Source organism: Alnus glutinosa, chromosome 2 (genome assembly GCF_958979055.1).
Source record: "Alnus glutinosa chromosome 2, dhAlnGlut1.1, whole genome shotgun sequence".
NCBI lineage: Eukaryota > Viridiplantae > Streptophyta > Magnoliopsida > Fagales > Betulaceae > Alnus > Alnus glutinosa.
Genome location: NC_084887.1, coordinates 10,179,663 through 10,238,439, shown reverse-complemented (window position 1 = coordinate 10,238,439; position 58,777 = coordinate 10,179,663). Strand labels below are relative to the sequence as shown.

The 58,777-nt window shown below is 34.7% G+C and overlaps 5 protein-coding genes and 1 long non-coding RNA gene across 9 annotated transcripts in view; 3 read left to right on the top strand and 3 right to left on the bottom strand.

Moving 5' to 3' along the window:
• Nucleotides 1–282, bottom strand: part of LOC133861039 (F-box/kelch-repeat protein At3g06240-like) — a 7,448-nt gene extending 7,166 nt beyond the window's left edge. For 2 of the 3 annotated variants that reach the window (XR_009898950.1, XR_009898949.1), the window contains exon 1: nucleotides 1–282. This exon is cut by the window's left edge and continues 85 nt beyond it. The gene's annotated coding sequence lies outside the window, so the exon portion shown is untranslated. The other variant, XM_062296738.1, reaches the window with a different exon arrangement.
• A 12,493-nt stretch (nucleotides 283–12,775) lies between these two features.
• LOC133861701 (F-box/kelch-repeat protein At3g06240-like) lies at nucleotides 12,776–14,466 on the bottom strand. Its single transcript, XM_062297494.1, has one exon. The coding sequence runs from the start codon at nucleotides 14,320–14,322 to the stop codon at nucleotides 13,060–13,062; it is 1,263 nt and encodes a 420-aa protein (XP_062153478.1). The 5' UTR covers nucleotides 14,323–14,466; the 3' UTR covers nucleotides 12,776–13,059.
• Nucleotides 14,467–25,672: 11,206 nt separating this feature from the next.
• On the top strand, nucleotides 25,673–30,947 carry LOC133859745 (uncharacterized). 2 transcript variants are annotated; one of them, XR_009898797.1, is made up of 5 exons: nucleotides 25,673–25,786; nucleotides 26,536–26,809; nucleotides 29,993–30,026; nucleotides 30,142–30,497; nucleotides 30,614–30,947. It is a non-coding gene; the product is annotated as an uncharacterized LOC133859745 (long non-coding RNA). The 2 variants fall into 2 exon arrangements; XR_009898796.1 differs by having other exon boundaries at nucleotides 25,693–25,786; nucleotides 26,457–26,809.
• A 1,904-nt stretch (nucleotides 30,948–32,851) lies between these two features.
• On the bottom strand, nucleotides 32,852–36,829 carry LOC133860988 (receptor-like protein kinase HSL1). Its single transcript, XM_062296678.1, has 2 exons — nucleotides 34,203–36,829; nucleotides 32,852–33,658 (listed from the first exon to the last, which is right to left on the bottom strand). Exons 1-2 carry the CDS (start codon nucleotides 36,775–36,777, stop codon nucleotides 33,264–33,266), a joined length of 2,970 nt encoding a protein of 989 aa, XP_062152662.1. The 5' UTR covers nucleotides 36,778–36,829; the 3' UTR covers nucleotides 32,852–33,263.
• A 17,536-nt stretch (nucleotides 36,830–54,365) lies between these two features.
• LOC133860272 (uncharacterized) lies at nucleotides 54,366–55,080 on the top strand. The gene is made up of 2 exons (XM_062295908.1): nucleotides 54,366–54,728; nucleotides 54,778–55,080. The coding sequence occupies exons 1-2, from the start codon at nucleotides 54,366–54,368 to the stop codon at nucleotides 55,078–55,080; spliced, it is 666 nt and encodes a 221-aa protein (XP_062151892.1).
• A 3,102-nt stretch (nucleotides 55,081–58,182) lies between these two features.
• LOC133860088 (protein DMP7) overlaps nucleotides 58,183–58,777 on the top strand; it is a 630-nt gene continuing 35 nt past the window's right edge. Inside the window, exon 1 of the mRNA XM_062295739.1 lies at nucleotides 58,183–58,777. This exon is cut by the window's right edge and continues 35 nt beyond it. Coding sequence (XP_062151723.1) covers nucleotides 58,183–58,777 — 595 coding nt within the window.

Sequence of the window (58,777 nt, the reverse complement as noted above, 5' to 3'; positions counted from 1 at the left end):
GGAGACCCCAACACCACCTTAAACCGAGCGAGCAAGGGAGAGAATGATACAAACACACCCTTGAAAACGGGCTTGCAACGGAAGACGCCAAGAGAAGATTAAAACAAGAAGAGAGTTACACGAGAAATTCCAGTCTCCACCGGCCGGCCTTCCACCCACTCTCTCTCGGCGGGGAGGGGGTGCTTCGTGCTCTGAAGAAGGAAGCAGGGGAGGAGGGATTTTTGTAAGAAAGGAAGGAGGGTTCTGTCTTCGCGGGTGAAAGGGGACCAATCTTGGTCCCTAAGCTACGGCGGTTTTTTTTTTTTAATATTACTCTCAAACAATCAAAATTTAAAATATCAGAATTTTTCGTTAACCCACTTTTTTATATTTTTGTAAAATTTATAAAAATATAAATATGATATTAATTAAAAACAATCCTGATGACGCACGGCCAACAATATACTTTCTAATTTTTTTTTTAAGTTAAATATTCAATTGTTACTTGAGTTTTATACTCCGTTTGTTTCGACGTAAATTAGTTTTCGTCGTAAAATGGTTTCAGGGAAGTCATTTTTCTGTAAAATATTTTTTGCCGAAAGCATTTTTCGGTGTTTGGCGCGTACAAAAAGTCACAAATATTTTTTCATATTTTCATTCAATCATATTAACCTATAAAAAATAATTTTTATTCAAAACAAATAAATATTAATATAAAATAATATAAAAATCTTCGATGACGAGATTCAGTCACTGACCGACAAGATTCTGACCATTTTTACCTGATTCCGGCTAATATAGCCAGAATTCGAGATAAAGGCTGGAATCCGAACAGTTTTCGTCGGAATTTGGGATAGCCGGATTCCGGCGAAAGTGGCCGAATTCCTACAGTTTCGCCGGAATTCGGCACAAACGGCCGGATTCCGGCCAGATCCGTCCGGCCAGCCGGCCGTTCTGGCCAAATCCGGCCAGGAACTGACCTCTCTGGCCAAGGCCGGCCGGGATCCGGCCTCTCTGGCCTGATCCGGCGACATTAACCGGATATTGTCGGATTCCGATACCGGAAATATTTCGATGGTGGTCGACTGCTTGAACGTGAAGGTCGACTGTGCCGTTTAAAATAGATCGACCGCGTCTGGCGTCTTCGGAAAACGATTTATGCTTATTTTTCGAAATTTACTAAGCATTTTTGGTCAAACAGAAATCATTTTTCGATTGACTATTATTTTCGCCCCTACCAAACACCGAAAAATGCCGAAATCATTTTCTAGAAATCATTTTACCCCGAAACAAACGGAGCATTAAGCGTTTTTAAATTTAGTATCTGAGTTTTCATTTGTATCATAGGTGGTACCTGAGTTAGGGGTAAAAACCTATTTGATACCTCTGTTAGATTTTTCGTCCTAAAATTAACAGTCAACCACGTGTCAACCACTGAAGTTGACACATGGCACTATATAAAAAAAAATCTTTTAAAAAATTATATAAAAATAATATAATAATATAATTTTTTTAAAAATAAAATTAAAAATAAATAAATAAAAAGAAAAAAAAAATAAAAAGAAGAGGGCTGGATGAGGCCACCCCCATTTTGACCAAGGGAGTGGTTCAGCCACCCCTTGGCTTGTTTGGAGTGACCGAATCACTTCATGAGACTCCTCTCCAACATCTACTGGAATATTACTCTCCAAAGGCTACATTTATTTCATTCCTTTATTATCACCACCAACGGCCACTTCCATGCATATATTACATAACAAGCATCACACCTCCAACAGCTACACTAATTTCATTCATTTATTATCACCACCAACGGCTACTTCCATATATCATATACCACCTTTCCTTTCATATGTATATACGGCCATAACTAGTTCCCATAGATGGTTCCATGCCTTGTAAATTGTAAGACCAGACATTGTATTCATATATTATAAATAAGACATCTTGGATCTCTCAAAAGATCAAGGGAGCGCCAATTCTTTCAAAGGTGACGGTCATATATATATATAGCTATGGTTTATTAATAGGTGGCTGCTAGGGTTTTATTATTTATTTTAAAACGAATATTGTCTCTTTATAGATTTAGGAAAAAAAATATTAAATTGTGAGACCTTATTAAAACTCCATAAATGTAGCTTCTAGAATTTGTCCTTGTCATTTAATTATTTATTGGCCAATATTTTGATAAAAATTAATGTGAATTAAGATTTTGTTTTCTTAAAAAAAAAAATTAATTCTCCATGATTAGTAAAATTACATAAACCTCTCTAAAGGAATACCGGGATCGTTACAATCATTGCCCCTTAAAGGAATTCCGTCCTCAGAATTGCTAAGATTTTTCATAACACTAACCTATGATACAAACTGCAAAAATGTAGAGTTAAATAACTCATACTAACTTGACTAATACAATCATCCGCATAAGATGGAGACTCGGGTGAAGGTGTAGGAATCTCTGGTTGGCAATCTAGCTCAATCCTTTGTAAGAACCCAATGTCTCCCGACGACTCTAGTACTCGAAGACGGTGACTCTGCGGTGCCATCCTCCTAGACTCATTCACTCTCTCGGGAGTGGTTATCCTCTCTGGAGCCCTGCCTGGAATACGAACACGACATCCCCTCTCGCAATTAACACTGGGAGTCCTCACCTAAAAAGGCGCAACCACAGGATCTCATATCTCTCACGACTTGCCCAACGTACCAGTTTGAGTAATCGCCCATTAGGGTCCTGAGCATCGTCTAGGTTGTTCCTATCTACCATACTAACCTCGGGAATGTATATAGGGAAAAAGACACTAATAAATACGTCATATGTGCAAACAATGGTCTTCAAGGGGTAGCTCAATCGGCTGTGGACCACACCTCATAAAGCGGAGGTCACTAGTTCAAATCCCCCCTCCCCCCTCTTGTGTGGACATGTCAAAAAAAAAATGTATATATATTATATTTATTTATTAAACAACTACACTTTTTCTTTTTTTGTTTTACAAATATTAAAACCTCATCACTCAAAAGGGTGAGGGTACTTTGCTCGCATATCCTTCTTTAATTCCCATGAAGCTTCAGTTAATGATTGATGATTACTCCACATTACTTTAACCATTGGGATTCGTAGTCGGCATAATTCGTTCTCCTTCCTATCAATGATTCTCATGGGCGCCTCCTCATATGACAAGTTTTCACTCAATGGAATAGATTCAACTCGTGCCGATGATCGTATTGGATTGGAGCGGCTATGGCTGGTTGGTTGGCTGTTGGTAGTGGTGATTTGGGTGAGGAGATTGGAGTGGAGGTTAAGCAACTAACGGAGAGAGAGAGAGAGAGAGAGAGAGAGAGAGAGAGAGAGAGAGAGAGAGAGAGAGAGAGAGAGAGGATGTAAGAGAAATAATAATAATAAAAAATTAAAAAAAAAATTGGATATTGTGCTACGCACTGTAGCAAAAAATGTATTTTTGTTCATTTGGAACTAATTTGCTGGAAAAGAAAATTGGTCTATAATAGCTATATTTAGCTATTATGACCCTTTTAGCTACTCTGCTGGAGTTGCTCTAAGTCAGCTCTTCTTCTATTCCGAGGAGTTCGTATTCTACTACCAGATCTAGGTTAGGGATGTACTTCCTCAGCATTGAAACATGGAAGAAATCGTGTGTTCCTGCCAAATCTAGCATTAGGGTAACTCGATAGGCTAGTTTCTTCACTCTTTGTTTAATTTCGAATGGTCCAACAAGAGGGCTCAACTTCCCTTTCTTACCAAATCTCATTACTCGTTTTATTGGGAATATCTACAAAAATATTTGGTCTCCCACCTCAAATTCGAGCACCCGTCTTCGATTATCAGCTTAACTCTTATGTCAACTCTGGCCTACTGCCATTCTTTGTTTGATAAGGACTACCTTGTCTCGAGTGTCTTGAATCATTTCTCGTCCTTGCAGTTGTCGTTCTCTAACATTTCTCCAATATAGGGGCGATTAACACTTCCATTTGTAGAGCGCCTCATAAGGTGGCTGATATGGTCTTTTGAAAGTAAAAATATATCAATATTAAATTAACCAGTTGCAATAGAACGAATCCTTGTAAGATAAAGTTATAAAGAATGTGTTGAACCTCAAAGGCCGCAGGGGTATTGTTATCAAGTTTATGAAAATTAAAAATGACTAAAGAAAAGATTGTTGATTTTGATATTAACTAAAGTGCATAAAATAAACGTAAAAGATAATTGAAATGTAAGAGAGAGAGAGAGAGAGAGAGAGAGTAGAGTATTGACTTCACCGTTATCAACACATCAATGGCTAATCATATTTAATTAGAGAAATTCATTTTATGCATGTTATAAATAAACAAGAAATTACCTTTAAAGAATAAGTATAATCCATTTACGGTTGGCACGGATCATCCACCTAACCACTAAGATGCGGTACGATCTGTCTTTCCTAGGTATGGATTAGCTACGTTTTTAATAGGTTACATACAATCAACAGAATAATAGAACTCATCTTCGGTTGGCATGGATTGTTTACCTAAATTACACAAAACTAGGGTGTAGTACAATCTATTTTCCTTAGGCATGGCCTATTTAATTCTTTTGATCATATGTCAATTAAACCCGTTGTATAATCATCATTCTCATAATCACAGAAAATCGGAATGATTTGAGTTCAATAAAGGTAAATAGCTTTCTAAGAAGAGAAAAATTCTACCAATATTGATTATGAATTGAAAAACAATTGCATTAAAAGATTAAGAACAATATCAAATTGTAGTAATTTTCATAATTATACAACCAACATGCATGATGTGGTCTTTTGTTTACCAAAATATATCAATAATAAATAACCACTCGCAATAGGACGAATCCTTGTAAGATAAGGCTATAGAGAGGGTGTCGAACCTCAAGGACTGCAGGGGTATTGCTATCAAGTTTATGAATATTAAAAATAACTAATGAAAAGATTGTTGAATTTGTAATTAACTAAAGTGCATAAAATAAACGTAAAAGAGAATTGAAATATAAGAGAGAGAGAAAGTGTAGAGTATTGACTTCACCGCTATCCGCACATCAATGGTTAATCATATTTAATTAGAGAAATTCATTCTATGCATGCTATAAATAAACAAGAAATTACCATATTAAAGCATAAGTATAATCCATCTTCGGTTGGCACGGACCGTCCACCTAACCACTAAGATGCGGTACGACCCGTCTTCCCTAGGCATGGATTAGCTACGTCTTTAATAGGATACATACAATCAATGAAAAAGTATAACCCATCTTCGGTTGGCACGAATCGTCTACCTAAATTACACTACACTAGGGTGTAGTACGATTCGTCTTTCCTAGGCATGGCCTATCTAATTCTCTTGATCATATGTCAATTAAACCCGTTGTATAATTATCATTCTCATAATCACAGAAAATAAGAATGATTTGAGTTCAATAAAGGTAAAAAGCTTTCTAAGACAAGAGAAGAATTCTACCAATATTGATTATGAATTGAAGAACAATTGCATTAAAAGATGAAGAACAATATCAAATTGTAGCAATTCTCATAATTATACAACCAACATGCATAAACTAAAATTCTCTAAATTAAAATACAATCAAACTATTGTGCTTGGATAGGGCTACATCAATACCCTACAAAGGTTTTTAGCCGCTCATGAAGTTGCTGCAATGGCCTCTTGCCATGATTACTTCTCTTCAACTCTTCAAGCCTTCAATAAGTTTTTCTCTGAATTTGCTCTAGGTAGCAGTGTGTCTTTCTTCAATGTTTAGAGGCATATTTATAGATATTAGGAGAGGCCTAGAAGCTCTTGTAATTCCAGAAAAATCGTCTCTTGAGTCTTCTTGTCCAAGTAGGAGATTGAAACTTTAATCCAAGTAGGAAAAGAATTCCAAATTCGGCCAGAATTGCGATCCTTTATTGCGAGGCGATTTTGATATATTAAACGTCCGAATTTGGGAAAGCCTATTTCTGACATATTTGTTGAATTTTTAATTAGCTTTCTAACGCTACCAATTTTATTGCAATCCGATATCTGACGCAAAAGTTATGATTCAAACACTAAGACATATGCAAAATTCAAATTTGAATTCAATCCGATTTTTTACTCTTAGTAGAGAAATTCCGATTTAATCCTTCACTTGATTTGATTAAACTTAACCACATCATATAGGTATTCTATTATGATTGGTTAAGCTTAAACATATCTTCTAAGTCTTCTCAAAGTGTGCTTTAAGCCCAAAATTAATGGAATTAATTACATCTTTATTTAAAACCTGAAAACAATAAAACAACACAAAATCAAACAAATAACAATGCTAAGGAATTAACATATATAAGTTAAGGGGCTTGAATGTGTAACATTCAACGCTTATCAATGCATAAATTAAAATTCTCTAAATTAAAATATAATCAAACCATTATGCTTGTATTGGGCTACATCAATACCCTACAAAGGTTTTTAGCCGCTCATTACGCTACTGCAATGGTCTCCTGTTATGATTACTTCTCTTCCACTCTTCAAGCTTTCAAGAAGTATTTCTCTGAATTTGCTCTAGATAGCAGTGTGTCTTTCTTCAATGTTTAGAGGTTTATTTATAGAGATTAGGAGAGGCCTAAAAGCTCTAGAAATCCTAGAAAAATCGAAACTTAGTCTCTTAATCCAAGTAGGAGACTGAAAATTCAATCAAAGTAGGAAAAATGATTCCAAATTTGTCTACATTTGCGGTATTTTATTACAAGGTCATTTTGGCATAGTAAACGTTCGAATTAGGAAAAACTAATTTCTGACATATTTGTTGCATTTTTTATTAGCTTTCTAACGCCACCAATTTGATCACAATCCGATACTTAAGCAAAAATTTATGATTAAAATACAGAGATATACTCATTCTGCATTTTTTTTTTCCAATAATAACAGATTTTGCCAACTTCTCTTTTCTTAATTTCAAAATTGATTTGGAGTTGAATATTGTTGTAAGTTTAAAAGAGTACTCACAAGCGCACGAGTCGTTTGCAATATAGTGTGTGTAAGTACGAGGTCGAATGTATAGGGAAATTGTCAAAAATTAGTGTCTTGTCTAACTATCCTCATTTTAACATAGTTCCAAATATTGAGGTTTAAACATGCAAAATGACACTAAATTAAAGATGATGAAACAAAATATGTAAAAATGAACTAAGGCTAAAGAATCCACCAAACCAAATCCAACAACACACACTCTTGTTTTCTATTTAAACAACCAAAGAACATTTAAGCTTAAATTGTCATTCAAGTTCTTAATCACAAATGTTAGAACCATTTAATGAATTCAACTCAAAGATAAATCACAAAGAATACCCATTTGAAATCAAATCATCCATTGTATCCATTCAAAGACCAAATCACAATGGATATCTTCTTTCAAACCGATAAATCAATGTATCCATCGGTTGAAACACATTAAATGTCATACTTCTTCAATCAAACACGTTCATTCCAAAAGATAAAGCATTAAAGTGAATGGAACTTGAATAACATTTAGATAGAGCATTAAATGTACAAATAGTATAACAAAAGTGTGAGTCTTATCAATGGTGAGGTTTCATCCTCAACCTTAGTTGAGAGTTCTAGCCTCCCATGACTAAAAACACAACAAAAGCTTGAAGAAATAACATAAACTCAAAGAAGACTTTAAAGAAAAAAGTTACAAAATGTAAAGAGTTTCTGAAACTAAGCTATTACAGAAGAGAAAATGGCCTAAGTCTACTGCCCAATTTGTTGAGTTTCAAAGGAGAGAATGCTATGGCTTTATAGAGGAGCATTAGGGTTTGAAGGCCATGTAGAAAGACTCCTCTACCCCCCTTTAGGGTTCCACTATTGCAAGAGATAACCAAAGTCACGAAACCAGCGCGTTCTGTTGCGAAAATCAAAGGGAGAAATGCTTTTTGTCATGGAGAAGTCCATGATTGGCCGTTTTGGTGCGCGTCTGGGAATGTCAGTTCTGGGAAATTTCGATCGATCAACATAAAGATCGATTGATCAACCTCGGCAAAAATTCGCTCGATTGATTTGAGATGAGATCAATCGACTATTCAGAATTTTCGAATTCCATGTATTTTTTTTTCTTCTTGAAATTAGCCATTTCTCTCTTAATGTCCTACAAAACACAAAAACATAAAAACTAGCCAAAACATCAAAAAATAACAAAGCCAAATATCTAATTAGTGTAAATCAAGGGGTCTAAATATAAAATATTTAGCACTCATCAAATATTTCCAAGAGTGAGTTTGTCGACTCCATGAAGTCGCACCTCATTTTGTTCGTATAGTTTGCCAACTTCTCCATTGAATCTTTCATCTTTATGGGGATGAAATGGATACTTTTTGTCAAACGGTCCACAACTACCCAAATGGAATCCTCCCTGGTTGACATTCTTGGTAGACCTAAAATGAACTCCATTGCAATTTTGTTCCACTTTCACTTGGGCATGAGCTATGGCTTCAGCATTCAGGCCAAACTTTGATATTCCACCTTAACTTGCTGATGAGTGAGGCATTGCTCGACGTACTTGGCAATACCTCACTTCATGTTGTTCCACCAGTAAGTTACTTTTAAATCCTTATACATCTTTGCACTCCCAGGATGTACAGTGTATAAAGAATGGTGAGCCTTACTCATGATCTCCCTTCTCAGCACTCCGCTCCCTAGCACACACATCTGGTTGAAGTGGGTGAGCATCCCGTCATCCTTTAGACAAAACTTTTGTGCCTTTCCTTCCTCAAGTTGTTTCTTGATCTGCTGGCACTCCAGATCATCCCTCAGATCTTAATCCTTTCTAGCAGTTTCAGCCAAATAATCATACTAGATAAAAGTGCAGGTGAATCTAGCCTAAGCCTGTACAAACAGGACAATTATAACCGCCACGTAACCACGTAACTCTTTTTTTAGGCGGTTATAAATAATTGCTTACCACCCAGGGAGGGGCGTTTAGCGGTTTTATGTGTTGGCGGAGGCAGTTAATAATTAACTGCCTACTCTTATATATATATATATATATATATATATATATATATATATATATATATATATATATATATATATATATATATATATATATATATATATATATATATATATATATATATATATATATATATGAAATAATATATAATATATATTTTATACATTTAGGTGTATTTTAGATTTTTTTTTTTTTAAAAGGGCGGCTTGTAAAGAGCTATAGAAACTGATTTAAAAAGTTACGGATAAGCAAATAGAGTAGCTTTCTTGTAATTAGGGTGGTCTATTTGAGTTGAACTCACGAACCTAACACGAATACAACATGAAATTACAGGGTTAGGGTTTAGGCTAAACAAGTTGGCGGGTTGACCCGCCAACCCGTTTACAACACATTTAGCGGGTCACCCGCCAACTCGCGGGTTCAACCCGTTTACCTATTAATTTTTATTTTTATTTTTTTGTAAAAATAAAAATAAAAATCATAACAGTAAAAGTGTCATAGTCTTTAAAAAATTTGAGTCGTGTTGGGTTAACATCACCCGCTTGTTTAATCGTGTCGTGTCGGGTAATCCGACGGTGTGTCGTGTTGTGTTCAGGTTACGGGTTTCAATCCAATTAATAATCACGTTGGGTTCGAGTTTGCGGATCAAGCAAGTTGATCCGAACTCGACTCGCCAATCCGAATTGCCCACCCTACTTGTAATTCCTAATCAAGGAATCATTATGAAAAAAAAAAACAAAAAAAAAAATCCCTTATGATTCCCACCCCGCACACGCCAAAATCTCTTCCGTGACTAGCTCTCCTGCAGATTTTTTTGGATTTCTTTCCATCTTCTCTCCCCTTGACATCCAGTTGCCTAGATTTAACCAAGAAATTAGCTCTTTCCACCCTCTGCAAATCTTTCTCCACGACTTCCAACGTATGCAAACTCCCACTTCATGCATTGCTTTGGTTTCCACACATCCCACGTTAAAAATGAAGCAAAGCATCCTACTTTCAGTACTCCTTTATACAAAGCGCGTACCCTTCCCATTCAAAACTGCCAGGCAGGTGCGGGGGGTCGACTCCAAAAATATTTCTAACCCATTGTAGAAAATCTTTGTAGATGCCCTTTTTGCCCACCCTCAACTGCAAAATCAGGGACAATCGAAACCCAATCAACTTCAGGGGCAAACTTCAGCTACGGGGATGTCTTGAAATTTTTCTGAATTTTGCGTTTAGGTTAGAACCAGATGAAAATTGGGAAGAAGATGATGAGAATGACAATGCCCCTTAAACACACCGTTTAATAAATTCGCTGGATTGTTTTGTTTGTGGCCTGTGGGCCGTTGCCTTAGCTAACTTCTTTCTTTCTTTTGTTTATTTTTTCTTTTGTAAGTTGCGTTAGTGGGCTAAGGGAAAAAAAGAAAAAACATCTGTGGGGTGGCCCAAAGGGTCGTGCTGACTTAAAAACAAAAAGCACAAAACAATGGTGTGTCAAAAAAAAGAAAAAAGAAAAAAACCTCAAACTTGAGTAAAATTTAAAAGCGGTGATACAGTGTGGTTATGAGTTTTAATAACTGCTAACTGACAATTATTTTAAAACCACTAAGTACTAAAGGAGGAGTGGTTGCAGTTGCAGTTGCGGTTATGAAAGTTCAATAACTGCCTAAGGCGGTTACAATTAGTAGTTAGAGTCAATAACTGCTAACCGTAACCACTTGCACACACCATTGAATCCTTGGCCACAAACTTCCAGTTTCATTATCTCAAGCTCCATTATCAACTGAGGTTGAGAAATTCCAATGGTTGCAAGCTCAATCGTTGACTTCCTGCTTAACGCGTCGGCAACCACATTTGCTTTACTTGAATGGTAATTGATTTCACAATCATAATCTTTGAATAGTTACAACCACTTTCTCTGCCTCATATTTAACTTCTTCTGAGTAAAGAAACACTTCAGGCTCCTGTGGTCTGTGTAGATCTTGCACTTTTTGCTATACAATAATACAAATAGCGTCTCCAAATCTTAAGAGCAAAAACAAAGGCTGCTAACTCTAAATCGTGAGTCGAATAGTTTTGCTTGTAGTCTTTCAACTGGCGTGAAGCGTATGTGATCACCTTATCGTTATACATAAATACGCTCCCCAACCCTTTCTTCAAGGCATCACTGTAGACTAAAAAAATTACCCGATTTAATAGGCAATGTCAAAACGGGTGCTGACACTAACAGTTTCTTTAAATCTTGGAAACTTTCTTTGCGCTTTCATAAGCAGTGAGCGTTCTTCCTTGTGAGGGCGGTTAGAGTCCCTGACAATTTGAAAAAGCCTTCGATAAAACGACGGTAGTGACAGGCCAATCGTAGAAAATTCTAAATCTCGTGTACGTTGGTAAGCCTTTCCCATTCAACTACTGCCTCCACCTTCTCAAGGTCTACATATACTCACTTGGTAAATAACTTCAATTTATTTATTTTCTCTAAAAATAAAAAAGCCTAAAACGCAGTTACAGAGGAAGCTGAAGTGTGAAACTTTTTTAAAAAAGCTTTTTCAGACTTTTTTTTTTTATAGACAAAAGCTATATTTTCTAACACACTCTCAAACAGGCTCTAGAGCCTTCTTGCCTCGCACCAAAGTTTACAAACAATCGCATTGTTGAAACACAGATATGGAAGACGATCAAACCTTCACTGGGATTGTCACTGAAATATATTTTGTTAGTGATTTTGACTTAAAATGCTTGGACTCTCCAGTAGTGTGGGACTTTAAACCAGATCAGTAAAGCTTCTGGCAAATGCAAGGGAAATTTTTGGTCAAATGCATAATAACAAGGACATCAAAGCTTCAGTTATAAAATGGTTTTCCTGGGAAAACATCTAGTTTCACATGCCTAACTACCAAATTTCGGAGCCATTACTGATGGAAAGGTACATTTTTCGATCACCTAATAGAGGAGGAACAAGCAACAAGAGTAATAGATACTTTAATGGCCGCACTCTATAATACTTTCAATTATATTCATGTAATTATCTTTCAGCGCATGAGATGCTTTTTGTTGGAAAAAAACATAAACTACATCAACTAACAGTAACTTCATACTCTGTTTTACTAAGGTCCAAAGAGTTTCAACGAGCGTGGTTTTGAGAATTCAGCCTGAAAATGTACAGGCCCCTTGGAAAATAGACTATAAGCATGCACTCACACTAATAAGAATCTAAGGTAAACTAACTCCCAAGTATCAAAACAACCATAAAACATACTGAAAAATCAGAGTAAACCTCCCTGGTGCTGTAACAAACTTAGCCTCACCTTCATCCCATCCCCCAAATGACAAACAAAAAACCTAACTCTACCCCCATTAGCTATTTCATTTTGCCCCTCCAACTTTAGGTATACCCAATAAACAAACAATTAGGCTGAATTAGCAGCATCAACCATTAGAAGGAAGTAGAACAACATTATAATACAAGTTACTCCAGTGGAACTTCATTTTGGTAAGAGGATAGACACACATGACATAATTTTAGCATAATTTATCACAGGACAGGGATCCACTCCATTTCAAATGAAATATAGAGTATCATTTCATGGTCGGGATTTAAAGTTTGTGCATTAACGGTGTATGTGATAACAATTATCATCATGTACACCATTAAATGCACCAACTTAAAATTCCGACCATAAAATGGAGAGGACCCTATTCCATTTATGACATTCATTTTCCTCCAACAAAGTTCCAACTCAATTTAAGGTTTGGATTCCTGTAATTCTCCATTATTGCAGATTACCACACCCAAGAGAACAAAGAATATTTGAGCAACCAACAATCATTCAAACATTCTGAACATTTTTTTATGTACAATAATTACCTACTATCCAAAACATGGATTGATGCAAATTATGGTAAAAAAACCAAGCAGCATCAGTCAAAATTCACCCAACCCAAGACAACATTGCACAGAACCAAAAACAAACTGAAGTGAGTAACAAGTGGCATTACAAAGAAAAAAATGTACTTTCAGCATAATATACCACATCATTATACGAATTAAAACTATGATCAAGTGTCTCGCCTTTACTTGCTGTTCTTTGTGCTTAATTAGCACCAGACAGAGTCGCCTGCTGTCCCAGAACTCCATCTGCCACATTCAGAAGAACAATGCTCTCCACATAAGTATCCAAAAAAAACGACTCCGTTAGGCCACGAATGTGAAGATCCATTGTTTCTTGGGTGCTAGGTTCGTAAGAAACCAGCTTTCCATCCTTGGTAACTAGGAGAACTTCACCATTCTCTGTAAAGCCAATCACCCTCTTCAATCCTCCTCCATCAATTTCAATATCAAACAGCTTAGTCCAAGATTCTGCTACTCCATACTCCTTCATCACCCACACGGATTGACACTCGTCTCCCGACCGACGATTACACGGGACAAGCGCAAGAGACCCATTAAGCACCGTAACAGCCATGTTCAAGAGATACCCCTGTAAACTCTCAGGCACAGCCATTTCACCAAAAGCCTCATCCCCCACATTAAAAGACACGATCACATTGCGAAAAGCATCCTGGCACAGCGGAGTGTGCGCAAGCCAATGGACCGCCCCATTCACCAAAGCCGAAAAGGACCGCTCGCCAATCACATAGGGAGGGCCGGGGGAGGCAACCGAACGCCACGCGCCGGTGCGAAGCGTGTAAATCTCAACCAGAGGTGGAACCGTGTTGAAACGAATACGGGTCTTGCCCTCAAGATACGCAAGTCTCACCAGCTTGTAATCATCGGTTGCTGGATCATAACCAAAACCCAGGGAACGGATAGATTCAAATCGAATGTTAGGGATCGGAAGGCGTATGGCCTTTTGAATAGAAGGATTCCAGAGAACATACTCACAGCTGTTGCAACCGGAAACGTCATCGGCGAGGCAAAGAAGGCCGTTAGACGAACCCACTATGCTGAAGAATCGGCTGCTGCTCTTCGGTGGGCAACGGAATTCTATGAAATCCGATGCGCATTCGAAGAAACCCACCTTCCGCTCTACTTCATCTCTGAGATAATACAGAAGCTGATTCAGGGCTGCGAAGCTGTAGTTCACCTGTTTGTAAATATGCTTACGAGGGAATGGGTCATCGGAAGAATGAAGAGTGAAGCGCGCTTTCTCTAGTTCGTCGTCGTAGTGGCCCAAGAGAAGGTAGGGTGGGTATTGGGGATTGGAGATAGCGCGATTGAGGTGGGTGGCGATGAAGTGGGGGCTGGAGATCAGAGAGTACCATGTCTTGGAAACGCAAATGAATTTGACCAGCGACTTCACGGGCAGCCGCGAGAGGATTTCGACGATCACCTCGTTTGGTAGATGGTCTAGCATTTTCACGTGTCTGGCTGAAGCAGTGGTTCTGATGCCGAAGGTTCAGCAAAGCCAACCAAAATCTAGGAGGAAGGAAATCACCGAGGAGAAAGTGGTTTCTCACTGATACAGGTTAACTTAGCCAAACATAGCCAAACAGCGAAAGAGAGAGAGAGAAGAAAGAGAGGAAAATTAGTTTTTTTTTTTTTTTTAATAATGAGTAAAAAGAATTACAATAATAGAACCAAAAAAAAAAAATTACAAAAATCAAATGGAAAATCAGTAAAAAATCATTAAGAAATACACTTTCTTAAGTTTTGAAGAGACAATTCGAGTTTTATTTAAAACTTTTATACGACATAAAGTGTAAGAGCTTAATAAAAATGTATTCAATTCTCATTATTAACTTGTCACATTTTTAATATGTAACATTTTTCATGTCGTTCGATATATGAACATAATTTAAGAATTTTATTTTTTTAAAAAAATTGTAAAATTCCAACCAAATTAGTTCTAATGGCTCATGGTGAATTTTTTTTATTATTATTATTGTTATAAACTGCACTGGAATGATTATTAAATGCAAAAGGAGCTATAAAAACTAATAAATATATTGTCTACTTGTAGACAATGAATGTCCACCTTAAATTGTGCAACAAACGGCAATAACATCAGTCAGTCTATCCTAAGGGTCAAATCTGAACGTGGATTAGGTCCAGCTTTACGAATTTGAGATATTAAATTTATTATTTTATATCAAATCAACCGCTTTTTATTATTTCTAAAACAATTTACCGATAACAATCTTTCCCTTTACATTTCCGGTCTAATCCGTCAAGTTTTTTTTGTAAGGTTGTAATTAAGTCTTGAAATAATTAATCAGGAAGAAAGAAAAAGTCTTCAAATAATTAAAAAAAAAAAAAATCATAATTAACGACTCTTCAATCGGATGTGACATAAAGTATGACACTTGCACATACCATAAGGATCGTTATCCACTGAACATAAACGGTGAAAGAAGCACCTAGAAAAGGCAACCATTAAACAAAACGACAACATTCTTTCTCAAACTTTTGCTGATCATCGTAGACAAAATTCCAAGAATAAAAACTGTCAATACTTATGTTGCTTCCAAAATTGTTGAGAGATCAAATAAGAAAGGTTGTCTTGTTAGAGTATATTTGAATTATTAGAGATTTTATGATAATTATATTGTCTTTAATAAAGATTAGATTATTTTAAATTTATAAATTTGTGTTCAAGAACTCTTTTAAGTTTGCGTGATAAACAATATTCAAATACTTCGCATGCATCTAATTTTTTTTTTATCAATTTTTATTAATGCAGTTGATCACACAATCAACCTCAAACCGAGAATGTCCACAAGAGAGAAATGTGAGACTTGGCAGGAGTTTCGGTTGGAATATCTCCGATGCTCAAGTTAGAAATAAACTTTTTCAAAAGGAAACGAAAATATAATAACAATAGGGTACGTAGGGTGTGTAACTAGAGTAGTTGTCTTCCCTTATTTATGGGGAGTATTTATTTCCCGTGCATTGTTCTAGCCAATGTCGTCTGCTGATATGGCACGACTCTGGTCAAGCGTAGCAATCGATCTATGTCATCTAGCAAGGTACGTCATTTGCTGGTGAGGTATGATCCTGGCAGGGTAGTGACGTCGAATTCGTTACATTTTAAAAATGTTATCAAACGTCGTATGGTACTACGTACGTGCCTATTAACAGATTAAAAGTAATCCCTAATTATTTACTAAAAATATCATGACAATTGGGATGACGTGGCAGTACAATAATCTACAACAACGCTTCCCCTTTGCTCTTTGAACAAATGGTTGGCTGATCCTCTTGGCCCACTAGGATCTAGGGTTTGAGTCTAATTGCTAGGGGCCGTAAGGAAATGAGTTTACTTGTACGAGATTATTATCATTGGAGTAAACATCATAAGATCAATGAAAAATCTCCATCTATCCAACAAACTAATTCAACGTTTTCATCATTCTCAATGTCACCTCAAAATCATATATCTATGCAACAATTTGTTGGGTTAACATTAATTTTGACTTCTTGTGATAATTCTAAGATGTTGTCATGTTTATACACCTTTTTCTACAATGGCCACCCAAACAGCAATGAAGTGGTATAAAGAACCAACATGGACTTTGACACCAATTGATATAGTTAGTGTGTAAGACATGATCCTTAATCAAATCGAAAATAATCTTCATCAAACATTTACGGTTATATTTGTTAAAATTTTGTGTTTTTTTGTTTATGTTTTTGTCTTTTTCTTTTATTTTACATTTTCAAAATAAAAATATTAACAAACAACACAAAAAAATTAAACCTTCAAATTATTTTCATCTTTTATATCACATCAGAATACTTTTTGAAACAAAAACCAAAAAATGCCCTCTAAAACATGTTATAAAACATATTCGATCTTCTAAAAAGAACACAAAATTATGAGGGCATCAAAAGTTTTGGGGATTCAATAGAATATCAAAACGATTGAAAGAAAAGAAACATCCTTGAAACTATTATTCTTAGTAAGTTGACTTTGAGACTTACAATTTGGAAATATCTACAAAAATAATAAATAAATCTATTTCCTTCAAATTCATGAATAGAATGTGTCTAAAACCAATTCACCTATGATCTTTTAAAGTTCCACCAATTATCTTACCATATCAATAAAGCCTCTTTTCAGAAAGGCAAGGGATATTGTTGTACGAATGAACAATAACAAGGACATCAACTTCAATTATAAACTGTTTTACCTAGGAAAACATATTTTCAAAAAGCTTTTATTTCACATTCCTAACTAACATCCATTCATAGTCGATGTGGATGAAAAAATATTTGAGTTAAATATTAAAAAGTTTCCTGAACTAACGGCTGATTTTAGAATAACTTCTTGAATTTTAAAGTGTGCTAAAGTAACTCATCAAACTACCAAGATGCGCCAATAAAGCTACTTTTTTTTCGATAAAACCTTTATCCTCTAAAAAACTAAAACTAATAAAAAACTATTTTTTAAACCAAAAGAATAAATACAAAATCAGTCCATTTAATTGGCCCAGCCACCCCTTACTGCTATTTTTTTTAAAAAAATAAGTTTATTTATTTATTTTCTTAATAAATTTATATTTTTTATTAAGATAGACACGTGTCGCCATCTTATTGGCGACACGTGGCGCTGACGTGGCATTTAACGGAATCTGTTAAAAAATTTAACAGAATTTGACGCTAGAGATCGATTTATAATTATTGCATAGCACAGGAACCTCCCATGAACTTTTTAAACCATAGGGAGTGAAAAATAATTATGGCATACCACAGGGACCAACGGTGCAATTATCCCAAATAAAAACTAGTTCCAATAGGCTTATTATACATGTCATCTCATGACTTGTCATAAGTTACTATTAATTACAATTGATTCCACTAAACAATTGTAATTGCACTCTAGTTATTATTTTTTATTTATTCAATTAATCTCATTGTCTATTCTTATATTTTACATTTGAACCCTCCATGAAATATTTTGTAGTTGGATTAAAATCATAAAATGGCTGTTAAATTAATTCATTTAACTCTTATCCTTGAGTATTCAATTTAATCATCAATTATTCTCTTACTTGTGAAATCTCATTTCACCTTGTACATAATGTTTTAGTAACTCTTACTAAAACACTCAGGTATGAGATTAAGAATAACTAATTCTATTAAATTTATCTCAATTGGATATTTCTTATATCTTTGATTTATCAAAGAATTCGAATTCTTTTTTTAGGAGTTGTGTTCCCACAATGTTATATGTGATCACCCGACTCACAAAGAATTTTGACTGCAAAAGGTCTCATACTAAATATATCAAAGTGACATTTACTTCACAATTCTCTCAGGATTAAGAGTCAATGTAATAAGTAGTCATGAGTTTCATATCATTCTTTTAACAATATTATAAAAGTCCAACTTCACGTGGCCCGTTCAAAGCATTGCATCCGCAATAACTGTAATATCCAAGAAATTAATTTGGTGTTAAAAACATGAATTAGGTTAATTAAGTGAATAATTAGGTAAAATGTGCAAGAAAAACACTTAGAAAACTTTTAGAATTGATTTTTTAAATTGTGTTTGGACGGACCCATTCTGGTGTCTGGACAGACTTGATAGAAACCCTGTGTTCGTTGCTGTTTTTGGATGGGCTTGCAAACAGGACTTCCAGTAAGTCCCGATTTCTACGCATGTTCTGACGGACCATTTTTGTGTCTGGACGGGCCTTCCAGAAATTTCATATTTGCGATTTCACACATGCGTGTCCAGACGGACCATTTTCGTGTCCAGACAGGTCGCGTTTGAAGACACCAACGAGCTCATTTTCTTCGATTCTTCTCTCTCTCACACTATTTCTCTCTTCTCTCTCCTAGTATATTGAAGCTTCCAAAATCAAATCCGAATTCGGAAATACGATCCTCGGGATAGAATTTACGTTTTCACCAATTGGTTTGAGGTAAATCCGAAAATCTAAGTTCCTTTAGATTTTGTGTAGATTTTCAAGGGGTTGAGTTTAATCTTTCAATTTTCTTTAGGTATTATGTGTTTTGCAGTGTTTGATCATCTCCAAGCATTGGGTTTTATTTTTTGTGAGAAATCAAAGTAAAATCCTTAAACCCTAGTTTTCGTTTAAGTGTTATAAATTAGTAAATTTTGTATCTAACCCTAAGATCACCTTATGGGTTAGTATTGTTAGTTAATGGGTTGTCAAATGGAACCCTAAAAATTTGTGAGTTTTTCATGGGTCTTAGTCCTTGAGCAATTTAAGAGCTAAGTGAGAATTTAGAGTTAGAAAATATTATGTGCTAGTATTAATTGTCATCACAATTTATTGCATAGTGATACATTGTGCGACTTACAAGGACGATTCATTCATAGCCTAATTGTTAAGCAGCCAAAGCGAGTATTCTACTCACTTAGAAAAGATATTGAACTTTCAATGATTTTGTTGGCACAAAATGATATTGTGTTCTAAATTCGAGTCAATGTCATTTTAGAAGGATATATGCTTGTAAATGTTTTCAATACTTTCAATTATGTTGAAAAATATTTTGAGGATGATTTATGTGTTTTGAGATTTGATTATAAAGTGATATAGTGAGATATGTTTTTATGGAATTTATGAGTTAAGTTTTCAAGGGATGTTTGAAAAGAGTATATAAAGAACATGATGTTATTTGAGAATAAGAATATGAAAGCATGGCGCATGAGCATAGTTATGTATAAAGAGATTAAGGAGCTTAATTTTCCTTCATAGTAAAATAAAGGGAGCCGGAGTTGTCTCCATAATAAAAATATAAGAGTCGAAGTTGCCTCTATAGTAAATAATATGAGCCGAAGTTGCCTCATATTATGATGACATGCATAACATGAGTTTATAAAATGTTTTGATAATGTTTTACGATATATTTCATGCTAGACGTATTAATATACTTATAAGTCTTAATAGGAAATAACATATCTATATTTCTATTCGACTAGATCATATGATGATTTAAGTGATACGCGTCATGGTTGGATGTACCTGTATATATATATATATATATATATATATATATATATATATATATATATATATATATATATATATATATATATATATTCTCTCAAGTAGCGGAATATTTTATGCTTGTATGTCCAGGTTATGATGTCAATAGTTTTCGTATTTGATTGAGCGATATCAAATTTGGATGTGCCTGTATACCTATATTCTCTAAAATAGTGAAATATTTGTATGCTTGTATAACTAGATTTTGGATGTCATTGATTTTTATGTTTGGATGTGCCTGTATACTTGTATTCTCTGAAGTAGTGGGATATCTGTATGCTTGTATAACTAGGCTATGAGGTCATAGATTTTTATACTTAAAGATGCATGTATGCTTGTGTTTCCCGAAGTTATGGAGTGCTTATATATGAATATAACTGAGTCACTTGATATATATGTATAAGTGTATAATGTAGTAAGATTTATCCTGTTATAAGCGCTCGTGTTTATTCTTATCAGCTACGAAACGTTTTAAAAACATAAACATCATGTTGGTAGTAGCTGTTATTGTAAACGTATAGTAGGAATAAAAGGACTGGCTCATTGTGAAAACCCAGTATGTTTTATACTACTGAGTTGGTGAACTCATACTTTCACCTATGCTAATGTGGTTACCACCACGATCGTGTAGATATTAATGCTTTGGTTGCAGGTACTGCAGACGTCAATGAGGACCCTGTGGCGTTGTATTTGAGATACTACGATTGAGGCTCTTCGCATTAAGTCGTATGTATGTCGGACTCTGATAGTTCGCTTTTTGTAGATATTTTGTATATGACTTGTGTCGTATGTGACACTTATTTTATATAACCATTCTTTAATGTAATTAATATTTTAATTAAATCCTAAACAGATAGATAGATGTATGACTTTGAAGTTGTAATTAATATTTCTTAGTTTATGATAATAGTTTTCACTGCATCGTTTATTATTTTGGATGTGTTAGGTACATATTATGAGATGTGTACATTAAATTGGCTTAATAACTAATCGTTATTTTTTTTTAAAAAAAAAAAAAAATGACTAATCGTCATGTCATTGTAGTGATTTCATTTTGTGTGTGTGTATATATATATATATATAATAAAAAATAAAAAAATAAGTCATCATAGCTTATGGTATAGTACTCACCAAGAATAGTGATGCATTGTTTACTCACCAAAATAATTAAAAAATATTAATTTTTTTTTTTAAAAATCAAATTATATTTTATTCAATTTTTTTTTTTAAATCAAATCTTAAAATCCATAAATAAAATAAAATTTTAATTTTAATTTTAAAAATTCAACACCAAAACAGCCATGATGACAATCTTTACCTCAACATTTTCAGTCTAATCCGTCAAGTTTTTTTGTAAGGGTGTAATTAAGTCTTGAAATAATTAATCAGGAAGAAAGAAAAAGTCTTCAAATAATTAAAAAAAAAAAAATCATAATTAACGACTCTTCAATCGGATGTGACATAAAGTATGACACTTGCACATACCATAAGGATCATTATCCACTGAACATAAACGGTGAAAGAAGCACCTAGAAAAGGCAACCATCAAACAAAACGACAACATTCTTTCTCAAACTTTTGCTGATCATCGTAGACAAAATACCAAGAATAAAAACTGTCAATACTTATGTTGCTTCCAAAATTGTTGAGAGATCAAATAAGAAAGGTCGTTTTGTTAGAGTATATTTGAATTATTAGAGATTTTATGATAATTATATTATCTTTAATAAAAATTAGATTATTTTAAATTTAAGAATTTGAAGATATTAAATAACCTGAAATTAAAGAATTTAATTAAGAACGTAAATAAGAGTATATATAATGTAATTCTTTAAACTTTATCTTGTAAACGTAAGTTATAGATCAAACCACATAAAATTTTTTGTCTCTATTTTTTATTATTCCACTATTAACGTAAGTCATAAATCGAATCACGTAAAACCTCTTGTTTCTATTTTGTATTATTTCGCTATTACTTTTATATTCCTATATCATTATGATTTTCTTTCATGTTCATGGTAGACACAAAATCAATTCTATTTTTAAAACATAATTATTACAAACGAAAAAATCAGCTAAATATATATACATAATCCGCCCATTAGTCTTAATCGCACATAAAGAAATAGCTCCCAAGTCTTCATCAACCCATAAAAACTTGTACCTTATAAATTTGTGCTCAATAACTCTTTTAAGTTTGCGTGATAAACAATATTCAAATTCTTTATATGCATCTAATTTTTTTAACAATTTTTGCTGATGCACTTGATCACACAACCAACTCCCGACCGAGAATGTCTGTAAGAGAGAAATGTGAGACTTGACGGGAATTTCGGTTGGAATAACTCCGATACTCAAGTTAGAAATGAATTTTTTCGAAAGGAAATGAATATATATGCTCCGTTTGTTTCGGTGTAAAATGGTTTCCGACGTAAAATAGTTTCAGGGAAGTCATTTTTCAGAAAAATATTTTCCGTCGAAATTATTTTTTGGTGTTTGACGCGTACGGAACAAATATTTTTTATATTTTTATTTAATCATATTAATTTAAAAAAATTAAATTTTATTCACAAAATAAAAAATATTAATATAAAAATATTTTTTTATATTTGCAATATACAAATTCCGGCAAAAGTCGCCGGAATCTGGCGAAAACGGCCGGATTCCGGCCAGTTGACCGGATGCCGGCCGTCCTGGCCAGTTTCCGGCCATCTGGCCGGAGATTCAGCCAAAACGACTGGATCCGGCCAGATAGCCGGAGATCCGGCTGCTCCGGCCGGAATCTGGCACGTATCCCCGAAATCCGGCGATATCTGCCGGACGTCGCCGGATTCCGACCTAATTTGTCGGATCCCGGCATCGACCGGAGTCGGAATCTGACTGGCCGAAATTCGGCAATAGTCAACTGTTTGAACGTAAAAGTTGACTGCGTTGTTTAAAAGAGAGTCGACTACATCTATCATCTACAGAAAATGATTTACGCTTTTAAAAAGTATAAATCATTTTTCGAAATTTATTAAACATTTTTGGTCAAACAAAAATCATTTTTCGGTTGACCATTATTTTTGCTTTCAAACACCGAAAAATACGAAAATCATTTTTCAGAAATCATTTTACGCCGAAACAAACGAAACAGTAATAACAATAGGATATGATGAGTGTGCACCTAGAGTGATTGTCTTCCCTTGTTTACGTGGAGTATTTAATCCCCGTGCATGGTTTGTAGCCAGTGTCGTCTGCTGATATGGCACGACTCTGGTCAGGCGTAGCCATTGCCTAATTCTTTACTAAAAAAATCATGACAGTTGAGATGAGGTGGCAGAATAGTTATCCACAACGACGCTTGCCCCTTTGCTCTTTGAACAAATGGCTGGCTGATCCTCTTGGCCAACTAGGATCTATGGTTTGAGTCTAATTGCTTAGGGCTAGTAAGGAAAGAGTTTACTTGTACGAGATTACTATCATCGGAGTAAACATCATAATTAAGATCAATGAAAAATCTCCATCTATCCAACGAACTTAATCAACGTTTTCATCATTCTCAATGTTACCTCAAAACTATCTGTGCAACAATTTGTTGGGTTAACACTTTGATTTGTTGGGATAATTCTAAGATGTTGTCATGTTTATACACTTTTTTCTATGATGGCCTCCCAAACACCGATGAAGTGGTATAAGGGTTCGTTTGGGTTTGTGATTTTAAAGAGTGTGATTTAAAATCACGATTTTAAAATGTACGATTTGAAAAGAAAAAATGATTTTTAAAGGCACAGTTAAGACTTTGGCAAAATTACAGTTTAGCTTTTAAAATTACAAATTAGCCTTTAAAATTTTGCATTTTCAAAAAAAATCATCTTACCTAGGATTTGAAAAAACAGATTTTCTGCGTTTTCAAATCGCAATTTTTAAATACATACGCAATTCCCAAATGATTTATGTTTTGCTATTTGGTTTAAAATCGCACTTATTGTCTACAAAATCGCAATCCCAAACGCACCCTAAAGAACGAACATGGACTTTGACACCAATTGATAAAGTTGTATGTTTGGATGCAAATGGAAATTTTTTTTTACTTGTTATAGTGTTCGGGTGTTTCGATACTTGCAATTTTTCAAAAATAAATTAGATTTTATTCAATTTTTTCTAATTTTATATCAGAAAGCTAAACCATCCAAACATCTTTTTCAACATTATTTTATCTCGAAATTTGCGCACAAAATAATAATTGAATTCAGATTTCAAAAATTAAACACCCAAACTAATGAGTGGGTAAGACAGGATCCTTAATCAAACGGATATAATCTTCATCAAACATTTACAGTTATATTTGTTAAAAAATTTGGTTTTTTTTCTTGTCTTTTATTTTACGTTTTCAAAATAAATACATTAACAAACAAAAAAAAAAAAAAAAAACTAAACATTTAAATTATTTTTATCTTTTATATCAGGGCATAAAAACTTTTTGAAACTAAAAACAAAAAACGCCCTCAAAAACACGTTATAAAACATATTCTTCTAAAAAGAACGTAAAATTATGAGGGCATCAAAAGTTTTGGGGATTCAATAGAATATCAAAACGATTGAAAGAAAATAAACATCCTTGAAACTATTATTCTTCGTAAGTTGACTTAGAGACTTACAATTTGGAAATATCTACGAAAAAAAAAGAAAAAGAATATCTAATAAATAAACAAATGTTTCAAAAAAAATATATCTTACATAATAAAATTTACTGTGTATTAAAGGGAAATTAATCTATATTTCAAATAAAATGGAGAGTATTTATCTATTTAGTGTATTTAAGAGGGGTAAAATGGTCCCAAAAAAAATTGACCATTTTACCCCTCTTAAATACACTAAATGGATGATTTGAAATGAGAAGGATCTGTTTTATTTACTTATGGCCTGCTTGGCCAAGTTATGCACTTCCAATAAAATGTTTCTAAAACCAATTCACCTATATCTTTTAAAGTTCCACCATCTCTTTTTCTTTTTTTTTTTTTAAATATTTTTTTAATTAATTTAGATAAGGGCTATAAAGGAGGATCATTTCCACTCCTGATTCGAAAGGAAGAAGGAATGGATGATCTTAAAAGTAAAAATGGAGTGGACTCCCCAACAACAAACTCAAAATAAACTAAACAATGTAGAAATAATTACAAATAGTAGGAAATTGGTTAAACAAGTGATTCGGTCCTCTCAAAGATCCGCAAAAGGCGGTTACAAAAGCTGAATGGGCACAGACTGGGTCCGTTTGGATTTGCGATTTCAAAAAATACGATTTTAAAATATGCGATTTGAAAAAGTGATTTTTTAGAAACCCAGTTAAGGGTCCGTTTGGGTTTGCGATTTAAAAATAGCGATTTTAAAAAGTGATTTTTAAAAATGCAGTTAAGCGTTTGACAAAATCGCAGTTTGACCTTTAAAATTGCAAGTTAGCCTTATAAAATACTGCATTTTTAAAAAAGCACTACATTGCTTGCGATTTGAATAAGCATTTTTTTACGTTTTTAAATCGTAATTTTTTAAAAACCCAGTTTTCAAACAGTTCATTTTCTGCAATTTGATTTAAAATCGCACTTTTTCTCTACGAAATCGCAATCTCAAACGCACCCTAAGCCTTTAAAAACACAAATTAACATTTAAAATTGTGCATTTTAAAAAAAAAAAAAAAAAAAAATCACTCTGTTACCTGCAACTTACAAAAAGCAATTTTCTACATTTTGATATAAAATTGCACTTTGTACAAAATCTCAATCCCAAAAACGCACCTTAACTCTCTCTCGCTCACACTCTCGCTCTCGCCTGCTCTCGGAACTCTCATTTTTGTCCCCCGGAGGAGCGTAGAAGATCAATTCAGGTAGGATTCATGCGTAAGCTTATATATGTGAATTTATGTCGTATGTGTTTTTCTTGTTTGTTATGTTTCTCTGAATTTGGATCTTCGGTGTTTGATGGTTAATTTCATCATATATCGACTAGGGTCTAATATGTTTGTTGCCGTTTTGCCCGATTCTTGAAGTTCTAGGGCGTGGACCCTCTGTTTGGTTGGTAAGAAAATGTGGGAAAATAAAAGTATTCAAAAAATTTGAATCTTGGATTTTTTTTATTTTTTTTCAGAAATATGGACCCGAAAAGTTTCCCCTGTAGTAGACCTGGTGCAACAATTTAGAAGTCAATGACTTGGATTTTTATTTTCCTTGGGATCATACTTTTTTTTCTCTGTTATAGTTTTTGGTGTATGCGTTTTCTTCTTTGTAATTTCATTTTGCATTTTTCGAGTTTTTGACTGATATGAAAAGTGCTTGATGTGACTGCAAGGAAGCATCAATTAGGAACTTGACAACTCTTTGATGTATTTGCTTATCATGAGTTTGGACTAGAGATAGTTCTTCGTTAAATTGCATTCCCGACAGACTCCATGATATTTTCTTCTCAGGAATGTTTCTATTGCTAATGGGGTGCTCTAAATACTAATATTGGTATTGACAAGATTAATACAAGTTGTTTCTCAATCTGTTTTTCTGCAGGTTTTTTTTGCCTCTCTGGTTTGCTCTCTAACTTACTTTTTTTTTTTTTTTTTTTTTTTTTAAATTGTTTCAATTTAAGGCTTTGTGCTGTTCTTATCTGAGGGTTCTATACATGGGGAAAGAAAATCTGTTTACAGCTAAGGGCAAAGAGCTTACTGTTCTTGCATCTGGGGGATTGCCCCCTTTAAAATCTCCAATACAAAATAGTCCTAAACAAACCTTAGGGTCATACTTGGACAATAACAACCACAATTCTCCAAGCATTCAGCAAGAGGAGGGCTGTGCTTCAGGATGTCGTCAATGTTCGCAGCAAATGCTCATATCTAAGGCCCTGGAATGCTTCAAAAATTGAGGTTAATATTTTGTTCATGATCTCTGTTCTCATCTTCTCTTCATTTTTCCAAAGAAATAATGACGAACTTTGACAATTCATTTATATTTCCAAGTTTGGGAGCTTGAATGTTAGTGAATTTCTGATAGCTTGAGCCACAAAAGATGATATCAATTTTGAATTCTTTCAGTAGTAGATTATGCATTAAATACGATGAATGAGAATCAATTCAAACATAATATACCTTTTTTCAGCCAATAATAGCAACCAATCATAGAGTGCACTTAAAAAATAAACACCATATATATAAATTTTCTTAGAATTTTTGGAACTGTGTTCTTCTTCCTCCTCATTCTAGTCTATTCCTCTTGTATACCTCCTATACAATTTGGTTGCGCCCCTCTGCACATTTTTCATAAGATTGAATCACTTATAAAAATAATTAAACACCCTATATATAGTAAGATCATTTTAAATCACAACTTTAAGAGCTTAAATAAGTAAAAAAATTTAAATAGAAATTAATCAAAGTTATATGTTTACATATGATCATTTGAAGTTCCAAGGTCTTGAAGAAAGCGTAGACCATTTGGGGAGAACTTTGGTCTTAACTGAAAATAATACTTAAATCAACTTAATCTACGAGTAAAATTGGGTTTTGAACCTAATTTGAGAAAGAATTATATGAACCTTTTCTCCTAATATTTTGCATTTTTTCTTTACAATTTCTTACCATCATTTATTGTTCATACGCCCACTTAGTAGGAACTTTGTTGAGTGTGATAATTTGAATTTTGCTATCACCATATATTGATGTTGCTTGCATGCTTGTTCTTTTGCCACCAGTATCTATGTTTCAAGCTACAGAATTAGCCATTTAATGTTTTAGTAGGTTTGGTTTCTTTTAGAATATTGATGATATCATAAACTTGATGCATATGGGTTCTTGGTTAAAAATAATATTCGTCTTTTATTCTGTCATATATAGCTGTTTTTAGCACGCAATAACATTTTTGTTTAAATGGTTACATCAGTTAAAGGTGACTTTTCAAGCAACCCAGATATTATTGACATTGATGCAGATTACAAGGAATCTCTATTGTGCAGTGTCTATGCTCCTGATATATATATATATATATATATATATAGTAATTTTCGTGTTGCTGAGGTATGTATTGTAGATGCATGTTGACCAATTATAATATAATTTGTCTACCATCTAGAGTTACGTCTTCCATATATTCAAATTCATCTAGACCTCAGTTTATTTCATCAACAGTATTAGACATAATTTCTCCACGAGGATTATTATTACCTCCAGATATAAGAAATCTTATTTTCCAATACATCTGTTTGGAGATAATTCCTCTTATAATGCTGATATACTGCAATAATTGGACTTATCAAAAAAAAAAAAAAAGCTGCAATAATTGGATAGAGTTGGAAAAAAGAAGAGAGAATGAAGGGAAGAAAACGGGTAGAAGACATTAAGGATTTCATGTCGGCTTGAATTTGGAATCAACCTCAAATACTTTTATATATATAGAGCTTCTTTTTGGTGATTACATAATACTTTTAACACCTTGGGGCTAGATTTTTTAAAATGGTAGTTAAGAGTACACTTGGTTATTGAAACCATCAACTTAGCTATGTGGCATAGAAGAGTGATCTGTTACTGGGAAGTGACTTTGGAAAGCCTAATTTAAGAACTTTTTTATTCACTTTAATTTGTGAAGATATCTAGTTGCTTCACTTTTATGGCCAGGTTATATTCTTGAATTCGTATAGATTTAGATATTTCAGTCCAATGTGACTTATGAAGAGATGCTCTTTTTTTTAAGTATCAGAATTTTTAGCATGCCGAAAAGCTGTGCAAGGTGTTTAGTAACATTCCTATGGTTTTCTGTTCTTTGTTTGCCAAAATCTTTTTTGTTGTGATCCTGAATAGAGTATTTGTTAAGAGTCCCACATTACCAAGCCATGCCTGGGTTGTAGGCTTTGTAAGTCTTGAGCAAACATCTTCCGTTAAGGTGCCTTGTGGAAAAGTAAGGCTCAATGGACTTTATCATGGTATCAGAACTTCAGGGCCTTGGACAATGTTGAGCCTTTCATCCTATTGTACACGTGTTTGGACTAGGGTTGGCAATTTTTGACACGACCCGCGAACCCGGCACGAACACGACACGAAAAAATCGGGTTTGGGTTTGTTATAATCGGGTTCGCGTTTGGTTGACCCGCCAACACGATTATAACCCGATTACGCGGGTTGACCCGCTAACACGATTATAACCCGATTACGCGGGTTGACCCGCCAACACGATTACCCGCCAACACGATTATAACCCGATTACGCGGGTTGACCCGCCAACACGATTATTACCCGATTAAAAAAAAAATTGAAGGTAAAAACTAAAATTGAAGATTGAAACATGTGAAAACAGTGAAATTGATGCCGTGTCGGGTCGGGTTGTGTCGGGCAAACGGGTGACACGTTTATTAATCGTGTTTGTAGGGTCGTGTTCGGGTTACCCAATTATTAATCGGGTCGTGTTCGGGTCACGTGTCACAACCCGATTAATAATCGGGTCGGGTTCGTGTCAGACCCGTTTATGTAATCGGGTCAGTCGGGTTGACACGAGCCCGACCCGTGAACCCGAATTGCCAACCCTAGTTTGGACACTAGTGCTACACGTGAAGGGGCGTGTTAAGAGTCTCACATTGTCAAGCTATGTCTGGATTGTGGACTTTATAAGTCTTGAGCAAACATCTTCCGTTAAGGTGCCTTTTGTGGAAAAGTAAGGCTCAATGGACTTTATCATGGTATCAGAACTTCAGGGCCTTGGACAATGTTGAACCTTTCATCCTATTGTACACGTGTTTGGACAATAGTGCTACACGTGAGGGGGTGTGTTAAGAGTCTCACATTGTCAAGCTATGTCTGGATTGTGGGCTTTATAAGTCTTGAACAAACCTCTTCTTTTAAGGTGCCTTTTGTAGAAAAGTAAGACTCAATAGACTTTATCAGTATTGACAGGTATTGGAACTGGAAATTCAAATATTGAGGTGTCATGGCTTTAAACTATTTGCACCTACCACAAATTTTTTTTGAGTTACTTTATCTTATCCGGTGGTGCGATCTACAATACTTATAGCTTTGGTCTGTATTTCAAATTCCTAATGCACTTCTGTAAATTCTTGTTTTCAGGAGATTTCTTCGAGCAGCACAAGCTTCTTACAAGGTAACGTCGTTGGTTGAAGTCATTCCTGGCCTTCGTTTGGGAAGTGCTATGCTTTTTAAATTTGAATTTGAAACAGTGAAAACTAACTTTTACATATCTAATTGAAAATTTGCAGGACCCTAGTCTTGAACTGGAGTACTTGGCCAACTATCTAGCTGAACTAACGTTAATTGACTATGGCTTCTTGAATTTCCTTCCTTCTGCCATAGCTGCATCTGTTGTGTTTCTTGCCAGATGGACCTTAGATCAGTCGAATCATCCATGGGTTCACATTTTTTCTGTTCTTCATTTGTTTACTTTTTGTGTACTAAAATATACACCAGAAATATGACTTCATTTCCAACTCTAGAACACTATTCCTCCTGCAAGACATCAGAGTTGAAAACCATAGTTCTTGCCATACAAGATTTACAGCTGAAAACCAATGGGTTTCATCCGAGTGCTATGCGCATGAAGTCCAGGCAAGAGAAGGTAATAAATTGAACAAATACACAGAAGAACTCATGCATGGTTTATTTTGCAGCTTAGTATCTTTGACTGCTTTTAGAGTTTTTTCTAGAGTCCTCTAATGAAACTAGTTGTTGCAGTTTAAATCTGTGGCGGATTCGTCTTCCCCAAAACTGCTTGAAACACTGTTCTGAAGATAAAATGGCTGTTGGATGTTCACTGCTAACAAATAGGTATACTTTCCAGATATAGAAAGTGTCATCTGGAGGTTCTAACTGATGTCTATTCTTAATCCTCTCTCATCTACATATCATTTCTGCCAATTTTTTGTGAGTTGGGTTCTTTCAAATCTGCCTGTAAATTTAAAGTAGCACGTCATCAGAATTAATTTGCTTCATTGTAATTTGTAAATTTTTGATACACAGGAACCAGGTGACTGCCAACTATGGCAGCCAAAGCCTCAGTTTTGATCAACTCTTTCTTTGTAAATTGTCTTCTAGTTATGCCTTTAGTTTTTTTTTTTTAACGGGATCTAGAACTTCCATTGATAACAAGCCCAAAGGCAAATACAACAGCCCAAAGGCAAACAACCAACCCGAAAGCTGCAACTAGTCAACCACATGCCTGTGGGCCCAAGGTAGTGAGTAGAGATAAAGAATCCTTAATTACTAAGCTAGGAATAAATTTAGGTTAAAGTAGCTATCTAAGCAACAAACTAAAATTACATGAACAAACAATTGGGTCATCTCTTTAGACTGAAGCACAACCCAACTAAAAATGAGGGGCCTGGTCTAGCTTACAAACCACCTAAAATGCCTAAGTAATTTGCAGCTCATTACAAATGTAAACTGTGAACAAAAACAAGGGTGTACAAATACACAAATACATCTAACAGAAAAATCAACCGAATTTGGCAATAAGGACACTGTCATCGCCGAAATCTAGCGCGCGTACGGCATGCGCCACCCCCAGAGCTACCAAAATAGCAAATTGGCCTCCTTGTCTCCGGGCACCACCTTGCACGGCGAAAAAAGGCGAAGCGTGACCATCACGCGCTGCTCAAGAAGAAGACCTTCCAGGCACATGATGGCCACGCGCCGGTCATCGGTAACCTACACGGTCGATGCAAACGACGATAGGATTAGGAAACGACGGTGGACCCATCTGAGTGGCGCGTGTCTCTCAAAAGTCGATAGAAAAGCATAGATATGGCGTCAAAATAGAGGAAAAAATGAAGTCCAGCCAAAACGCTCGACCAGTGACAAGAACGATAACAACTCTCCATTGGACGTCTCAAGATGAACCTCCTATCATCAAAAAAAAAACTCCAAAGCCCTGTAAAGAATCGGAGAAGGATAGCCACCATCGAGTTTACTGGGGGGAACAAAAGCTCCACAGCCCTAATGGCTAAGAAAAATCTACCTCTACTATTACACACCATGGAGGAACAAAAAAACACTTTAAAAAGGCTAGGAGGCACCACCACGTGGGGGGGGAAGTGTGGAACCTCATTCCCCGGCAAACATTAACCCTAAAAAAGACTCTAGAAAATGAGAGCTATAACAGGATTCAATGGGAAAAGTTTTGTTGATTTGTTGAAATGGTAAAATAATTTATTGGATATATTTTTTTGAGGTTTTTTATTTTTTATTTTTTTAATAGTAATAAAAAATGATTGGTGTGGTATAAAGTGAAAATAAAATTTTGATTTTTTTAAGAAAAAATGAAAATGGTTGTTAAAAAGTAATTGATGTGATTAAAAAAAATGTTAAAAAGAGATTGATGTGAGATGTAATTTCGTTTTGATGGACTGTCAAACTTTATTTACCCTAGATGGACAAAGTTGAACCCAGTGCTGGCCCTCTGCCACGTGGCACAGACCATTTGAAACAAAGTAATAAAGTATCGATAGTCTCTAGACTCTCTACTCCATTTATTGCCAACCAAAATGTCCAAACAAAAAGCTTCTGGGTCTACAATTTATTGCCTGTTTAGTCAAAATTTGGACCATTCTTGTCATTTTCAAAAGGAAAAAATTGTACCACTCCCCTATGGACTATACAGTGCTGCCGATGGAGAAAGACAAAGGCACTATGCTAAATCAGTGGCCCTCCAACGAAGGGCGGCCACCAAAGACAATCAGCTTTCATTTATAATTAGCCGTTAGAATGTCAAAAAAAAAAAAAAAAAAAAAAAAAAAATTAATTTTCATTGTTACATTATTTCAATTTTCGGGCTACCAAATAGTATTACTTTTTTTAAAAGAAGAATCTCACAGCTGTTGATACGGGAAGCAGGTATTCATTTTTGACATTTCTTACATTTGCAAGGTCCAATCGCCTAATTAAGGATGGAAAGCGACCACAGCACAAGGACAGTTCTTAAATAGAGGATCACTGCCTTAGCTAACAGGGAAAATATGTCCCCTATTCTGATATTTTTCACAGTTGCATGTTACAATCACACCTAATAAAGGAGGAACCAGCAACTACGCTGCTAGATAAATTTAATGGCTACACCCATTAACGTCCTAATCTTGGGCCCTATGCTATCATTTTCAAGTGAAACTCTCTCTCTCTCTCTCTCTCATCAGTGCAATCAATACCTTACCCCCCATGAAAGCAAGCAGGCATCATAAGGATACCAGAACTCCGATAAATGAAATTTTATACACACGCTTTCTTACGTAATAGTGAAAATTACAATATTACATGATAATTTTCTTTTCACTGCCACGTTAGGGAGAGAGTGCACTTAAAGTGCGGGAGGGGAGCGAAAGTGTCTCATTCTTTAAACCCTAGCTCCTTGATCAGAGGCCTCTTCATAGTAATAAGGGGAGAGCTTCCCATCCTTCTTAGCCACCATCTTGGACCTGCTCTCTGCCCCTGCCTCCTGGAGCAACTTAACCACCTTCCGCATCGACGGGCGGTTGATTGGAAGCGGGCTGGTGCAAAGAAGGCCGATGTCGACAACTTTGCTGATCTCTTCCTTGTACTCAGAACCCAGTTTGGTGTCGATTACATGGTCGACTCCCTTCTGGTCCACGGTGGTGTACACCCATTTCACCAAGTCTTTTTCTCCGAATTCTGGATCAACTGGGAACCTTCCTGTCACCAACTCCAAAATCACCACTCCGAAACTGTATATGTCGCTCTTCTCATTCACATGAAGCGTGTAAGCATATTCTGCATCAGTTTCAAATCAAAGCAGGTTAATTAGAAATAAGCTAATCACATAAATTTAGACTGTTAATTCTTTTATACAATACGAAATTAGTGAGTTAGGGTGATGAGTTTAACCCGTTTAATTAAATAGATCGGATTTGAGTTTATCTATATAGTCTTATACTTACGACCTGGACTCAACCCAAATTTAACACGAACTCAACACAAAAGTAGCAAATTATGGTTAAATAATCTGACCCGTTTAATTAAATTGATCAGATTAGGGATTACCTATATAATTTTATACTTATGACCTGAACTTGATATGAACTCAATACTAAATTGACATATTAGGTATAAGGAGTCTGACCCGTTTAATTACATGAGCCAAATTATAATTGACCTATACAGTTTTATATTCATGCATCGACATGACTCAAACTATACACGCAACACTATAGTTACCGTTACTAGAATTGACACCAACAACACATAATAGGTGAAAATAAAAAAAAAAAAAATTAAAAGAAAAAAAAAAAAAAGGTTACAGAATATGCTAACAAACCTGGAGCAATGTAACCACAGGAGCCTGCGATGCCAGACATGGCTTCCACCCCTTTGCTGGCTGCTGCAACAGCCTTAGCAACTCCGAAATCTGCAACTCTGGCTCTCAACTCTCCATCCAACAATATGTTGTTTGATTTCACGTCCCTATGAACAATGGGAGGAACACAATCATGATGCAAATACGACAGCCCTTCAGCCGCGTCGAGAGCAATCTTATACCTTGTCGGCCAATTCAACGACCCTCCCTTGCCGCTATGCAGCAAATCCCCCAAGCTTCCATTGGGCATGAATTCATAGACCAGAAGCTTGCAATCGCCGGTGTCATAGCAACACCATAGCCTCACAATATTCTTGTGCCTGATCTTCCCCAACGTTTCAACTTCAGCTTCGAACCCATCTCTCTCCGAATCAGTAGCACTGCCATCCTCCTTCTTCGCTCCTCCCCATAGCTTCTTCACCGCCACCACCTCCCCATTGCTAAGCACAACCTTGTAAACCTTCCCGGAAGCTCCGGTCCCGATCACATTCTCTTCATTGAGGGTATCGATAATTTCAAATTCGCTGAAACCAAGCTTGTGGAACGACCTCCACTTGGACATAGCAATTCCTTTCTTGTTCTTCTTGAATGTCCGATACTTGCAATACAACCATACGACACCAACAACAAAAACAACGCCGGCGAGCATAAAGATGGATCGAAGAATCCACAAACTGCCCTGGTTCTTGCTTCTTCCACCTACGCTAGGACAAAGATCAGGAAGGTCGCCACACAAGCCCGGATTGCCGACGAAGCTACTCCTGTAATTTTTATTAGCATAAAGAGGAGGGAGGTCACCGGACAGCCTGTTATCCGATAAGTTGAGCAAATTGAGCTTCAGATTTTGCAATTCCAGTGGGATTTTCCCGGAAAAGAGGTTCCCAGAAAGATCAAGATAATTAAGCACCGGCAAGCTCCCAATTTCACCTGGGATTTCGCCGGATAACGTATTGTTCGCCAAACTAAGCTCATTGAGCTTCCTCCAAGCTCGAATTCCCACCGGAATCTCCCCAGAAAGCTCATTATCACGAAGATCAAGCTTGCCCAATTCACTCAACTTCACAATACTCCCCGGAATTCGACCTGTAAGCCTATTTTCGCTACCCGAAAACTCAACAAGATTGCTCAGCGCCCCTATCTCCTCAGGTATCAACCCTGAAAACAGGTTTTTGGAAATCGACAACAAAGACAGATTATGTGCACCGGAAATCGTTGTAGCAATGTTTCCAGACAGCGAATTGTCTTCAAGCTCAAGCAAATAGACATGGGGTAATCCCCAGAATGTTTCAGGAACTGTGCCCGAAAGCTTATTGTGCTTCAACCGAACCCGGCCTAAGCTCTGGCATTTTCCCAGACTCTCAGGAATTTTCCCGGAAAACGAATTGTATATCAAAAGGAGGTCTTCCAACACACCCTTTTCACACAAATGGGTTGGAATTTGACCGGTAAATCCATTGTACGAAAGGTCAACGTACTGCAACGGCGAGTTCCTGCCGAGTTGACTCGGTAATGGGCCACTGAGTTTGTTGTTGAAGAGCTTGAGTTCGTTCAACTTTGCTGACCGAGTTATGTTCTCGTGTAGAGACCCTTCGAAGCGATTCTCGTACAGGTTCAGTGACTCGAGGGACAAGCCACACAACTCCCCCGGAATCGTCCCAGTCAACTCGTTCATCGACGCGTCGAGCCTCAACAACGATGTCATGTTCGACGTCCCCGACGGCAACTCGCCAGAAAGCGAGTTGTTATATAGCTCAAGCTGGACTAGACTTTTCAACTTTGTGATCGAGCTCGGGATTGACCCAGTGAGTCGGTTCAAAGATAAATCGAGGTTTGTCAGGCGAGTCAGGCCGCCAAGACTCGGCGGAATCTGACCCACGAGGTTACACCTAGCGAGCCATAGCACCTCGAGACTCGTCAGGTTGCCGAGTTCACTCGGTATCGGACTCGGCGAGAGCGGGTTGTAAGCAAGCATAAGCTCCTTCAGACTCGAAATGTTGCCGAGAGAAATGGGTATCGAACCGTTCAGAAGGTTCTCAATCAGGTTGAGCGTTTCGAGATGCCGAAACTCTCCGAAACTCGGAGGAATCTCGCCGGAAAAGTTGTTCCCGGAGAGGTCCAAAGACCGGAGATTCTGGATTTGAGAGAGGGTCTCCGGGATGCGGCCCACGAGGAGGTTCTGCGACAGATTGAGGTACTGGAGGTCTTTACACGCGGAGAGATCGGGGGGGAGGGTGGAGTTGATGAGGTTGTCGTAGAGAGAGAGGTAGGAGAGAGAGGGGAGGCGGCAGAGGATGGTCGGGAACGTCCCGGCGAGCAGAAAGTTGGAGAGGTTGACGGAGGTGACGCTGACGTTTTTGCAGGTGATGCCGCTCCAGCTGCATGGTGTGTCGTCGCGGTCGTTCCAGGAGGCGAGAGAGTCGGTCGGGTCGGAGAGACTGCGCTTGACTTGCTGCAGAAAAAGGCCGTCTTGGTTCAGAGACTGAGTCGCCGGAGGAGAGACTGAGAGGAGGAGGAGGAAGAGTAGTAGTGGAAACATTGCGAGAGAGAGAGAGAGAGAGAGATTCAGTTGAGTTGAGTTGAGTTTGGTTTGGTTTAGTTGTGTGGAGTGTGGGATTTTTGTAGAAGGGAAGGGAGAAGAAAAGGTGGGGCCTACTCGGATGACACGAAGCGAAACTTCCACTTTACTTGTTTTTTTTCACCGAAATATTGACTAGTCTCAGTGGTTTGAGAGAAAAAAAATCCACATAATTAATAATTTGATAGGAAAATTGACAATTAAGTTGTAATTTAAAAAAAGATAAAGATATGTATACTTTTTCTTTTATTCTATTAAAATATTTAGGGTTAAATACCTCAGAGGTACTTGAGTTTTACGTGTTTTTAAATTTAGTACCTCAGTTTCATTTCGTATCACAGGTAGTACCTAAATTTGGAAGAAAAAATCATTGTCAAATTTCTCGTCCAAATTTCAACTTCTCGCCACGTGTCAACCGCTGAGGTTGACACGTGACACCAAAAAAAAAATTTAAAATTTAAAATTTAAAAAAATGATTAAAATTAAAAAAATAACTAAAAAAAAAAAAAAAAAAAGGGTGGCTCCTTGGCCACCATGGGGGTGGCCGGCCACCCCCTTGGCCGGTCTGGGGGGTGGTTCGGCCACCTCACAGTTGAAAAAAAAAAATAAAAAATAAAAAATTAAAGGGTTTTGGCCCTAGGGGGTGGTTCGGCCACCCCACAGTTGAAAAAAAAAAAAAAAAAAATTTGAAGGGTTTTGGCCCTAGGGGGTGGTTCGGCCACCCCAGACCGGCCAAGGGGGTGGCTCGGCCACCCCAGACCAGCCAAAGGGGTGGCTGGGCCACCTCCTTGGCCAAAATGGGGGTGGCCGGCCACCCCCATGGTTCTTTTTTTTATTTTTTTTTTTTTATTTTTTTAATTTTAAACATTTTTTTAATTTTTTAATTTTTAATTTTTAATTTTTTTTTATGTGGTGCCACATGTCAATCTCAGCGGTTGACACGTGGCGAGAAGTTGAAATTCCCACGAGAAATCTGACAGGTACTACCTAGGGCTTTTTTCTTCCAAATTCAGGTACTACCTGTGATACGAAATGAAACTGAGGTACTAAATTTAAAAACACGTAAAACTCAGGTATCTCTGGGGTATTTAACCCAAATATTTATTCTCATTCTTTATAAAGAATAGAATGGTAAAGAAGAGAATGAGAGAAAGAGGGATGGTAAAGAAGAGAATGAGAGAAAGAGGGATATATATATATATATATATATATATATATATATATATATATATATATATATATATATATATATATATATATATATATATATATATATATTAAAGTTATCTCGCACCGACGTATAATCGTATATATTGTGTTTTAAATGGGTCACATTTTTATTTGGGTAATCTTAAATATTAAACTCTCATCCCATTAGGCTGATGTAACTTGTACATCGGACCTTGAATTTTTTTTCTTTTTTAATAAAGGTTGATCCAATGGCTGATGGATACTACTACATCAACTCAGTGAAATGAGAATTGAGTAAGTAGCATTACTCTTTTTGTTTTTATTAAGTGGTTGACATTAAAGTCACTTAAAACATATCATCAAAGCCGTGTAACTTAAGTGTAACAAATAAGTGTGAAGAGTAATATTATTTTTTTCTATTTGCTCAAATTAAAAGATTTGAATTAAAAAATAAAATAAAATAGAAGAAGAAGCTCCAATGATTCCTTGTATATGAATAATCACTTTAGCATTTTGTTCCAAATGAAGTACAATGTTTCAAAATATTTTGGGGTGTAGTTTTTCAAAATTTGATGAAAATTGAGATTGAAAAACCAAATGTGAATGCTCAAATGAATTAGGGCATATGATTAGGAAAGTCAAAATGGGTAGGAAATTCTCAAGAGCTGAAGAAGGGAGGGATTAGCAAAAAATGGATTTTTGAATGGTTATGTAATGCCCGTGAGCCAAATATAATGACCTCGTATAATAACGCTTTTTAGAGAAGTTTTTTTGTTTGTTACTATATATATATATATATATTAACAAACAAGTTTAAATAAAAACATTTATAAAAAAATAGTTAAAACTATTTTTACTTGAGTAATTATACAAAGAGGACTGTATTGTATCCTCTCAAATGTCATGTGACTTTTTAAATTACCATTAAATTTTTTAAAATTATTATTGAATTTTGATCCAATGGTAATTTTAAAGTCACGTGACGTTTGAGATGACACAAATAAGACTCTAAGTCTCCTTATAGCATTACGCATTTTTACCTTTTCGTCATATTACAACATTTTTCAACTAAAAATAAAAAAGCACCCTTTAAAAAGTGTTATCAAACGAACATATATATATATATATATATATATATATATATCATTTTTGTGAGAGAAATATGATTTTTTTTTTTTTTTTAAATATAACTTCATTTCACAGAGTAAGGTTACAAGATTAAAATAGTGGGGTGAGCTCCCCAACAATAAACTCAAAACTGATATAGCTAAGCCAAAAACAATAACCTAACCGGGAATAAGAGAATTTTCAATCCCAAATAAATCAAAAATTTCCTGACCCTATCTACCTTGAACAAAGCCAATGATTTGTCCGCACAAAATTTGAACCAAATTAGTGTTGATAAGGAGCATGGCCTTTTGCAGAATCTTCAACCCTGCTTCAACCCTGCCAAGATTAACAAACCCTTTTCGATAGGAAGATTTTTTCTTCGGATAGAGAAATATGATTTGAGTGGTCGAAGTAAATTGAAAGGTGAAAACTTTATATCTTTTTTTAGTCAAAGAAAAATAAATATTTTGTTTTTATTTGAGGAATGTAGATCTTAATGTGTTTGTTTCTTATGGAATAATTTGCCGTTCAATTTAGAAGGAGGTAACGTTTCACTCCCGGAGTCCACACTCGGGTCAAAAAAGTGAAATAAAAAGAATAAAAAAGTTGGGATTTATTATTTAAGATTCGATTGGTGGGACCGGTGGCCGGACTTGAAGGCCGGAGAGTTTGAACAGAGAAAAGAGAGGTTTCTTGTTTATTATTTTTGTTCGTTTTTGGGCCCGCGCCGCTAAGGAAAAGGAAACGGGGTTGTTTAGAGACAGAATGGGAACCGCATATCTGCCGTATCACTACGGAATTACCACCAACGGACCAGATTCAAAGAAAATGGTATGAGTTGGTCTAACAATTCACCCATAAAAACCAAACTCATTTGACTCAAAAAAAAAAAAAAAAAAAAAAAAAAAAATCTCTGTGGATGATTTTGGCTTCAATTTGATTCCTCAATTTTATTAGCATTTTTTTTTTTTGAAAAATTTTATGGCTTTTTTTTTTTTTTGGCAAAAGAAGTACATTGCAATTTTATGATAGTTTAAGAGAAGATAAATTATTAAAACACTCACACTACACAACAATAACACAACACCAAGGCAAAATGGAGTGGGGCCTACACATGGACCCCACTCAATTGTGCCTTGATGTTGTTTTATTGTTGTGCAGTGTGAGTATAAGGATCACTCCGCAACTTTTTTTTTTTTGAGGGGAGGATGATTCTGATGTACGATAGACGAGGCATGCAAAGCAATCTCTTAGAAGTTGGCACAAATTTCGTTAGAAATTTATTAGAAGTTGGCTTTAGCCAAATTAAGACAGAATATTTTGTTAGAAGTCCGTTCGAGTAGATCCATTTAACGCATAATAATTTGAGCAATTTTATAATTTTAGCAACAAATCAATTCCATCCCCTTTTTAAGTTCTTCTAAAATTGGTATAAGAGGAATCATTTTTTGAATTCAATTTTGATGATCAAAATATGTGTGGGATTTGGAAATTAAAAAAACACAGCTCTTAAATCACTTTTGTTTAGGTCATGATTGGAAGGATAAAATAACTCCAAAGTTAAAACACGTGTGTTTGACAAGTCTCCCCCCAAAGCAAGGCGGGCAGCTGTAGTTGCTTCAAAAGGATGCTGGTTGCTGAATTCCACGCCCACTCTACTCTATAATATTCAAACAATTATTAGTGATTGAAAACCTCCCAAGGTGGTGGTTGCTGCTTTTTTGACTTTACATTCCTAATTTAGATCAACCATTTTTATTTTTATTATTATTTTTATTTTTTAGTATTCGTACATGAAAAATGTTCTCTAATAGGTCGGATGGGTGAGAATACCCTGCGACCTGCCCTAGGAAGTGGTCATTGGGGTAGGAGAGTCCCAAGTGACTGGTCCTCTCTTGAATTGGGTGGAGGTTTCCTGTGAATCACCTTCACAAGGATGGGGATAAGTTGTCGGAGAACCGCTCCACCCAGGGGCGGAGCTACAGCATTTAAGATTTAGGAAGGTAAAATTGAAAAAAAAAAATTGGGGGGCAAAACAAAAAAAAAAAATTTAAGGATAAAATTTTAATTTTCTTTTTAGGAGAACCTTGGGACTAGCTCCGCCCCTAACCCCACCACTACCAGCGAAAATTCCTCTACCATGCACGGGTAACCTTTACCCCATTTTTTTTTTTTTTTTTGCAATTATTTTCAAAAATATGTTGATGTGTTAAGAATGTGAATTCTTGTATTTGAATATGTGATAAAAAATTCTTTAGCCTTTTAAGTGGCAGATTTACAGAAGGAACAATTTTGATAAATGTTTAAAATACACATGAACTAGAAGTGGTTTTGGTTGGGTGGAAGGCTCTCTTGTAAAGTAGTGATATATAGGAGACGGTTTTCCGTATCATTTTCTTTATTGATAGATTCTCCAAATAAGCACATATCTCGAATTTTCCGAACGAAACCCAACAACCCACAGATTCGAATCCACAACCCACAGGCACAGTACGACAAGTTTCACACAAAAAATTACTAATACAGTAGTAATATATAAGGGACGGTTTCCCGTAGACGGTTATTTGTCCCCTACCTATCATTTTCCTCTCTTGTAAGTGCCATGTCCCTTTCTTTTCCTGTTTTGACACCTATACCAGTATATGGACCCTTTTCTTAGCTTTTACTCGAGGTGTAGAAATGGAATATATTATCATTCTAAGGACTATCACTATCAAATAAAGAAAATACCCTAAGCAACATGTACGGCCCACGTAAGAACCACCTTATATAATTCTCTACCATGTTTTCCCATGTTAATCTTCAATTCCAACTGGCTAGCGTGTGCGTGGATGTGTGTCTAAACCAGTACTTGATCGATCTCCATGCCCCCACCTAAAGACAAGCATCCCACTTAACCCGGACGTCAGTGGACTGTAGACGTCATAGTGCTTATGAGTTATGAACATGCATGGGGCAATGACAAATTTGACTTTGCTTTTTTTTTTTTTTTTTTTTTTTTTTTTTTTTTTTTGGGGGGGGGGGGAATCCTAGATATTCAAAAAAAAAAAAAAAAAAAAAATTTAGAATTCGGTTCTAACTTAATGTGTCACAATCTCATGAGATCTATCATTTTGAGAAGTGTGCCACTATTTCACAGGATTGTGATACATCAAGTTGGAACCAAATTCTAGAAAAAAATGTTGAAATGACTAGCATTTTTCTTTGTTTTTTAGATGGTGTTTTTTGCTTTTTAAAATTATTTGTTAATGCTTTTAATTTTAATTTTAATTTTTGCTAAAAAAACTAAAAGTTCCACCAAAAAGTGTTATAGAGCATCTCTTAATTAGGCAAAATATATATCTAATCAAAAAGTGAAACTCTTTACTTTAACTCCTCATTTTTCAAGAGAAAATTCAAAAGATTTTCTATTCTCTTCTTTATTTTATTTAAATATTATTTTTCTTTATTTTTTATTTTATTCTTGTAATTCTTCTGGTTAACCCTACTGTTACAATGCACCTTCAATGCATTCTCCTCCTCCAAGATTTTGGTAACCATTTCAAGATTTTTTAGTATCTTCTTAAGATTCGAAAAATATAATGATTTCCTTCTTAAGACATTGCTTTCATTATTTTCTTGTCCTTTAGGAATTCTACCTTAACCTTCACACCATAATTGATCCCATAATCATCAATCCTTTCCCTTTAGTTATTATGCATGTATTTTATTAAATTTATTAACATTACACTTGCTTTCACATTTTAATCTATGACTTTGAACTAAAGAATGTATGACAGTTGGTAGGGGCGGAGCCATCTTTTGTAATTGAAAAAAAAAAATGGAGAGAGCCAAAAAACATAAAATTAAGGGTAAAGTATTTATTTATTCCCCCACCCACCCCCCAAACAAAAGCCCCTTGCTATAGGGTGGGCCTTAAGGAAGCCGAGGAGGGTGGAGGTTGAGGGAGAGAGGTAGAGTGGGGAGAGGGGTAGAAGGGGTTGGCGGTGGTGCAGGGAGAGAGGGAGAGGGTTAATTGGTGAGAAAAGATTAATATTTAAATAAAATATTGATTCTTTCTTTCTCTTTGACTTTAAGAAAAATATATAAAAAGAAAAAAACCTGAAAGTTGATATTTAAATAAAAATAAATATTATAATAGAAAATCTCGTGAAGTGTGTATAAAAAAAAAAAAAAAAAAAGGGGTAATAACTACAATAAAAATTTAAAATTTTCACTAGATATTTTAACTATTATTACTGGAAATGCTCTAAAATGTAATATGTTGTGACGGTTTCTGGTATAGTGTGATTGACGCATTCTTCAGTGTTCTTCACGCTCAATGATCACTGCAAAACAACTAAAACTACGACTTTTCAGAAGGTCTCGCTCTGATATCTAAATTAGCTTATGAGAGAAAAGTATGCTCAATACATAAAACAATCAGTTTGTCGTTTATACCTGGGTATGAGCCTATTCATAAGCAAAAATATATGTGGAGTCAAACTTGAATTAGGTTTACTACTCCTACTTCAACTTGGAGTGTCAAAAGTTTTATTTAGTCTGAGAGTCTTACCTTCATTCAACTGGAAGTTATACTGTTAACCAAATTCTTCGATGAATCTATATATATTGGACCCGAATTAAGATTACTATCAATTCGATTTGGAGTAAAATTATTTCCAACATAATTTGTGATCAATGATATTCGATGGAAATAATAATTATTAGTATAATCATGGACGTTATTATGGAAAATGAGCAACTTTTTTTTTTATTATTATTTATATTGATATTTTTAAATTCAAACAATCAATCATATAGGACATCCTAGAATGGAAATGTGAATTATTTTTTTAGGGTGGCAGAAATGACGTGGATTCTCCTTTGCTCGTCTTCGTTGCTTTTCTCGCCGTGGTTTTGCGTTCAAAAACTGGTCTAACACAGTAGGTAAAAAGCAGATGGAGGGCTTTTTCACATCACATGCATGCCGACGACCGGCTTCAGATTTAGAACGGAAAAATGAGAAGTTGAAAAGCAAAAGTAAAAACACATGCAATCGTGCATCATGTGTGCGCACAGTGTACACGCCCTACTGTACAAATCTTTCTGTCAGCCACAAACGAAACAAGTTCGGTAAAAACACTGTACAAAAAAGCTGTTTTCCCCTAACAAGATGTTGAAAACTTTGAGTTGATCGATTTTGTGAAGTGAAATGATCCCTACATTCAACTTGTTGTGGGGTTATTATGAAAAATGAGTGTAGAGATCATTTCTTTTTTGTAAATATCATCTTTAGTTTGTAAGAGAAGATTACGCGGGCATCTCAACGGAATAAATAAATAATTCATGATAGTTAAATTTGATTATTATGAGTTATTTTTTGTCTCTAATAAAATAGGTAAAGTAATATTTTTCTTTCTAATATGAATAGTAAATAACCAGAATAGCATGTTCATTATTCACACTCAAACAATTTTTTTATTGTTTTTTTTTTTCTTTCCTTCTTTCATATTTTTTTCTACACAAAATAATATTTAAAGAAAATAAAGAGTAGAATAGAAAATCTGTTTGAGAGAGTACATAGAAAAAAAAAATAGTTAAAGTAAACTTTTTCACTGATTACTTTGACTATTATTGCTGGAGATGCTCTAATATATATAACTTTTTGGGAGGTAAATAATAAATTTTGCAGCAAGGATATTAGGAAAATAAATAAATAAATAATTTTTTAGAGCCCTTTTAAAATTTTTGGGGGCTAAGGCCCTCACCCATAAACTTGGTTTCGCCCTTGGACTAATAGCAACAGTTACTCAACCATTTTCTCTAAATTTAGGGAACAAAATTACTTTTTGCTTCCCTATAAAAAAAATACTTTACAACAGATTCTCATATCTTTCCCTATATCAATTAAATATTCATTTTTACTTTTATTTTATTCTTTTTTCTTTTTTCTACTTTTTGTCATTTTACTCTACTAACCAACTCATTTTTTCTTTTTCATATTTTTTGTCAATTGTTTATCACTATATAGTATATTGGGAATGTACAGTAACTCCCTATAGTTACTGTACATTCCTTTGAGTTACTGTACGTACATTCCCAAAGGACTCATGTAAATATAGGGCATCTGTTGTGGAAGGTTTTTTTAGTGTTTTTCATGAAATTTTTCCTAAACATAGGGAAGAAAACCAATATAGGGAGACTGCTACTAGTGCTCTTACATATATTGATGCAGTATGGCTTAATGGGATCACAAAGACGATGTTATGAGAATTAGAAATGAGATCTGATACGCTTATAATTTTTGTATAACTTCAACAACTTTTTTTTTTTCAAAATCAACCATCGGATATTTAAGACCCACATGTAAAAAAACAGATACAATAGTTAATTTGAAAAAAAAAAAAAAAAATTGTACAACAATCATTTCTCATTAGAAATTAATGGAGTAATTATTCTCTCAACAGGAAAAGAAGCCTAATCAAACCTCTTCTTCTTGTCTATCTTGACTAAACAATGCAATCCTAACTAGGAATTTTTTGAGTTCCAAGCCTCTTTCAAACAACGAGTTTGAGTGATAATTTTTTCATACTTCTTTGTCATGTACTCTTCTTTATATAGACTATAATAATCGACTTATATTAAGAAAAAAAAATTGAGAAATGATATTTTGCCAACTAAAGACACAACTATTAACACAATTATTGGCTTTTTAAAAAAAAATAAAAAATACAAAACACAAAATACAAAACAGACCCCAACTCATTTACATAATTTTGTGATTTTTGTTTAATAAAAAAAAAATTAATAATCATATCAATAATTGTGTCATGGAATATCAACATATCATATCTCAAACAAATTGGACTAGACTTAGGAACATAAAAACAGAATCTATCTCCACTTGGAAGCAAATCAGATTCTAACTCAACTTGGAAATAGTTCTCTTTATTGATTTTATGACCTAATGGAGATAAACTTCCTTATTGAAACAACCATTCGCACTCCTTATGGCTTACGTATTCGATGCTCATAACAGACAAATAATAAATAATTCACAACTCTTTTTAAATTAAGATTCTATTAAGAAATTGAGGCAAAATATTCGAATGCACTGCAAACAAGCCATTCTGTCCGACTTTTCATGAGTCTCTTCTTCACGACGGCTTGTTTTGACCTAATAAACGTTTGAATTAGCAAACCGTCAAGAGACTATTGAATTGAAAAAATTTCCTACCTAACAATTAAATAAGAGAAAACTCCATCCTTATATATTATACTGGAATCGATCCAGTTCGTGTACTAATTACCTGATATGCCAACGGAAAGCTAGGGAGCTTAAAACATAATAATGGCGATGATGCTAGTTTGTGAATGAGAGTGATGATGCTTGGACTCTTTTATGTTATTTTTATTTATTTATTTATTTATTTTAAATAAACTTGTAAACAATAAGAAAGTTATAACCTATAGTACTCTTGACCTTAAATTAATATGTCTCGATCAAAATCATATCAATCTTATTAAACCCCAAAAAGTGCATGAGATTGGATAATGAATGATAGCAAGCAAACTGCCCACATGATAAGTTTTTTGGATCTTCTTCTTTATGGTAATTGCAATTATTTCTTTGGTTTTTGTTTTTCTTAATTCTTATTTTTATTTTCTAGGATATTTTAGTGTGTTTACAACTCGAGAAACATCACTCAAATATGAATTTTGTATTATATTTAATTTAATTCACCTTCCCAAACATGTTTTTTTTTTTTTGGGGAGAACTTCATTTATAACCCATAATCTTTCATCACTATTGAAAAAATGTACCAAAACTTTAAAAAGTGTCAATTTAGGGTATCCATCTTTCAATTTTTTTAATTCCAACCCTACGTTAGAATTTTTCTTTAAATCCTGTCAAAATTTTCAAAAAAACTCATTTTTTTTTTAGGAAAAAAAAAAAAATTGCTAGGATTTAAGTATTGGTCAAAATTTAACGGAATTTGCAAAAATACCCATTCCTTAATCTTTGAATTTTTTTTTATTTTTTTTTTAAGGGAAAAATCATATTTAGTTCTTAGGTTTTTATTTTATTTGAATTTAGTTCTTGAGTTTCTAATTTCAAGAATATGATTCTTAGATTTTGCACAAATGTTACATAGGTCCCTTTGTCACTTTTTTCCTAAATTTAATAGTTTGACATATTTCATGTGTATCTCAATTGACGCATCAACGTCCATATCAGCATCTAATACTAATATCACATCATTAAGCGTCAAGTCATCCATAAAAAAAAATAAAAAATAAAAAATAAAAAAAAAGAAGAAGAAGAAGAAGACCAAACTTTAAAAATAAAAACCATATTCTTCGTCATTTTAATCTTCTAGATTTATAATATTAGATGAAAAACCGTTAACTTTGATGCTGACATGGACATTGACATTGTATTGGGTGCTTACATGAACCCTATAGTGTCAAATGAATACATGTAACAAATGAAAAATCGTTAACTTTAACGGTAAAGTAATAGAGGAATCAATTTGAAACTTGGGCAAAACCTAAAGACCTTATTTTTTAAATTGAAAACCCAATGACTAAATCTAAATCAAATGAAAACTTTTGAGAATTTTGAGAGGATTTAATGAAAAATTCTAATAGAGGGTTGAATATATATATATATATATATATATATATATATATATATATATATATACTTTTTAAAGTTTTGGTATCTTTTTTCAAAAGTGATGAAAGATCAAAAGTTATAAGTGAAGTTCTCCATTTTTATTTTCTAAATCATCCAAACATAATTTCAAAACCTTTTTTTTTTCAATATATATTTACAATTTTAAAATAATAATAATAATAAAAAAAAAAAAAAAAAAAAAACTAACTGCATATTCAAATGAGCCCAATGCTACTAACCTTTCTGGGTGCCTGAAATTAAAAGCCAACTCTCATATGCAATAATGCGAATGTGCAGTTAATATCGGTGAACATCGTTCAATGGGTTGGAAATAAAAATCCGGATCTACATAACCTAATGAAAGTAAAATAAAAAATTGTATGAAAAAATCACTGAACTCTTGGACAGTAAGGTGAATATTAATCTGTTTCTTAGAAAATTTTTGCCTCCCACTTATATAATAAGTTTTGCAAAAAAGAATACAACAATTCTGTCATCAAGATACAATATTGTCCGAATGTAGTGTGCAGATTAGAAATTATGAACCAAAAATTATGTAACAGCAGAAAAAAAAAAAAAAAAAAAAAAAAAAAAAAAAAAGAAGAAGAAGAAGAAGAAGAAGAAGAGAAGAAAAAGATTACATAAAATATACAGGAAAAATATATTTTATATATTACAAAAGCAGTTTATTATAGTTTCTAACTGTTGAAAAGGCAATTTCTGACTGTTGAAAAAGCAGTTAGAAAATCTAGTTTATGATGGTTGAAAACATAGTTAAATATTTAAAAATATGACTGTTAGAACAGCATTTGTACACATCAGAAAAATACATACGTAACTAATAAACTTGTGGCTAAGTGCGTCTAAAGAGACTGAGCAATACGCGTGCGTGCGACAGCCTTCACACTAAATGACACAACTAGCACGTATATACTCAAAAAATCTAATATAGCAACCATCTTCCGGTGGTTGTTGTTTTTACTAGTTGTGGCTCTTTGAGTCCTTTTGCCATTTATTACCGCCTAGTGTGGCCCTAGAAAAGGCCCGGCTCGTTAATGGTTTTTCTGAAATCATAGATGATTACCATTACCTACTGTTACTCATTTGTGTTTGTATTTTGCTGCCTTTTCCGTTGTGGTTCGGTTAATTTGTAGTTTGATCCCCTTCCCCTTTCCAATGTTGAATAAAAAAATAAAAAATAAAAAAACTCCAAAGACATACACTATAGAAGATTTACATTACAAACTAGTCAAATTACAAAACCTTAATAATTTTAGACTCAACTTGCAACCTCGATAAATAACATGTTCACCTCCTATTGCAGTGGCTCTAGAATCTCTGGCCTTCTTTTACGGGAATCACCTTCACAAACAAACCTTGTCCATTGCAACCCAGAACTTTGGTGGCTAAAGGTTTTTCTGTAGTTTGAATAATGAAAATCAAGGAGAGGTTGTGTATAGTTTAGGCTCAAAACTGTCTAAATTTCTCTCAAAGAACAATGAACAACAGCTATTGGGTTTTATAAAAGTCATAGGTCATTAGGGTTATATAGGTAGAGAGAAAAAAAAAAAAAAAAAAAATCAGTCAAGCCAATTTAGAATTAAAATACTTTGCGGCTACTTCGTTTGAACGAGAGTTAAGTTCATTCGAACAAGAATTAGGGTTTAATAAATATCACATTACTTTGATTGAACGAGGTTCAATCAAGACTACATTTAAGGCTCTTGGTTCTACATTTATGAACATCTTTGATTGATCAAGGTTTGATCGACCTTGTAATCGAGGCTCTCTGGAAGTTGAATTTAAATGGTTTGATTTCTTCGATCGAACAAATAACAATCATCTTTGAAATCGAAGCTCTTTGGAACTTGAAATTTGATTAATTCATCACTCTGATTGAATGACCTGCAATCATGCTTACGATCGAGCCTCTCAAGTTTAAACCATGAAACATGATTATTTAGCTTGATCGAACGAGGTACGACCGAGGTTGTGATCGAAGCCTTCTGTTCTTCAGTTCCATCCTTTTCTTAAATCTCACTTGAGACCGACTTAACCTTAAACCTAAACCTCATAACTTAACATATTTGACACAAAATTTGCAAACACTAAAACCTAACAATTTTGAAGTTGAAACTAAAATTTCAAATCAGATGTAGCTACACTCAAAGGTTGTTATGTCAATTATATATGTATGTGTGCTTAAGCTACATCGAAGAATTTGAGTAGACAATATAAGTTGGTGACAAGTGCTTGATGCCCGTGCACAAATGCATTCTCCATTCATAGTGTCTAATCTCAAATGTCCTCAAACATTCGAAATGTATATATATATATATATATATATATATATATTAAGATTGGGCACCGATACCCTTAGATCGATACTTAGCTCACATCGACAGTCAAGACTCTAAGGAACTCTCAAATAGACTATCTAGTGATAATCTGAAAAACTTGTTTTGTGTTCAAAAACAAGTTTCTAACAAGCCTAGTACGATTATTGATAACTTAGGTGTCTCTAATTTGCATGCTTCTAATTCTGAAAGAAAGTGTTTATTTGTTAAGCATGAATAATCTGAACCTCATGTTACTTGTTTAGATAGAGGTAAAAATATCATTGTTCATGAGCATGTTAAAATTGAATATGATATACCTGTCAAGAAGCATTCTAAATCTAGATTCATTCCTACTTGTCACCATTGTGGGATTGTTGGTCACATTAGACCAAATTGTTGTCAGTTGAAATCCCAAAGACCTTGGAATAAGAATGATGTTCATAAGAAATTAAGAAAAAGAAGTTGTAAAGCCTTTTTTGTCTAAATATGTCCCTTCGCATAGGAGACAACTTTCTCAAAGGCTTGTCCTGACTTTCCATCATTGTGGCAAAATTGGTCATACCCAACCTAACTGCTTCATACTGAAGGCTCATGAGCATAAGTATAATACACTACAAAAAAACAGATACTTAGAGCCATTTTTTTAGAACCGTTTTTAGGGCTTAAAACGGCTCTAAGCAATTTGAGCTCTTTTTTTTTAGCCGTTTCGAGAACGGGTCAACACATCAAATATTAAAGACCCGATTTGAGTCATTTTTATTCAAAACGGCTCTAAATTGAGCCGCTTTTATAAAAATGGTGCTAAAAGGTTAGAGCCGTTTTAGAAAAGCGGCTCTAAACGGTTAGAGCCGCTTTTTTAGAAAGGCTTAAAAAGGTTTTAAAGTGGCTCAAATCGGTTAGAGTCGCTTTTTTAAAGCGGCTCAAAACAGTTAGAGCCGCTTTAGAAAAACGGTTCAAAAATTTGAGTCGTTTTAAAGATCTTAAAACGGCTCTAAATAAATAATAAAAAAAATGAAATCGTTAGGGTCCCTAAAACGACTCTAAATAAAAATTAAAAAAAAAAATCATTTTTTTGGAGTCGTTTTAGGGACCGAAATATATATATTAGAAAAATGAATCCACAATAGTTCATAGAATAAAAAAACCATCTTATTTTTTTAGATGAATCACAAGGTTTATAGAACAAAAACACAACGATTATGAGTAAATCATTCACTTTTGTTATATTAATCGATGTGAATGTTCTCCAACAAACTCAGAACAACACAATAGAAATTGTTAAGTTCTAAAAATCTATAAAATGATCAACTTCTATTGCAAGATTCATGACCTAACAAGAAAAGATTATTTGACAAACAAATTAAATAACACAAATTTGTGTTCAAATAATTGAAAACTCTTTAGTCAAAATATTTTCACTTCCAATCCCTAACACATGAAATTAAGTTTTTTTCTGACAAACAAATCAATTATCAGATATTTTTTCAAAAAAAAAAAATCTTTATCTTTTTAACCTAGAATTGATTCTATTTTTCTTGTATGCGAATTGCATACCACAAACTTTAATAGTATTTGAATTCTCATAAGTTTAAATACTATTATTATCGTCCTAATCAAAATATTTGTGAAACCATCAACACGAATCAACCTTTAAGATTGTTGGAAATAATTTTGGATGATGCACAAAATTCTTATTGAAATAAAATAATATCAATATGAAAATTAACAATTAAATAAATAATTGGTTGAAAATATTCTTGTTGATACTAGACCATATTAATCTGAAATAATAATAATAAAATAAATACAGTACAAGAGATTAAAATTAAAGCAAGAAAATATCTCACAATGTTATAGAATCATGCAAGAACGTTGTCCTTAAATATTGATTCGTACCTCCCGGGGTATATAACTCGGTGTGAACGGATCTCTTGACACGCAACCTCCCAGGATTAGAGTATATCATCTATCTTCGTTAAGGACACACTTCCAAGAACAAAGATCAAATAGAACAATCCTTTGATCAAAGTAAATGAGAGACTTCAGAATATTTTTCTCGTAGAAAAGCTAATAATATAACAAATAGCTTTGTATCTTCAAACAAGTGTTTTGACAACACTACATATACATTGAAAACAAAGTAATTAATAATATCGATCTGTGTAAGAAGACGTACGTATTTTCACCTTCTTTTGAATTGAAGAAGATTTTTTCTTTTATAAACAAATAAATGCATGCTGACTTTCAAAGGATCATGAAGGTGCATCAATGTAGCGCCTCGCCTTTACTTTTTTTTTTTTTGAACAAGATAATCTCTAATTCTTCATTCATCAAAACATATAGTGATCCCACAAAACAAAGAGGATCTAGGGAGAAACTGCTTCCCTAAAAACAATGGTGGATATACAAGAAGGAATATTATCCCACCACAACACATTAATTTTATTACAAATAGCTTCTTTGGCAAGACAATGGGCTGTCAAATTCATCTCTCGGAGAGTGTAAGTAAACTTACTGGACCTTAGCCCAAGTTTTTCCTTATTAATGCTCTCTATGAAATGGCCGGAGTTAGAGAGGTTGGGGGTTCGAATTAATCTCTGACACTACCTGTTTTGCATCCCCTTCAAAGATGACATCACAAAAACCGACTTCCTTCCTGAACAATACAGCTCCAAGGGCTGCAATAGATTCTGCAATCTTTGCCTGCACCTTCAATTTATAAACAATGCTCCGAGCACCCAAGAAAAGACCCATATGATCCCGAACAATAATCCCTACACCAACATATCCCTACCGAGCATCTAGAGCTGCATCAAAATTAATCTTAACAGCACCTAGTGGGGGCGGGCGCCAAGCTTCAAAATGAAGATTTTGTCCCAGATTACCCAAACTCGATTCCCTTATTATTTCCAACTGCTTGCTCATCCGGAAATCTTCTAAAGACTTCAAAGCTCCTCTAAAAGTTTCATCTGGATGCTGAAACTGGCCCTAAAAAATATGTTTGTTTCTACGAAACCATATTGCCCGTGCCACCACAATCATAAACTCAACAATCTCTCTAGGGAACTGTTGCAAACATTTGGCAAAAAGTTCCCTGAAAGAAGAAACTACCCAGCTGCACTTGTGGAAGCCCAAAAAAGTTCCCTTATCAATGTAGCGCCCCGCCTTTACTTAAGGAAAGGCGAAAGTAAAAATCTCCAATCTCTACTAAACACTACCATCTTAACCTCAATATCATCAGAGTTCATATATCTCACAACGGAATTTTTTTTTCTTCTTCTGAGATAACCCTCATAGAACACATCAGAGTTGAAATGATGACTTCTATATTATATAGATTTGTACATTGTACTTTACATGATAAAACAACACTAGTCAAAAGTGCCACAAACAGCACATAAGTAGCTATACATCAAAAGTACTTAGAACATGTCTAACTATAGATATACTCCAAAAGATAGACATTTTCTGGATATTTACAACAACTAAGGCATATGAAAACTTGATCCATAATACCCTAGACAGGCGTATGGATCCTCTTCACCCACTTCTATACCTGCATCAACATCTATGTAATTGTGGTGTTGTCACATTTACATAGGCGGATTAATGAGTCCACGGTCTCAATAAGTATAAGAAATTACTGAGCATTTCCAAATATGAGCCAACTTTTTAGAAAATGTTTCCAACATGGTAATTATAATAACAGCTACATTAGGTTTACCAAAAAAAATCATTTTATGTAACAAGGCTATGCTGGCAAAGCAAGGGTGGAGGTTTATCCAAAATCCAACTTCTCTTATAGCATAAATTTTTAATGCCAAGTACTACCCAAGGGGGGATTTTTTGGGGGATGCTCTAGGCAACCGACCATCATATGTTTGGCGTAGTATTTGGCAAGCCAGGGAGCTATTATCTCAAGGTTTAATTTGGAGGGTGGGAGATGGGAAAAGTATTAAGATCTGGGAGGATCGTTGGCTCCCCACCCCTCACACTTTCAAAGTTCAATCGTGCCCCTCGTCTATGGATAGTAATGCCCTGGTGGCTTCTCCCATTGATCCACTCACTAGAAATTGGAATTCTAACCTAATAAAGGAAGTGTTTCAACATGAAGAAGCTATTGTCATCTCTAACATTCTCCTTTGTCCCCTTCAACCACCGGATCGGCTAATTTGGCGAGGAACTACAAATGGGGTTTTTTTTCAGTACATAGTGCATACCATTTGGGGAAGGAAATTCAAGATACCATGGCTGCTCAAAGCTCTAATGCACGCAAGGATCAGGATGTTTGGAAGCATTTATGGGCTATGTCAGTGCCGACTGCAGTGAAGAATTTTGCATGGAGAGCATGCCATGAGGTGCTGCCTATTCGTGTTAATCTAAAGAAAAGAAAGATAGTGGAGGTAGCTACCTGTCCTTGCTATGAAGCTGCAGAAGAAACTTTAATTCATGCTATTTGGGCTTGTCCAGCAGCTCAAGATGTGTGGGGTTCTCATTTATCTTATTTCCACAAGTGTAGTTGGGTAGTTTTGTCCTTTAGGGAACTCTTTGCCAAAGGATTGCAGTTTTTTCCTAGAGAGATTGTGGAGCTTATGACTGTGGTGGCACAGGCAATATGGTTTCGTAAAAACAAGCTTATTTTTTTATGGTCATTTTCAGCATCCAGATGAAACTTATAGAGGAGCTTTGAAGTCTTTGGAAGTTTATCGGATGTGCAAGCAGATAGAAATCATAAGGCAACCGAGTATGGAACAAGTTCCTCATATTGCAGCCTGGTGTCCTCCTCCTCAAGGTACTGTGAAGATTAATTATGATGCTGCTCTAGACACACAACAGGGTTATGTTGGAGTGGAGATTGTTGCTCGGGATCATATGGGTATATCGGAGCCTTGTCCAGAGATTTATGGTGCAAGCAAAGATTACAGAGTCCATGGCAGCTCTTGGAGCTGTCATATTCAGTAAGGAAGCCAGTTTTATGGACGTCATTTTTTAAGGAGACTCGCTACAGGTTGTTTCGGAGATTAATTCGAATCCCCATACTTTTCGAATGTTGGCCATTTTATAGAGAGCATCAATAAGGAAAAACTTGGGTTACGGTCCCGTCGGTTCATTCACACTCCCCGGGAGACAAATTCGGCGGCCCATTGCCTTGCTAAAGAAGCTCTTTGTAATAATTTTAATGTGTTATAGTGGGAGGATATTCCTAGTAATATCTCCACCATTGTTTTTAGGGAAGCAGTTGCTCCCTAGATCCTCTTTGTATTGTGGATCACTTTCTATTCTTGATGAATGAAGAATCAGAGTTATCTTGTTCAAAAAAAAAGAAAAAAAAGAAAAAAAAGATAATCACTATAGAGCAGTTTAATAATACATAATAAAATTCACTTATCTTTTTAGTGACATTTATTTAATACGTACGGCTTTATATATATATAATGCATTCTTCTCTCATTTTTCTCTAAGAAACTCTTTTGGCTCATCCGGCTTTCTAAATGATTTTAACCTTTCGTTTACGGCTATCAGAAGGCACCTTCGGCTCCTTGTTTAAACATTGTTCATGAAAAACTTTCTATTATCTAATTTAATCTGGAAGGTCACTTCGGCTTCCAAAATTAACCTAAGAACGCCCTCAAACTTCTGGCTTCTTATTTAACTTGGAAGGCCCCTTCAGCTTCCACAGTTAACATAGGAAACCTTCTAGTTTCTTATTTATCTCTTATTCTCGTTAATCAAAGATATGCAATAACATGTTTCTCTTAAAGTTATTCTTTTATTCTCTTAATCATCCTCTTTCATTTCACAAATTCTTTCAATACATGTAAAAATAATTAAAACATATAATCATGTTATTCATAAAATACTCAGGCTCCTGTAATTTAAATAATCATATCTCAACACTTTATCAAATGCTTCAATAAGTAAAACAGTATCATTTCTCTGCAAGTAGTTATACTTACCACTTCGTAGACTATCTAAAAGCTCTTCTTGCCTTTAATAATGCACTAACACTCCCACTTAGTTAGCTAGAGTAGCTCCAAACCTTATTATTATTCTAAATATTTATCTCTCTCCTTTTTCTTTTTTTTCTTTTCACTATTGCACTGCACTGCGTAAGTGAAAGAGAGTAAATTTTTGATGGGATAAATACTCATGTCAAATTTTAGGATACAGTTGGAATTTTTGTAAAAGAAACCTTAAGCGGCGCCGAAATCTGATCCCTTCTCACACCTGTATTCTTGCTTCGAACTTCACTGCTTCAGCGTTCACGTCTTCTTCAGCACACTGAAATGTTCTACAGGTTTCACTTTTATTACACCTAGAATTGTCTTGGCTATTTCCTATCTTTGTTTGAAAAGTCTTCATTCAAAAACCAAGTTTGACTAACTTTTTTTTTTTTTTTTTTTTTTTTTTTAAACTCCATGGACGTAAGTCTCCTCTACTTTATTTAATTTCTTTTCTCCATTTCTTTTAAAGCTACACTACAAAAATATTTTTAATTTAATGATCCATTAATTAATCTTTGTATAATTTACATACAAATGTTCCACTATTTTAGTTAGTCTATTTTTTTTTTTAAAAAAAACATTTAAATCTTAAATATTGAACTATCCATAATGTGTATCATAGCCTAGTTTTTATTGTTCACTTTTTAGTTCAAATTGAGAATTTAAAACTAGACATAAAATATATTTTTCAAATATATTTGATTTAATTTAATACCAATATTAATACCAAAGTATTCTTAGTCATCCTAAGAAATTTCTTGAGTATTACAATCAATGACAATGACAAACGGTCATAACCGTTAGAAATCGAAAGTAATAAAATTTGATAATGGCCAAACGGTAAAACAACGTAAAGCTCATGAGCATGTCAATCGGCTGGAAACCACGCCTTATGAAGCGAAAGTCACTAGTTCGAATCCCCCTCATAAACATGAGTTAAAGCCATGAACAGGAGTTAAAGCCAAATTTGTAAAACGTTAAAAAAACAAATCAATAGGTTTAATGATCGCTAATGGTAAAAAAAAAAAAAAAGGTTTCAAATATTAATGCATTTTAATGACCAAACGGTCAAAGCAAAATTTAATGATTTGTAAACACCGAACGGTTATAAACTAAAACTGTTAAAGCTGATTTTTCCATTCCCAAAAAAACTCATGAAGAAAATATCAAATGATAGAACATTTATAAATGGATAAAAAAAATTATTGTTTGTAACACTACAACAATATGTGCACCCCGGCCACACCTTCGTAACTCCAAATACCCGGATTCGTTATAATTTTCCGTTAAATCCTATCAAAATTCTCAAAATACTTTCTCTTTTTTCTTTTTTTTAGGAAAAAAAAAAATTGATAGGATTTAGGTGTTGGCCGGTCAGAATTTAACGGATTTTATAAAAATACCCATATCTGAATCTTTAAAAAAATTTATAATTTTTTTTTTAAAAAAAAAAATAAACACATGAGTATTTTAAAAATTTTGATAGGATTTAACAGAAAATTCTAACATAAGGTTGAAATTGAAAAAATTTGAAAGATTGATACCTTGGATTGACAAGTTTTAAAGTTTATGTATATTTTTTCAAAAATAATGAAAAATCAGGAATTATAAGTGAAGTTTTCTTTAAAAATGAAGTATTAATTTTTTCTTTTTTCTTTTTTTTTTGAAGTGCTGATCTAGAGGTTTATTTACTTGATCTTATTCACACCCTCTCATCAGTTGCATTGCACTCCTCAAAAGTAGGGGAAAGTTAGAACAAGTAACCATATATAATTCCCACCCATTAAATCTTAGCGAACATATGCACCAAAAGAACTCCTTAAACCCAAAATTATAAACCTCATTGGGGAAACTCCCTAATAAAAGCAGCTCATTAACTGAATCCCTTCATATTAACGCCATTCTGAACTTAATTGCCCATTAAAAATGAGTAAGAAAACGCCAACAGCTTTTGCCCCTATATATATATATATATCACATTTTCTTCATAGAGATTTGTGAAAAACATTCTGTATAGAGAGAGAGAGAGAGAGAGAGAGGGAGAGAGAGAAGTTTGATCATGGAAGCAAACACAGAAGATCAAGAATCTCGTGTGGCAGTCGAAGAAACACTGCAACCACTTCTGGAAAATGCACCAAAACCCACTAAAACGCCAGCACAAAAGGCCATAAGAAAGACCTTCAAAATATCAGCACATTTGGCAAACCTTCTTCCCACAGGGACAGTACTGGCGTTCCAAATTCTTTCGCCAATTTTCACACACCAAGGGCAGTGTCACACCATCACAAGCAAGTTCATGACTCTGGACCTTCTAGCAATTTGTTGCTTGTCATGTTTTCTTCTGTGTTTCAGCGACAGCTTCAGGGATGGAAGGGGCAAAGTTCGTCATGGTTTAGCCACATTTAGAGGCTTGTGGGTGATTGATGGGCTGCCAGTTGAAGCAGAGGAGGCAGCCAAGTATAGGCTAAGGTCTATTGATTTCTTCCATGCCTTCATGTCGGTGCTGGTTTTTGCAGCAGTGGCATTGTTTGATCAAAACGTTGTCAAGTGCTTCTATCCCACACCCTCTGATGAGGCTAAGGATCTTCTTGTGGCATTGCCTATTGCGGTTGGAGTGGCATGCAGCTTGCTGTTTGTTGCTTTCCCTACCAAGC

Bases quoted from the DNA above. Each gene is read 5' to 3' on its own strand.
- LOC133860272 (XM_062295908.1), top strand. From the start codon at position 54,366: ATGGCTGCTCAAAGCTCTAATGCACGCAAGGATCAGGATGTTTGGAAG. The intron at 54,729-54,777 runs GCAATATGGTTT...GGTCATTTTCAG, and splicing joins TTATGACTGTGGTGGCACAG to CATCCAGATGAAACTTATAG.
- LOC133861701 (XM_062297494.1), bottom strand. From the start codon at position 14,322: ATGCTAGACCATCTACCAAACGAGGTGATCGTCGAAATCCTCTCGCGG.
- LOC133860988 (XM_062296678.1), bottom strand. From the start codon at position 36,777: ATGTTTCCACTACTACTCTTCCTCCTCCTCCTCTCAGTCTCTCCTCCG. The intron at 33,659-34,202 runs GTTTGTTAGCAT...AAACTGATGCAG, and splicing joins CTGTGGTTACATTGCTCCAG to AATATGCTTACACGCTTCAT.